Here is a 72,089-nt window from a genome sequence, read left to right as displayed (position 1 = left end):
ACAGTCCCTTGTAAGGAGTTGAGAGAGGATTAATTGGTTTGCTCACTGCAGTTTCTGGAAGTATCTCACATTTTTCAGTGGAAGATGACTCTGGAAGTACTTTCCTACAGCGAAACAAATCCCTGCCAAAATAAAATGATGAATCCTGAATATTACTGGCAGCATTTCATGCCAATTTTTGAGCAGTTCGTTTCTATCTGAACCTCCGTTGCACACGTTCGGCGAGTTTAGTGCCCAGCTGTCAGTGTTTTCCTCCTGAGCTGACCATCAGTAAGGGAAGCACAGGTACAAGTGTCCTGAGCTCCCCAGGCCTCCCATGGCAGGCATGAACTGGGCTCAGCAGAAGCCCACCAGCCTGTCAGGGCAGATGTGAGTCTGCATCTGGGACTGAGGGTGGCTCTTGTGAGAAAACGCTTATAGGGTGAAGAAACATTTCGCAGCAAAGGTGAAATGTCACTTAAGGCTTTTTTCTCCTCTACAGTCACAGCACCTGTAACTAGGAGAGCACTAAAAATTTTTTCAGGGGAAAAGATTTTTTTCAAGAATTACCAGAATAATCTCATTCTTGTGGTGGGATAACATCCCCACCCACACTTGGTAGAGGGTGAGCAGACACTCTGCTGACCAAGGTGAGGTTGGTTACCCTGATACTCGAGGTGTGAGATGTTTTGTCTTCAGCAGTGAGGAGGAAAGGGGTTGCTGCCTTTCTTGGGTGTTTTTGTGCTTGCCCTTGAAAAGCTGCAACACCTGAGGGATGCCTGGAAGCTTTCAGGATCTTCAAGTGTTAGCTATGGGAGTGAATCAAATAACCCATGGATATTTAACTTCTGTTCCAACTCTCTTTCCACACTTAGCTGAAAGGGGCTTGTTTGGTGCAAAACCAGCCCTTGAAAGGTGAAAGCAGCTTCTGGATGGTGGCAGGTCCTGGGTGGTGGTGGCTCTCTTGCATTTCTCACAAGGTGAATGCAGAGGTAGAGAGAAAGTTGGAGAGTGGTGGGAGGTGTGCTGAGAGCTAACAAAGGCCTTCAAAGTAAGAGTGATGTTAGAGGGTGTCAGGAGGCAGAAGGTGCCAGCTGCCTGACAAAAGAAATATCATTACTCACTATTAAAGAACACTCCAGATGCTTGATATAGTCATGGGTGTTCTTCTGAAAATTTTTTTAGCAAAGCTCCTATCCTGCCTACACTATTGTTTTCTGGAGTCCAGGCCAAAATCTGTGAGCTTTTGTTCAAGCAAATAGACCATGAATCTCATGAGTAAGAACCAGTGTTATGGTCTAATGCTGCAGAGTGGTGGTTGCCTCTTCAAAAATACTAAAATCCTCTTCACACTGTCTTATTCCTCCGGGACATCATTACTAACAGGGACAGATTGTGCAGTTCCTCTCTCAGCAGTCCAGGGTGGGATGAACATTTGCTCTAGGCACTCTCCAGTGTTTCTGCATCATAGATCTCTCTCCATCTCCACTCTCTTCCGTGCCTTTATAACGAGCTAATGGACAACTGTTACTCATGCCTAGAGATGTGTCTGTATCAAGAAAAATGAAAGCATGAAAAAAATGAAAAAGTTCATCTGTTAACTTTCATTGGCAGAAATGTTATAGTGGATTCTACTCAAACTGCAGGACTCTTCCCAGACTTTACAAGCACAGGGGTGATTGAAACAAAATAGGAAAAAAATGGTGTTAAAATGGGACTGCTGAAATTAAACAGGTTGAAAGTTGTCTGGCAGCTCCAAATACAGCAGAGAAGTATAGCCCTAGAGTGCAGCAAATTTAATCTTTGAACAGGTTTATTGTTTTATCAGGTTTTTGTTTAAGAAGGGTTTCATTATATATAACATAGAGATAAATTTTTACATAGCAGATTTATTCAACAGGTTTATCCTTTTAACAGCCCTCATTGTATTTCAGCAGTTGGTATGTGGGGTCTTATACATCAAGCAAGTTTATTACTTTATCAAGTATGAATTTTAAGAAGTTTTCCTAATAATAGAAGATGTGTGGAGATTTATAGGCGGCACATTGTTCTATTCAGTGTTTGAGCTGTTTTACCTAATGTAAGCTACATCGTAGCTACATGACAATGCTGCTCCAAATGGTGGTAATTGTGCTGTAACTCATACTATCTTCCCACCACTGTAATAGATCTCACTTTGCTGTCCCAGTGTTTTAAAAACCCTTAAAAGTCCAAGTACAACTACCCTGACTAAATTGTCTCTGTAGATTAGAAGAACAAAGCGAGGTAAAAAGCAGTATTGACATTAGTAAGTAAAAGGATTGTGCTGAGCTGTTTTGATAAAAATTCAGTACTTCTGGACTGCAGGAATTACAAATTCTCCAAAATGGGATGGAGAAGTTGCCTTGGCATCTGTGCTAGGGAACTAGCAGTGTTTGGTATCATCATAAATTTTTGATCCAAGGTTTTTCTTCCAAAAATATCCATTACTGATTATTCAATCCGGAAATCAGTTTTGGAAGTTATATCTTCCAGAGGGAATGGCATGAAAATTCAGGCAGCTGTCCCTGATTTGTAGCTCTTGCTAAGCAAAGTAATTAAAGAATACTTGGGGTTTATGGCTTTTTTTAGGATTGTTTTAATCTTTCTGCTTCTGCTTGAAAGCAGAAAAGTAATATTAAAAAAAAAATCCTTTGAGATGTAAAGTCAGCTCCCTATAAATGTTATTATTATTTTTGTACTTTTACAGCATGCAATTCAAATCAAACTGTATCTCACTGATTTGTTCTAATGACAAAAGAAAGATCTATTGCAAATTTCTTCATGTTGTGAAGTAGCAATTAATTTGTAGAGCTGGTTCAGTGTTTGCTGATGAAATGTTTTCCTATAGGAAAATGCTGATTAATCAAAACCAGCCTGTTTATAGATAAAAGTTAATTTAAATTTATTTGTCTCAGAAATATTGGAGAAAATCTGAAATTTGGTTGAATGACAACCTCTGTCTGTGGTCGAGGTTAAAAGGATTTTTTTAGAAACCTAAAATAATTTAAACAGAAATTAAGTGCTTCAAAATGAATAGATGATTTGTTTTGTACTGGGTAATTTTTCTTTTTATTTCAAACTTTGATTCATTAATACATTTGAGAGTTCAAGTTTTCATCATGGCTTTGGACAAGATTTTTCTTCTACCTCACATTTTTACAGATGAGAGGAGTTTTCCTCCTAGCACTTCAGGAACAAAAGTATAGAGGTGTATTCCACTGCAAAATACACTGCAGAGGTATATTATGATGCACATAATCTGCAAATTTAATCCTTGTCTCTAAACAGGTCCTGTTTTCCTGACACCTTTGCTCACATGAGGAGTTAGAACCCAAGAAAAGCCATTTGTGGTTAAAGGATACATCCAATAATTTGTGCTCCATTGGCATGTTTATTTCTGAATATACTGTCTTGCTGGTCTCATATTAAAACATTTCTGATCTGTGAGATGCTGCCATTTAAATGTGAAAATGACTGGACTTATTTATTTGAGAAGAGAACATTAGCCATGTCCTAGTTTAGACATGGCTATATTTGTACTTATAAAACCCTTCTTGTGAACACAGGAATTAGTACAATGTGATAGCTCTAATAAAATAGCTATACTTCTAGGCAGTAATCACATAGCTCTTTTCAGTGGTACTAGTATAGAAGTTCTTACTTTTAAAGACTGATTTGATTGACATCTACTTGATATTCTGTGATGACTTTGACATATAGTATATCTGGTTGACAGGTGCGTTGGGTGTACTCTACAGATATAGATGGAATTTAAAAATGTATTTTCTAGAGGTAATTGTATGGTTTAGATAAAATCTGCAGTTCCTCCCAACGTAACTTTTATAACTGGCAGCTCTCAGCTCATGAAGTATTCTAGTTTAAGACCACTTTAAAAAAGAGTCTGACACTTTGGATGAACAGATAAATTCAGTGAGAGTTTTGTCAGTGCCTTAGTGTGGCCAGGAGCTATGGCAGATCTCCTGCTTCAAGGGGACTTGGGTAGGCAGGGAATTAGCACTTTACCTTGCTCCTGCTTCCCAAACATTGCCAGCCTGTGCCCTGAATTTTCCTCCTTCCCCTCCCAACTGTGTGTTACTTGTCTTTACAGCACTCCCAGTAGGACAAAACCACCTCTTGTTTATGTTAACTTGATTCCAATGGCATCACTGCGGTTATTTTTCACTTCAAAAACTAAGTTGGCACAATAAATAGGTTAAATGTCTGTAGCATCTTTAGTCAGGGGGTGGGAGGAAGATGTTAAAGGAAGATGTTAGGTATTTCCCCATTAAGGATTATTTCTTAATTATGAGGTTCTTGGAGCCAGGAGATTGATATTTGTTATGCATATTTGTTTCATGCTTCAAGAAAGGCCAGTGTATGTTCATATTAAATTGTGGGTTTTTTTTTTCCTGAATCTCATGCTTTTAATTTAACAGGCAGGTTTGAGGATGACAAGCACTGTCCTTCATTTATAAGACTGCTGACAATCCAAATCTGCTGAGTTCCAGTGTGTTGTTGATGGTGTCTTTATGCTTGCATTGTTTCCTACTAATTGGTGTTCATCTTCCTGAATCATCATAACTATTGGTGCCTTCCTTGAAAGTTTTGATGTGTCTAACGTGGTTGAGGGTCTGGCACGGTGGCTCTGCCACGTGAAGTGTTGTGGTGCAAAGTTAGAGCAGCACTGGCACCAGGCAGGAATTGTCTCTCTGTTCCTGCATAACCTTCCTTCTCCCACACTTCTAAATTGCTCTATGGAGATGATCCATTAAAAATCACAATAAAGCTTAAACGTTTGAATAACCTTTGAAATTATTGACAAATCGGCCCCAATGGACTGCCTAGGAGCCTAACACAGAAGAAAGAGATCGATGACAATGCTGCAGAGACAGGATCCAGGCTGCACAAGCAAGGGGATATGCTATATGATTTTTGCATGCTGCCACTGGAGCACAAGCACAGCAGGAATGATGCACTCTCAGAGTGGACCTGCTTTTCCTCTCATGTCTTTCTGGCAGGTTGAGTTCACCAGGCTCCTTCTCACAGCAGGGCCTGGGTTCATCAGGAGCTTTGGAAGAAGTGACAAGCTGAAGCCACCAAGGGCTATAAACCAGTGAGGACTTAACAGAAGCTTGAGGTTTATGTTGTGTGAACCTGGAAACTCCAATGCACCTTCTCATCTCTTGAATTTCACCCACTTCATAAGGAATTCACTCCAAATCCTTGTGTGATCTCTGCTGCCATCACATAGAAGTGTCTATAATCTAGAACATCAATTCAGCCACAATTTAGCCTCAAATATTTTCCAGTTTTCAACTGGGGAAGAAGTACTTTATTCAGAATCTCAAAAGAAATCTGTTTTAAAACTTAAGTCACCACTGTTTGCGTCAAGTTCATGTTACTTTTCTTCCTTCTTTTCTCATGAGAATTGAGATCCTTGAGTTTAACCATTTCCATAGGAGTTCTGGCTGTTGGCAGGGCTTGGCACAAGGGCCATGTTCACATTTTTCACTCTGATTCTTCTAGGCTACCCAGGAGGTTTGAAGTCAATATGCACACACTTGAAATGTAGGTAACAAAGTTAATTTCCTAATGGCTGTTACACCCCATTCTATAGGAAAAGCACTATTTAGCAAAGTTTATTTATCAAAGCTTAGATGTTTGGTGGACTCCTTTACTCCACTATTTTCTTTTACCAGATAAATGTGTCCCACCCGGGCCTGCTTGGCACAACAGTGACCTCTAAAGGCTCATTAGATTAATGGTGTCTCCAGAGTTATCCAGCTTTAATTCTTATTTAAAGGTAGATGTGTGGCTCTGTATCAGGTATTACCCCCTTCATGCTGAGCACATCTTTAGAAAGGTCAGCTTTTGGTAGGATCTGAATGCCTTCTCCTTTTCCCTTGTGCTGTATAAAGGCACCTGACCTTTCAGTGATCCAAATTTCTCTTCCTTTCCTCTTCCCTCCACCCTCCCTCCAACCTATTATTTATTGAAGTGGAAAGGACTTCCCCCTGCCATTTTTATTTCTCCAAATATTTTCTAAAATAAGTGACCAAAACCAGTGAGGACACAAGTTAAAATCCAGGCTACCTTGATATTTCACCAGGAACCTCCTCTTTTCAGGGCAATCCCATTGTGCCAATTTGGAGCTGTGGATATGGTTCTGCTCTGTCTTGCACTGTGAGACCCTATGTTATTTTTAGTAGGTGAGTGCATTTAAATGCAAGATACGTATGTTTGGGGGGTTTTCACTTTAAAATGTATTTTATACCAAGAAATTGGTGTTTGATTGGGCTGATTAAAGATGGAAAGAAGTAGAAGAAGGAACAAAGCCCAGGGGAAGAGGCAAGAAAGGATAATGGGCTAGTAAGGGTTTACATAAAGCAGAGGAAGCAGAGTGTAAATATGGGCAAAGGGGCAAAGTGAGAAAGGGGACAGTGAAGGCCTGGGGGAAATAGGAAAGCCTTGAGTAATTGCAGGATTTTAAAGACAGCTGCAATGGGTAGGAGGCAAAAGTTGAAGCAAAACCTGTGATCCTACCTAGACACCTTAATTATCACTGCAGTTTTGCAGCTGTGGGTTGTACATGTCTCCTGTTCAATTGACTTGCTGTCCCTTTCCCCAAACCACTTTACCTCTGTTTCTAAAGGGGAAGTTTTCTAGTTTAACAGTTGTATTTTTTTTTAATTGAAAAGTGACATGGTTTTGGCAAACTTGTTTTCTGTCAGCAAGAAGCTGGTTAGCTCTTTGGTTAGTTCCACTTCCCTGGGAATTATCACTAATTGATTTTTTTGTTCAAATCACTGCACTCTAGGGACTTGTCTTTCTTGCTAAAAAAAGACTAAAACCAACTGCATTTGGAGGTGGTATCCCTGCCTGGGCTGTTCAATTCATATACTTTTATTATGAACATCTTTGCCCTTTTTGTATGGTCCTGATGGCATTCTTTGCTTGAGAGTTTTTCTCCCAGCGGGTTGGTCTCTCCCACTCACTGTAGCTGGGGATTTGCTGCTTGTTTTTCTATGGAGCTGGGTTCATCTGGGATTAATAAAAAGGTCTTTTAATTCTGTTTGGCCAACTCCACCGTAGAATGATTGAGAGAAGCACATTACAGATAAAATTATTCTGTTTTGGACCTCACAAGAGCACCCTTTTGCCCAGGTTTGGGACTCAGAACAATGAGATTCTGCTGGAGATTTATCACGTGCCTGGTGACAAGGAGCTGGAAAATTATCTAATATTACTCAAAAAGAGTGCACAATGCATGCAAAGTTGTTCAGAAACAATATTAGCCAGACTCATTATTAAAAACCTAGAATTCAAAGTGTGACTGTAGACAAAAACTTAGCTTGAGGGGATGGGAAGGAAATGAAACACCCTGTGCTTTAAAGGACTCATACGAAAATGTTGTGAAGGAGAACTAGCTCCAGTTTACAGGAATAAAACCCACGGCTGAGAGCTGTGAGGAAGATGATGCTGTTCAAATTGCTGAGCAAAGCATGTCTGGGTCTGAGGAGTGGGTTCACCTCCTGGCCAGCCCCAGAGGGAGGCACAGGCCCCCTAGGAGCTGCGAGGGTCCCCCATGGTGGCAGCCGTGCGTGTAGCCAAAGGCAGAGTGGGTGCTGAGCTGGCACAGGACAGCCTGGAGTGGAGCTGGGGGGCCGTGCCCGTGCCAGGGCTGGGGAGGGCTGGGTTTGCCTCTGCTTGATTAGCACTCCCTGTGACCAGGGGCACTTCGGGTGTATCTCACTCTGTTTATGTTTTTGGCTCTTATAATGAAAATGAGATCCCTCGTGTAGCCCTCTGCCATTTTGCACGTCAAACTGAAAGTATATATGCTCGTTGTGGGTATTAGTGTCTCAGCTTAATGACAGAAGCCTCGGACAAATAAATCCGTGTGCCATGGAGGATTTCCCTAATGAAACTGAAGTACAATACTGTTTACATAATGTCCTTTAGACCCTATTCAAAACAGCAAATGCTGGACGTCGCCGTTATCCACCGACACCAGCTAATGCAGGCAGAAATGAAAATGTAATGCAAAGTGGCAGCTCCTTTTAACTTTTTTCCAAGTCTCTCTATAGTGGCTCTGAGCATGCCCTCTGAACTTTTCCCCTCCTGGATACTGGGGTTTTTTATATGTTGGTTTTTGGTTGGCTTTTTTTTTTTTTTTTTTTTTTTTTTCTTTAATATATTGACATTCCAGCCCTTGGAACAAGGTCTTCACTCCTTTTCTCATTTCAAGATCTTGTTTTGGGAGAGCTCTAACACCTGTCCACTGATCGCCTGCCAGTCTGCATCTGTGCCCAGCTGACAGAGCTGTCTGCTTTGACTAATGATGTGATTGATGGACAAAATAAGGAAGAACACACAAAAAAACATTTCTGTCTGGTCTGGTGTGTCAGCAAGCCTTCATCAAGTGGCTGCTGAAGGTATATTTTGCTGCATGCCTCATTACACAGTAATGGCATTCCCAGGCAAAGCTGTTTCTTTTCATGACACAAGACAGCAGGCAGCTTTATGGACTCTGGGCCTATCGAGCCTGGAGGAGAGAAGCACTAAAGAGTGGTCATTTCCAAAAGTGCCTCAAGTTGCTTTTTTGTTGTCATGAATTTAATATGAATCAACACAATATGAAATGAGCATGAGGAATTTTAGTGACTAGTCATTTTTTAAGACTGCTGTCTAAACAGCCATCAAGGAAAAAAACCCAAACATTTTCTTCTACGAAACCTGTTGCAAAAAGAAGTCATCTGTCAATTTTATTACATTAAAAAAGTACACAGAGGTGTATAGTCCAAACAAATGCCTACTTCAGTGCTAAACATGTGGAAAACACCACACATGTAAAGTAAAAAAAAAAAGGCAAGTGAGTGGCAGAGTGAATGGAGTATTTAACTGAGGTTTAAATGACTGTGTTTGAAGAAGGCTCTTGTGCAGTTCATATATCACGTTAGGGACTGCCTGCTTCAGGAAACACAACAATTAAGTGACAGTCATTAGGCAACAGGGCATGGGGCTGTGGAAGGGTGCCCACCAAACCCCCAGCACGCTTTTTGCTGCAGCGAGGGAGGGGCAGGACTGATCCAAGAAGAGAGGGAAAGAGGTGGGAGGTTCCTCCCCTGCACACAGCACCAGCCTCCATTTTCCCCCTCTGCTCAAAGTTGTGCCATTCACATCTATCCTCCATCCTTCCCACAGCTGCTTTTCACTCGGTGTCTCCCCTCCCCTTACTTCCCATGGACTTTTTGCATTTTGAAACACTTCATTTCATCCATGAAAAGAACCAGAAAATTAGTTATGCTTGTTCACAAAAAATTTTTGGATTGTTTTCCTGTTCCTAATGCAAGAGGTCTTTTACCATGGGCTGTTTGGGATAATTTGTGAATTTAATGAGTTGTGATTAGTTAAGAAATTGTTCTTCATGTAATAAATCCTACACACTAAATTAAAAAATGTACATGAGTTCTTTATACCCACTTAAAGAGAGAAAAACATCGATGTAAATTCTTGTTATGACAAATGTAAAAGATAATCTTTTAAAGTGCATTTAATTTACTGTAATAGTAAGAACCACTTTATCGATGCCTAAGAGTACAGAAAAAAATGAATACAGGATAATTCAAAGCAAATAAATAGCACGATTAAATTCAGTATGGCACTTACTTACAGACACAATCACGTTACCCTTGCATACCAGTTGAAAGAATAATCACAGAATACCATTTTTTTGATTCAAGAATAAAAGGCTTCTGCATAGATGTGGATAACTCGGCAGGCTGTTAACCTGCTTTCTCTAGTCTCGGTACTAAATAAGGCAAATTCAGGCTCAAGGGAAGAAGAAATTCTGTTGATTGAAAAGTTTAAACAAAGCAATTATTCTATCAAGTGCAGTAGGGGAGCTAAGTACCACGAAATATCAAACACCTGCAGGTTTCCAAGAAGTTCTCTGCTGAAAACCAGAAGCAGCTGGGTGGAGGAGAGACCATTTTATCAGTAACCAATGGGTTTCTGTGCTCCACTGACCTTGAAGTCAATACCAGTGCCAAGAGCTCACTGTCTGCTGTTTCTTCTTGCGTTATTGGTTTGAGAACCATAAAAATGTCAGAGATTTACTATAAATCACAATTCAGTGGGGTTTTGTTGTCTTGGTTCTTTTTTTTTTTTTTTTTTCTCTTTAGCTGTGCCTGACCATATTCATTTGTGAATTGAGGGCAAGTAGTTAGCAGAATGTGTCTTGTAGTCTTTTCCAGGGAGCTTTGCTGTACCTCTAACAGAGAGTTTTGTGTTTCTGTGCTAATTTGGTAACGCTGGTGGGTGGGGCTGGGTGGGGGCAGCTGGTGGGAGCTGCTGGGCTCCTGCAGTGGGCTGTGGTGTGAGCCCAGACAGGACAAATGGCTATTTTCTTATCTCCCTTGCCGCTTTTTTTTTAAATCACTCGGATTCAGTTTCTACTTTGGTAAGGTAGACATTCCATTTTTTTGGCCTGTTTTCCCTGAAGTTGTTGTGTGTGTCAAATTTGTCATGGTTTAATGGCTTACTGTATTTCCCTGCACTGGAACCACTAAACACATTTTCATTTAAGTTGGGATCTTTAAAGAATGATCATCTTATCCATCTGTTCAGAAAGCACGAAGACACAAATCTGGGTCAGAAAAGAGACTTGGAAAAATCCCCTGTACTCAATCAGTTTCTGGCAAGTGAATTTGTCTCATGACTTCAGGAGCTGGTGGGAAAAGAGAATTTAGCTGCAAAAATATTGTTATCAGCTCTTTGCTTGGAGCCATGGCAAACAGGTTTCCAGTTTTGTAGATGGCAGCAGAGAAACTCAAAAGGATATTTAACCTTAGGTTATTTTCTTTAATCTTAGAAGAAGCAGCCACCCGTTAACATGCCTATATATATATTTATATATAGGAACATACAATCTTTTCTTTCCTAATCAGGCTTGTGTATCTCCCTTGATTGATTTTTCTTTTTCCTAAATCTTTAATAATTTTTCTTCATGGTTTCTGCATCGTGTCCAGGATTTTCTTTCTGTTCTCTGTACGTGATACAGTAGTTAAAATCTATGGCTCTAGAAGAAATCTGCTTTTTTCTTCATTGTTTCCGACAGGGGGGAAAAAGCCTCTGAAGATCAGATGGCTTAATTAAGTGTCATTTTGATTGGAGGATGGGGGGGCAGGGAGTATATTTGAGATATTGCAACTATTTTATAAGAATATATTTATAAAGGGATAATCTGTACAAAAAGAAAAGCAGATTTTGTCCTTGCCTGCTTTTTGAACCCGGGTCCTGGGAGTGGAATCCGTAGTTCATTGAATGTTTGAACTACAGTTTCAATTTTTTCTCGATGAGCACCTTATTCCAATGGAGTTCCTAGTGATTGAAATGGGGATTTGACACGTACAAGGCTTTTGAGTGGTGTGTTGTTGGCCTGTGCTGCTGAGGCTGAGTTGTGCTCCTTGCTCCTACTGGAATCACCAGGAACCTGTGAACTCATCCCAGAACACCTGGCCCTTTTGGGAAAAGCTTTTGGTTCTGCAAAGTTGCTATGGACGTTTGCAATATTTGGTTCTGTTGAAGGCATTGTGGCGTCCTCTCAATTGTCACTTATCAATATTGGTTGTTACTGATATATTTTGTTCATATTAATTTGCACAAAGGAGCAGGATTGCAAGAACAAAGGCTGTATGCAATTCTTGCTGGGGAAGGGAGATGGATGGTCCTGCAGAGCCAGGACGGAGTTGTTCTTTGTTGGTAGTGAGGAGCTCTGTTTCATTTGAAGAGCTGATGTGCCAGGCCCTGGGGAGGCATTGGCTCCGGCCACGCTTTCCCCGCTCCTTTCTCCCGGCTCACTTGAGTGGGATCCTGCAGTGGCCTCTCTGAAACACAGAGCAAAGCATTTTCTGGGAACCACCAACCCTGCCTTTGCATGGCGAACAATGGTGGCAGCAAGGCTGGCACACACAGCGCTGGTGATGGTCCTGTTCTGGGAAAAAGCCACACAAAATATTCAATAAACCAGGGATTGCGAGACTAGAACGCTGCAGACATGTCAAAGCCTGGAATGTTTAATGGAAAATCTTACATTCTTGTTGATTATTAACATGAGGACATTTTTCCACTTAAAAAGGGGGAAAACTAATTATTAGTTCTTGAGTGCTCTGTGACCACTGATCTTTATAGAGTGCTATGATGACTGGAGCTGTGCGAATAACTGATGTTTCCGTTCCTTGGCAATACTAAATATGGATAAATAGTTGAGTCAAATGAGTTTTTTTTTTCTTCCTCTTCTTGACTGTTGACTTTTATTTCTTTTTCTAGCTTTCAAAACAGAATGGAAGAAAATTTCAAAGAAAACTTCAGTTTAAAATGCTTCAGTATTTTCAGATTTTTATTTTTTAGTGTCACTGTGGTCTTAGCAATGCAAAAGGTGCAGTGACATGGAAGGAAATTTGTAGCTGTTTTCCTGTTTTCAGATTTGGTTTTGGTTTGGTTTTGTTGGATTTTTTTAACTTGAGAGGCAGATTTTCATAGAATAATTTTTGCTTATATTTAGTGACAGTACCTTGCATATGGAAATCCCTAAAATGTGAGATTAAGAACCTATCAGCTAAATGCAATAAAATAAATTTTAAGCTTCTGGTGTCCACAAGAGGGGAAGAATCTTGGTCTTTGTTAGCACTTCCCTCAGGTTGTAAGGCTGATAGGGAGTTTTAGAGCCCCATACAGTGACCCCTCAGACCAAGCTGCTGAAGGCTGCCCTGTGTATTTGTGGGTGAGGAGAGATCCTCAGCCACCACAGAAGTTTTCTCCTAATTTATGCTGCATTTTTTTGTCCCTGCAGAGTTTTGTGTGTGGGTCTATACATCCAAATCAGAGAGTTCCAGTGCATTTTGACCACACCTTTTCCCTTTAAACATGTCCAGCAAGGGGCAGAGGGGAGGAGCTGTGTTGTCCATCATTTTACAATCTGCTCCTGTGAAAAGCACGGTGAATATACACACAATTGTATTAAATGTTATGTGCATATGTAATACATTAGGAGAATGCCGTGTATAATGCAGCCACCATATGTCATATAAAATAAAAATGAAGAGGGTATATGAGCAAATACTGTAGAGCATATGGCAATATGAATATTAACCTCAATCTATAAATAGCTTCTGAAGTATCTGCTTTAAAACAGGGAAAGAAACTTAACATAATAGCAATTGAGGAGAAATTGGGCATCTTTTAAAGTTCTTGATGTCAAGGAGGCAAAATACCATTTCAATACTTAGATTTAATATGTACTTCCCACAAAAATAAATCATGTAATATTTTCATGGCAGGCATAGAATTTTATGATTTTTATGACGATCATGGAATTGGGATTCATATTTCATAGATAGCACTAATAACAAAGAAAATGCATGTGAGAAAAGGTCTTCAGGAGAGAGGAATGGCAGTGAAGTCACAGAAAGGAATAGAAGACTCAGAATAATTAGGTATTTTTTATAGGTTTGGGGTTTGTATTCAGAATAGCTTTCGGTACATTCACAAGACAAGCACATTGATTTTAAATGTTTAAAATGGAGAACAATAAATTTCCTGATTTCCAATTGTAGTCACAGTAAGACTTTGACTTTGAACTAATTGCTTTGGAGGTAATTTAACATGTGTTTGATCTTAACGCTGGGTTTGTTCATATATGGGGTTTGTACCGGCTGACCATGAACCAGTGTCTGATTCTCTTCCCCTGATCTCCTGAAAGACAGAAGGGTGTAACACACTTGGGTCGCTACAGTTTGCTCGTTGCATTCCCTATCAGTGAATGCTCCAAAGCCTGATCTCGTATGGAGAGACTAACGATGTTAACGTTGTTAACGATGACTTGTCAGCCAGCATTACCCCAAGGAAAACAGTGTTTCCTGCTATGTGGGATGCTTTGAAGGGAGGGCAGAGAGCACTATGAATTTATGCCCTAAGCAAAATTAAAAGATGAACCTTGATTATCTTGAGCCTCCCTGGCATATGGGGCAGCCTTAGAACAGGGACAACACACAACAGTTTTACCAAGCAGCTTAATTGGGATATTCTGCCAGGGCAATGTGGGGACTTGGATTCGATGCCCACCTTTGTTTATCAGGGGACTTGTGACTTGGGTTTCCTGCTTTCCTAGATATGCAGTACAGATTTGGTTACACTGGGGTACCACAAGGGAAATATTCCCCATCTTTCCTATGGCAACTGCTTCAGTTTTCACCCAGGCTTGGTTCCTTTCTGTTTACTGTATTTTGCTTTCTTTGTGAGTGGTGCTGCCATGTGAATAAGAGTCTGGCTGGCTCTGGCTTCCCAAAGGTTGACTCCAGTCCTCAAGGGTAATTTTCAGCTTAATTACTTCTCATTTGAGTAGAGGGTCCCAGCTAGCTGGAGGAAAAGCAGGCTGTAAGGAGAAAGGAAACTGCTTGGGGAAGAAAGGGGAACAGTGCAGTAGGAAGAGGGAAATCTGTTTCTGTTGCAGAAGACATGAGGTGCTCAGGAAGGAAGGCCTTGGCTGTGGGAGTATTCAGCTTTTGCCTTGAAGCAGCCAAGCTGCAGTGCCTGCCAAGAAAATGAAAAAGGATATTTTCTTTTACCAGGAATTAGCCCAGTCCATGTTTTCATTGCTGAGGGGGCACAGGATAATGCTGCTATCAGCTTCGTTATTTACTTCATCTCTGGCTCACTCAGCAGCTGCTTCCTTGAATCAACATGTCCCTACCAAATTATGGTAAGGTTTTTTACTTAATTTCTGAAATAAGCCAAAAGTCTTTTAAGAAAAAGAATTGATTGCTAGGGCAGACTCTTTTGGGGCCAGTTTTAACAGCATTTTAACAGCATTTCATAGAGTAGAAACCTTGAGGAGATGACCCTTTGAGCTGGCGTGGATTTTCTGAAGACCAGGCTGTATATGAAGGGCTCAGTCCATGCCCCTGTCCTGGGATGCAGCACTAAGAAATACAAGGCAGTTATTGATGTGGTACTTTCTCACAGAATTTGTAGGAATTTATCCTAGGAAACTTTCCAGGTCTCGCCTAACAGGGAAAATTTAAGAAGCAGCAGCTCCTTCCCTTCATCCTGATGGCAGACCAGCAAAGGCAAATACTGGGAACACTGGTAGCAGTGGGCAACATTTCTGCTGTAAGTATTTCAATTTCTACCACCTTATCTCAGGTGTCTGGACTGGTGCTGGCCTTAGGCATGGAAAATGTGCTCTGTGAGGGTGAATTACAGCATCACCTGTACACAAACCATATTGCAAATGCAGAGGGGCAGGTGCCAACGTGCAGCTTGTGCTTTATCAAGTACTCTGTGGATGTGCTTTCACTGCTGTCAGTGCCTGGGGTTTGTTACCTGGGCACTAAAGACCTGTGGGTTGGGAATTAGGTTGGCTCAATTCTACGTTTTCCTTTTTGCTGGGAATTTGAGCTGTGGTTTCTAGAACATGGGAGACAAAAGGTAGATGCAGACTGGTTTTTTGTGGTTTTTTTTTTGTTTTTGTTTTGTTTTGTTTTGTTTCTTTTTTTTTTTTTTTTTGAGAGATTAGTAACAGCCCTGCACTGCCCTGAGCCACCCACTGCCGCAGGTCAAGTTTTTAGAAGAGAAACCATCTTGCAGGGTGACCCTGCAGCTGGCTGCTCACCTGGCAGGAGTTACCCCTAAAAACCTTGTGATACTCTAGCATTGCTGGTTTTCCATATTATTAGGACATGATGGTCCCAAAAGGCTTGTATGTATAGGTTTTACTTCTTTAAGTGCACATGCATCTGATTGAGCTGGTAGCATGCTTTGACAATGTGTCTGTCACACTTCCCCTCAGCTATTCAATTCACTGGGGTCTGCTAGTGGGGCATTTCATATCATATTCTGTAGTACCTGACAGGAATATAAGGAAAGGACCCCACAAAATATCTGAATTTTACCTTTACCTTCTAAATTATCATGGCTTTTTAGCTCTAAGCTTTGGTCCAGCCCTGTTTTGCTTTCCATCAGGTTAATAACAGTTAGCAGAAATAATCCAGCAGAGCAGCCTTCTCATAGCAGTTGTCATTACTAGCAAGCATAGTAAAGAAAAATAATTGACTAGCAAAAGGTTTGATAACTCAGAGTTTTATGTTTCTCAGAAATGACTCATTCCCATATGCATCCTCCAAACTGCATTCTGCACGCTGAACTCACCATAACCTGCTCTTAGAGAGGCTCTTCTCTCACATTCCCATTTTGGCATTAGAAGCAATAAAAGTAACAGCAGCTTTGAAGAGCATGTAAATGTATAATGGCTTTCCAAAGCGGATTGATAATTACTTATTGCACTAAATAATCCTAGAAGTGTGTTAGCGGAGGAATGTGAGAAGAACGAATGAACTTACATACGTAGAGAAATCTATGCATCCCTTCTGCTGTCTGATTCATTTAAACAGTCTTATTACAGTATCAGTGTGGAGGGGAGATAATGAAGGCTGTCTTATGTTGTTATATCTTTTTTCCAGCTTGTTTTATTTTAAGAAATGCAATGGTAGCTCTGGGTGGAGCTAACAGTCACCACTGCCACTAGAATGTAGCATTTACTTCACTCTGCATAATGTGAAGCATGCAGCAAACATACTAGGTGTAATAACTTTAATTTTGTGCAGCAATTATTTAATATCTTGATGGTGATGGAGTTTTGTTATTTTGAAAAATATTTCCTTTTGTAGATTTTTAAAAAATAAGCTTTCAGCTGGCACCAAGTAGATTAATCTGACCTTTTTAAAGCTAATTTCCAAGAATTACCTCCTCTTTTAAGCTAAATTATTTTGTAAATAAAAAGGTGTGACACAAGAGCATAGGAAGCAATTGAGCTTTATTCATCAATGGCTGTCTCTTGACATCAGTCAGCACAGCAGAGCTCAATACTTCTGTGAGAGGACAGCTAGCAACGTGTTGCTGGCTACTTTTTTCTTTCTTCCTCTTTTTTTTTTCCTTTGATACTCTTTGGAGGTTGACTTTTCTGCAGGTAGCTTTTAATTTAGTGGGTAAGAAATAACACTTGTTCTTTATCCATTCACAGTGAATGAGAGATTCGTTCTTATGGTATGAAGGACTTGTTTTGGTATCTGCTGCAGGGATATTGGGAAAGTGGAATTTTTAGAGGTGCTGAATGACACCTGAAAAGAGGTAGCTCAGGTTACATCCAGCTGACATTCAAGTCTTCAAACGGATGCAGCTGCAAACATCCATTTAAACCTTCAACTGAGTTGTGAGTAATTTTAAACTAATTGTTACTTGAGATGTACACAGAGTGGCACTAAGAATGTGTCCTGCCCCCCTTCTGATGGTTGGGTTTGGGCTGAATTTTTGTGGGCTCTGCCCTGTGCTTGGCCACCAGGCCCCCCTGGCTGCCAGCAGTGGGGGCACCGAGGGCTTGAGCAGCAGCTATTTCTGAAACCATGCCATGGGGGAGAACAAGGCATGAGGATATTGCAGAGGGGGAAAGTGCACGTCTCTTTTTCAATGTAATTTATTTTTATTTCCATCTGTAATCACAATTTTTGCCCTCGATGAAATCTTGGGACCGGGAACCTTATCCCTGGTGTAGGTGAAAGATGATGCAATGCTGACACAGTTTGTGCCTCCTCGTGTTCCCGTGTCCCACCTTCAACTCTGGCAGAGGGGTTACTGTGCCAGGCATCTGCAGGAATATTCACTTCATTTAACTAGTTCAGGGAGCAACGATTTTGCAGCTGATATTTCAAATCTCATCTGTCTGTCCACTCTCACTGAGGAGGGTTAAACGAACTACTTACTTGTCACAGAATCCATGACAAATTCATTGACATTGAATATATTTCAATTAACGAAATTAACTGGAAATATTTAGCATTAATTGGTCAGTGCCTTTTTTTTTAATTCCTACCTCTCCCTTCTGGAAAAGAATGTTTGGTTGCTTGTTTTCCTTACAAAAATCCCATGGAATATGTTTGGAAATATTTTAGGGCTAAAATCCTTGGAAGAAATCAGCTAGAATTACACCTTCTCTGCGAAATAGCAGCAATTAGGACAGACGTCCTCCTCTAACTCTGAGCCAGGCAGCTTGGGTGACAAATATGTCAAATTAATACATCACCAGGTATGAAAGCGCAGTTAGAATTTGACTGAGGTACTTCCAGCCTGAAAAAGAGAACGATTTATCAATGCAAACTTAATAACATCTATTTGAATCTAACTAAAAATCAATATTTCATTACCAAATTGTTAGTGAGAATGAAGAAAAATTGCGGAAGTCGGGCAGTTTGGTGGAAGAGAAGCATCAGGAGTTCAATGCGAAGACGGGATGATTCATGAGGCCAAGCTGGTGGAAGGGTGAAGGAGGACGAATGCAGAAAACTTGGAGGGCCCTCTCTCTGGTGACCTTGGCAGCAAAAGGGAAAAAAATACCAGAAAATGAAAGTGACTGTCAACTCCCAACAGGGATGGATCACACCATAAATCAAGCATGGCCCTGAGAGAGAAGAGAGGGGCTTAGGGTGGGGGGCGAGCGTGGCAGTAGAAGCCGTTGGGTAATTTAACTCTTTGAACCTTGGATGCCTTTTATTCGTAGTTTAGCGAGCTGGTAAAACACATGTGAATCCCTTCCCTTTGCAGTGGTTTACATAAAAGTGTGTCAGGGGCAGATAGATGGTGAAACATTGCTTTCCATTGGCTGGGATTTAGAGTACAGTACCAATAAGTATTTCCTTCAGCCCAGGAAAAGAGAAAAATGAGAGACGGAGGCTCCTGTGACACATAACTAAATCAGTTGGTTGGGAGGCCTAATCCAGGAGAGACTTTTGGGTGATTTGCAGGGGAAAAAAATATAGATTTAAGGACATTAGTATTTCTATTACTGAAATAATCTATTGATCCAAACAGCAAGCAAAAAAATCACTCCTTTAAGCCTGAAATACAAAGGAAATGGAAGGTCTCTTGGCTTTTTTAAACTTTTAATATTTGTTTAGTTCTTGAAATCTGTTCTCTGACAGAAGTGAAGGAGGTGACTACCACAGAGGGGGAGGTGACTGCCACAGAGGGGCTTGTAACTGTCATCTGACAGGGCTGGAAGGGGATTTGCAGGAAATGTGAATATTACCTCTCAGTCAGAATTAAAACAGTATCTGAGCACTTTATTTGCTAAAGAGAGGCACAGAGTATTCCTTCCTGCTTTTCACAGAGACTATTTTTTACCCATGGTCCTGATACATTTTCTTACATTTTAAGGCTTTTTTTCCCCCCCTTTTTTAATCCATCACAATAAGAAACCTGTGTTTTCTTTGAGACCCAAATGGATGTGTATTCTTACCATGCTCACTCCATGAACAGTGAGCATCTTCCATTTCCAGTTGTAAAAAAAGACTGACAGCAGAGCATCTGTAGTCCTGCTGTGGTGGGAGGCAAGCCCTGTGCTTATCCTCAGGTTTCCATGAAGACACAGTGCAGCCTGTTCCATCCATACTGCCAGGAAAGGTCTCTATGGTTATTGCATTTGACATCTGCCTTTCTGAATATTGAGGGCTGGCAGAAATAACAGTGCTAGAGGCATTAGAAATACACCTTGGGAACTCCATGTGGGAATGTTCCAGTGCTGGGGCTCCTGCTGCAGTCCAGAGACTTGAGCCACATCTTTGGAAGCAGCATCAGGGAGTAGTTGCTGTGTTTCCACACCCCTTATAGTGGCTTTCACCACGGGTATGGCAGTTTTCCATCCCCTGGGGAGAAGGCAAAGGAGGGAGGTGGTTCCCAAGCTCTTAAGGCTTGAAGGTGGTAGGAAGATGCAATAAAATCTGAATGGTGGGTTGAGGGAGAGGGACTGATGTGCTGTGCTGAATAGCTCCCATTTCCAAAGAGGAGGAGAGTCCAGGACCTGTGGCACTACACTATATTAGGCCAGTGAAAGTCAGGCTTTCTTGTACCTGGGTCATCCTTTGGCCCACCTTTGTGTGGAGTGAGCCTGAAAATTAACATGCTTGTTCTTTCTTGACTTAGTTTTGAACCAACTTGCTGCTCTGTCTTGAGGCGTTTTCCTGCCTGGTGCTGGCCACAGGAGGGGTTGGTGTCTGGCATTGTGCAGCCGTGGGGCACCAGGCATGGGCTGTCACCTCCACCAGCACTCCAAGGTCATCTCTGTGCAGGAAGCCATCACAGACTGGATTTTGGGAGCAGCCTGATGCATTAGCTCTGAATGAGTAAGTAAGACTGCTTGCTGCAATTTCCCAGCACAGAGGTCCTGCTGACGAGGTACGTGGCACTCTGGGAGATGCTCCCAAGGATGTGGGTGCAAAGAAAGTGTCCAGAGAGTTCAGAGGGCTCCTGGCATTTTGTTAGCAGGCTGCTCCTGAGAGGTAAATCAGCTACCAGGAGGAGAGCCGATAAAGGACAGCGGTGGGGTTCAGAAAACATGGCACAGTATGTAGAGATCCTTACATGCCTGGCAGTTCACTTCTGGTACTGCTTTTTTATCTAAATATAGGGCTCATCTCAAAGCCTCACATGAGAAGTTGCAGATCTAATCAAGGTCAGAAGAACATTAAAAAAAATTGGAACAGGAAAAGGCCATCAGGACCAATGTTTCTGTTCCTTTTTTCCTCCTGTCTTAGCTCTGGATCTTGGCTCTAATTGCCATTTATTTTTTATTGCTCTCACTATACTTCTCATATAATGTTTATATTAATGGGCAGGGGGAGGGGGGAAGTGAAGAAACACCAGGAAATGGAGTGCAATTGGAGTATGTGAGATGTGGCTTTTGTCTTCTTTATCACTGTTTTCTTGTAGTACTTCCAGCTCAGATATTAATTTATCATTGAGAGTGCTGCAGAAGTGTGGTCCCTTGTATTTTATTGAAGGCTTGATCTAAATTCCAGATGGTCACCATGTGATCAAACCAGCCCTGGGCAAATAGGATATTTCTTTGTGTCTATATTTGATTTCTTTGCCAAATTCATACCTATCTAATCTTCTGCCCATGAGCCTGCATTCATTCATTCTTTAAAGAAGTGTGCAACAGCTCCACCTCCTCATGGGTTAGAGACAATAAGGGTGATTGCAAATATTCCGCATCTAAATGCAGTTAAAATGTGATACTGTTGCAGGCAAATAATAGCTTTTCACATCACAAAAATGTCTAGCTAAAGTTTACAACAGACAAATAATTCCTTTCCTTAAAGAATGAAGGGTTCTCAGAAAATATGCAGTGGGGGACGTGGGTGTATTGACACGATGCTGCTGCAAGGAAGTGCTTTGATTTTGGGGATGCGAAATGCTCTGAAATATTATTCAGGAAAATCCACGGAGCCAATCTGCTTGTGGAGTCCCTGCTTTATTGTAGGAGTTTAATAGATGTGAATGAGAGACTGTCTGTACCTAGCAGGTTCTTTCTTAAAAAGAAAGGCAAATTTCAGATTATAACAAAATATACTTCAGAACACAGAAGTAACAATATAAAAACCTTCTTAATCATGATAAGATTAAAGGATTTTTAAAATCTGCCTTGTAGTCACATTTCCATTTTCTGATAAATTCCATACTTTCAAATCACTTCTCATCATAATAATACGAACTGTAAAAAATCCTTCCATTTCTGCAGCGTGCTACAAAAAAAAAAAAAAAAGGGGGGGGTGGAAAGGGGAGAATTAAGAAGGCTCCAAGTTTTATCATTCTGTTCATAAAGCAGCACAGCAACCATAACTGCAGCACAGAAAAGAAACAGATACTGTAATGTCTGAGGTATTCTGTGCCATAAACTCCCATAATAGAAACAGATGGCAGAAAGGCGTTGGAAGTAAGGGAAGTACTGTACATGCAGCTCTACCCTAACATATGAAGAGATTCAGGCCTGACACGGAAAGGAATACGTCTGGAGCTCTGCCAGCGCTACTGTGTGTGCAGCAGTTGGTGCTGGAGAGGAGAGAACCTGCGATTTTGGGGCTGGGGCTCCGTGGCAGCTCAGCAGCAGGGCTTCTTGCTGTGCTCCAGCGGGGGTGGTGTTCTGGCTGGGACAGCAGAGAAGAGGGGAGCCCCTGTGGGGTGTCACTGGGAGCTCCCCCAAGGGCCCCTGGCGCTGTGGCAGCTTGGGCATGCCGCAGAGCTGCGTGCCAGGTACTGCTCTGGCACCTCTTCCTCCCTCTGCCTCTGCTAAGCAGAGATCTTAATATCTAAAGAGAGCCAAGCAAAGTTGTGTGGTGGGTATCATGCATGCAGTGAAAATGGCAAAACTATTTTATTCATTCCTGGCATCTCGCTGAGGAAGCCTCACTTGTTTCATCCGGCGTTGTTTCACTGGTCCTGCTATGAGTGAAAGGAAATATAATGTGTGCATTGCACTAGAGGGGGAGCTGAAGGTCAGGAGTGAAATATGGCTTTCTGCTGCACTTGGTCTCAGTCTGAATGTTACCTACATTATCATCAGAGCTCACTGTCATAATGGGGAGACCTTGTCACAGGAGGGAGGTCACCTAGAAACGGGAAGAAAAATTGGGGGGAAAATACTAAATAAGATAAACTAAAAAGAAGACCAGTAGGGTATCCAAACTTCCTTTGTGTATTTTTGAGAGCAGTAAATTATCTGCAAAAGACATGCTTGTCCTCAAGCACCTGAAATCCCACTGTTGTCCTGGGCTTGAAGTGCCGTTCTCCTAACTTCCTGGAGTTTTGTTATCAGCATCTTTCCACCAGGGAGTCCAGCTTTGACTTCTGTGCTTTTCTGATGTGTTGGATTTAAAAACTCCAATTCCATTTCAGGGCAGTCACCTTTAAAATACTCGGGCAAGAGGGGCATAAATCAGGTTATTTTCATTAGAAAACAGGTAATGATAAAGAAACTTCACTATTCTCTGTGCCCTAAGACTGCAGTCAGACCCCTGGGATGGGCCCCGTGCTGCAGGATGGCCCGAGAACGTGGCTGGGAGTGAGCTCTGCTTCAGCACTATGGGGGAATTGTGCCACAAAGTTTTTAGAGGTGAGACCTGTCCTTCCCTGTGTGGTTGAAATGTCTACTTAATTGCAGGGCGGGAGAGATTTTAAACATCAGTGCAAAGAGCTAAGTGTTGTGTGGGTCCACACTGTTTGCATCCCCTCCGGCCACCCAATTAACAGCCTAATCTATGTGCAGATCCACTTTCATCTAAAGACGTCAAAGAGCTTTGCAAACATTAATTCATATTAATATGTTGCTAAAAACAAGCAAACAAACAAATGTTTCCTTGGTGCTTCCAGGCCTCTCTTCCCCCTGACACCAGTTAAGACCAGTAATCTGCAAGGTGGTGCTGGTGACCTGGTTTGACAAGGGGGCCACCCAGGGCTGTGTTTTGTTAGCAGCAAAGTTTCCAGCAAGCACAGCCACCTTTCCCTTGTGTCCACGCTGAAGGCTGATGTGGTTTCTCCCTGGTGCTGCTGAAGTGACCTGGCCCAGCAGCTGCTGTTCCCACCAGAGTTACTCCAGATTGCAGAGGCAGTGCAAGGGCACAAACCTGTGTGAGCACAGCCAAGCCTTGGGGCTCAGCCTTGGCTCAGGGGGGGATGCTGGGCTCTGGGCACAACTGCCCCACAATGCTTCAGCTGGAGAATCAGCTGTCTGTCTGTCTGTCTGCAAATGACATTAGATAGCATTGCAAAGCTATTGCAGTAAATATCCAAAATTCAGATCACTAATCATGTGTTTGCAAAAAATCCTTTGGGGACTAACCAGAATTTAAGATTTAACAGCTAATGTTTAGAGAAAAAGATTTTACTTTTCAGTCTCCTGGAAGGAAGTCCCGGGAAATAAGCCTAATTTTATCTTTGTCAAAAAACCCAAAAAAAGAACCCCCAAAAAAACACAGCCAGCACAAACCCACAACTGGGACAAACTGGGTCTCAATATTTAGAGTGCTGGTTTGTACAGCTCTAAACCATTTTGATGGGTTTCATTCTTATGTCAGATGTTGTGGTATCACTAACATGGTATTTAAAGGTATTTGGAGATAGGAGTGTAGCTGTGTTAGCACAGTCACCAGGAGCTGGCTGAAGGGGATCTTTGTGGATATTTCCTTTGGAATGTATTCAGCCACTGAAATACAAAGCCAGGTATGAATGTGAGCATTAGTTCACATAAAATGCACTCTTTCATCTCAGTATAGTTGTTGCTCTGACAGTTTAAGCTTCTCAAATACCATATCTCTTTTTAATGAAGAAATTGCACACTCATATTCAGAAATCATGTATTTACAGCACAGAGCACCTATTGATACATTTTGGTCATTTTAACTGAATTTGGAAGTCTTCAGAAAGTGAGAAATACAATGTTTCATTACACAATTACAGCTAATTATTTTAGAAATACAGTTTAAATGCAAGTTATCTTAAATTTATTGCTTATCTGACTGGAAGGATCGAAGCAAAACCTGAAAATCATAAACTCTTCCAGAACATTATATTTTATGCAGTCCAAAATGTGACACATGGGGTCTTTAATAATTCACTGCTTGTTAACATTAAACAACTGTTAACATGCTCAAATAATTAGTTATGCTTGCTTGACATGTTTGCATCTTTAATAATTGATGCATTTATCTTAATTACTAACAGTATTATGGTCGTAATATGCATCTTTTTTCTATCTTAAAATTTTAACAAAAACTGACTTTTTGCCAAAAATGATTATCCTCTAAGTTTTAATTACTCATTGTAATTAAATTGCAAGCTGCAGTATTTTATTAAAAATATCTTTCACAAAAAATATTTAATGGAAAAGAGGTGATTTGTTGTTTATGCATCACACTTAGTAAATATTTCATAAGTTTCATATTACCCTTTCAGAGCAGATATAAAAAACATAACATTCTTAATATAAGAGTCAATTTAAAAGCTGCTATAGTAGTCTTCATTTCTCCTCCAAAAGGTTTGCAGAAGTCAGTGAATAAAGGAAGACAAAAAACAAACAAAAAATGTGGTGGTGGTTGCAAATTGGGTGCCTACAGTGACAGGAACCAAGGTTGAAGATGTGCTGGTGAGTATATCACACCTTCCACCAGTGGAATTAGTGTGACTTGAAATAGAGCTAAGCAGTAAAAGTTTTTTCATTCTTCAGTGTTCTTCTGATTCAACTTTTGCTTGCAGGCTGCTAATAACAATAGTGGCAGTAGTTTGACTGTAATCATTTATTTATTGCAATGCTGATAGAGATGGGGGTGAGCTTTGTGTCAGCCAATTTAAAAAGTCTATGTTTTCAAGGCCTTCCCATTGCTAAGACAGACTGGTTTAGATTAAGATGGTTGTTTCTGGTCTCTAAATGTTGTAGAGGCAATTACCACTCCTGTGGAATGACAAAACTTGTTAATGATGTCAAAGAATTCAGTCACATCCATGTTCTGGTGTGTGGTTGTGTTCCTTCCCAAATGACGCATGAAGATGCTTGAGAAGGCATCAGCATATTGGCAGGAAAAAGTCCATTTGTGAGACAAAAATGTTGTCCAAAGTTTTAGGTTTAAACCCCAAAAAGCTGTGTGATGCTGTCTCTCAGGGCTACGTTTAGCAAGTGACTAATGAGAGCCCAGCTTGTCTCTGAGGTAGGTGGTTTCTGAGAAGCTAATACTTGAGCTGTGAGCCAAAGTCAGCCAAAACATTTTTAACAACAGCGTGCCTGGGAATAGATCTTGTGTAACATTTCTTTTAAGACAAGTCAGTAGACCTAAGGGGCAGAAATGTCCTGTGTGTCAGACATTGTGGGAAGGGAGACTGTGGCCAGATCCAGAAGTGTCTCCTCCAAGCCATTGACTTAGAAGTATTCTTTCAGCAGGATTTACTCCAGATATGACCCTTTGCCAGAAAAGCAGCCTGAGATCGGGGGGAGAAAAATGCTGAACTGAGACGCTGAGCTCTGAGCTCTCTCCTGTCTTTGGGGCTTTCCTGCCTGCCCTGAATAAAACCCACATATTATCCTCAGCTGCCAGCAGAGCCTCTGGTGCTGCAGCAGTCCTCACCACTGTGGTGAGATTGGAATGGAGATGTAGAGCACGAGCAATATGAAGTTGAGCCCCAGGAATCACTGAAAGCAAACTCAGAGGCAGGGCTGTGCTCCCTCCTGCCACCATGTCCAGCACCAGCTGGCACATCCACTATGTGCAGGTGGGAATGGCAAAACCATGGCCAAGGCCACCCTTCCCACTGCTGCTTCCAGATTCACTGTGTGCATTTAATCTATCCTGTCTCTTCTGACAGATTTAGAAGATTCTCACTATTGCAAAGTCCTCATGTCCTTGACATGGTGTTCTTCAAAAAGCGATTTCTAGTCTGATTTTAGAGTTAAATAAAAATTTACACATCACAGATCTATTAATCATTTTTTCCCTTCTGTGGGTGTATCTTCAGATTTCAGTGATTGATTTATGTGGCCAGATGGGTGCATTTGTTTCCTGCTGTCTTTCAGTCCAGCAGAATCCATGCACGCTGTGCAGTACAGTGGGCTTGAACTTTCACTTGAAATGCACTTCTGTACATAAATCCTGAATACTAATCCTTCTTTAGAACAAATGGGATTCACATGTGACTCCTTTGGATGTGGCACAAGCTGAGGTTTTCCTCTCAGTTAGTAAAGAAGCCATTCCTTTTGGCTTTAAGAGTAAAACTTCAGTGTAGCAGGAGGTCCTGTTCATGTCCACCAGGCTTTTGCTCCAAAAGCCTTTGCCTTTCTTTCCTGTCATCACATAATGTGTGGTGGCTCATTAGCTGCTGCCAGAGAAGCTGATTGCAGGGAGAGCAATCTGTGGTGTACATGAGCATTTTTGCTGACATGTGCTAACGTTGTAAAAAGTATTTGCATATTGTCAGGTCAGTGTTCCCACATCCTGAACTGTGAGGACAGGGACCATGAGGACCTCAGAGGGGTTCTGTGGGAAGAGCCAGAACTGGAACAGAGTGGACATAATAGTTTGATTCTCAGCCATATTTTATGCAAAGGTACACGAGGGTATATGAGATCGTCCTGGGCTCCGGGAACTGCATGTAAACCTTGATCCAGGTGATACCAAGGTGTGTGATGGCAATTCCATTTCTGACAGGGCACGGGGAGTCTCAGGAGCAGCAAGTTCCCAGAGGCCATGTGAAGGTAAACTGTGGGAATCCAGGGCTTCCCTCTGGCTGCCCTGGAAGGCCTGGGACTCTGGCAGGGGGTTAGAAGCCCCCAGAGACACTGTCTGTGATCTCTGTCCATGGAAAAGAGTTTTCAGTCTTACAGGATGAATTACAAGCTCTGAGTGTTTGATAGAAGTAATAATTAAGTATGGCATGGGTGCAAAAGTAAAAGGATTCTAGATGAGGGGTCCAAAGGGGACAAGATGGAGGAAATTGGGTGTGTCTTGTCCTTTTTCTCCTTCTTCATGCCCTCCATGTTCACTGTGGTGTTGGCATTTTTCTGTTGGTTCAGGCTGGGGACACACTGTCCAACGTAGGTGACAGATATTGGCACGTTATTGTAAATCCAGCCCAGGGAGTTTCTGGTATTTAATGTTTGTAACATCCCACTGAGGGCAGAGCCCCACACGCTGCCCTGCAGGACAGAGCTGGGCAGGGCAGCAGAACATGTGAGAGATAAACAGAATAAACAACCTTGAAACCAGCACAGACCAATTATGGCTTCTGCTTTGGCAGCAGGGCTGAAAGACAAGAGACCTTCTACAATCTCGGGATCATCAGTAGCTCAGATTCCAACAGCAAACAAGTAGTAGGAGAGGGAAATCCAAATCAATGCTCCTGCTGAGGGACCAACTTCAGAGAATCCACATGTGAGAGAGGTCTCTGAACAGCACAGGCAGGAGCTCACACTTCATTAGGCCAGGAAGTCTCATTATGACATGCAAAGTCACAAGAAATTAGCTTCAGAAGTTTTCCCACTCGGGAAGTGAGTTATTTTGCATATAAGGTGTATGTATTTGTGTATGAAATTGACTTTTTTTGCTTCTTTATGCAATTAAAAGATAACCTCTTCTGGTTTATAAGTCATGGCCACTTTTCCAGCCCTGGTGGTGCACAAGGGAGAGGTCAGTGGGGCTGCACTGGTGAAAAGGCTCTGGCCAAGCAACAGCAGGTGTTTGGCTGGGAATATCACTGTGGTGTGACAATGTTTTACACTTCCAATGGAAAAAGATGCAGTGCAAAATCAGTGTTTTGAGTGGTTTGTCTTGCTTCTGACATCAATTTCCCTCAAATTTCTCTCTAATGGGATGGTAATTTCTAGTTTAATTTTCATCTTAAGTCTCGACATTGGCTGAAACCCTAACCCAGACTTGCTAAAACACAAGGAAGGCTGTCCTGGGTGCTGCTGCCACAGCAGGAGTCCCATTTGCAGAGTGCCTTACTGCAGCACCCAATTCAGAGCAGGAACTTTCATCAGAAGCCAAGCAGGAGAGCTGTGAATTAATCTCTGCTGCTGGGGCTGCTTAGCCCTGCTGAGCTGGCACCTTTGCCACTTCATTTTTTTTTTTTAATTTTTTTTTAATTTTTAATTTTTTAAATTTGAATATTGGGAAAAGAATTTGTCTACAGCTGTTACAAACCAAATTATGTGTTTTATTCCAAACGCTTGTGGCTTGCCATGAGCTGCAGGAGCTGGCAGGGGACACTGCATTCCCCAGCATGTTCCCCTGGGACCAGCCACGCTTGCTGCTCACTGCTGGGAAAGGTTTGGCCAAAACTTGGGCTAATTCCTGCATTCACTGATGCTGGTGAAGGAAGGAATGAGCTCCTTATGAGTGTCATGTAGACATTTGAAGTGTGAGTGTAGAGAACAGAGAGTGGCCAATGGCTGGCAATGATGGCAAGCATTGATGTGCAGAGAGGTGAATTTCCAGGAGGGGACTTTCAGAAAATACTGCCCACAGAAATACAGATGCTTCCCTGGGAGCTCTGTGATTTGCAAAATATACATATGAGTTTTACTGTATTTTCAATGTGAACATGTTCATGTTTATGACCCAGAATATTTCAGGTGTGAGCTAAATTTTTTCTGGCTCACTCAGGGTTTTGACATTTGTAAGTCTTTGCTCACTCTAGGAGTATTTTTAATGGCTTGTATTAATTCAAGGTGTCCCTTTATGAACTTAAAATTTAAAAGAAATCCACTACCTTTTAATGACATTTCATTTATTCAGAATTATTATTTAAAATCCTAAATTAACATTCTGCTCTTTGATTCTGACAGAGCCATTATATTTTATACTACAAGAGTTTAGTTAATTTTAAATTATTAAACCCCATTGGCTGCATGAAGTGAGCATCTTTAAGCAAGTTTTGTAGTTCGGATGCATTCCAATCAACTATGACTGCAAACTAAATTTGAGTTTTTTTGCCTTTGTTACCTTTTGTCCTTATGTGTGACAGTGAGTATTCTGAGTTTCACTTTCTTTCCTGAGAAATTAAACAGCAGCTGAATACAGTAATAGCATTATGGGGGGCAACCTGTACTGGGCAACACAGCTCTTCAAACTGAAGGCAGAGAAAAATCATAGAAGTAACAGTAAATATTTTTTTTTTCTGAAAGAGAATTTTAAAAGTTTGTGATATAAACTTTTCCTATATAGGAAATTAATTTCTTCCAGAAACAATATGTATTTACTTTGCATGTAAAATATTTTTATTTTGATTTTCAAAGATATTTGTTCCTTTCAGATGTCACCTGGCATGACTTAGGTAACAATCTGATTTCTTAATGAATTAAGGATGATAATTTCTTCAGACATTTAAGCAGGGAAACAATTTAAAAGCCACTTATCTTACAGGGTGACATCTAGTAGGTGGGAAGGGCTCTGTGTAGGTGGGGTCTAACAGTCCTGATTGACTGCAAAGGAGCACAGTGGGGATTAAAATAATGTATGCAAAATGGGTGAGAATATAATGGGAAATATGGACACTTTTCTCTTAAAACTGAAATTACACTTCAAGGGCAGTATGGATATCTAGCAATAAGCATCATTTTAAGGCCCTTCAGCTGCTGTGACTTCAGGTGAAATTTGCTGCAAGCCATATAGATCTGCTTTAATTATTTTTTGAATCTGCAAACTCTGATCATTTTCATGCATTGCTAATACACTCATCTCCTGAAAGCTGAGCTGCGCCGTTTGGGCTTTACAGATTTATCAAGTGAAACAATTCAGCTAATATCACATTAATTTAATTAACTTTAATTTTAAATGACTTGCTGGAGCACCTAACAAATGTAACATCTCCAAGACATTTTAGAAGATAGCTGTGGCTTTGTTGTATGCTCTTGTCTTCATAGTGAGAAAACATCTTGTTAGCATGAAAGGCTCCTCACTACTTTAGAAGAGAATATTTTGTTTATACTCGAACGTTTGCCTTGATTGCCTGGCTGTCATTTCAGAGGTGAAAGAAAACAGCAGAAGTGCAGATTGGTGGGGGGCTGATATAATTTAACATCTGCACTGTTGTGCAAGGATCTCTTTCAATTCCAAGTGGTATTGATAATTTATTGTCAGTTTGGGATATCCCCAGGGAGCTGCCTGCAGCCTGGGAGTGTGAGTGCATGCCCAGCTCCTGGACTGCAGTGGCTTCAGGAGAGCTGGACCTGCATTCCTGCTGAAAAAATCACCAGGCTGTATGCAAGGCTGGTCACAGAAAGGAGGGCAAATGTAGTACTTATTCTTCCATACTTTTTATTTTTTTTTAAAGATAAAAATAGTCCAAGGAAAATTCAAACTATCTAAAATCAGTCATCAGGTCTTCAGCTGTCTCATTGTTGATTCAAAGTTTAATGTCAACTACTAAATATAGAGCAAAATATTTTTATATTTATGGGAACATATATATCTAAAATATATCACATGGCTAAGGAGGCATATTGTCCTGTCTGACTGCAAGGTAGGTATGCTAAATATTTTCAGACATATAAATACAGTCCATTCCAAACATTCAGTTTACAGCTGCAAACTGGAAAAAATACCAGAGATAAGGCCATAATCTGTGTGTGGACACAGTCAGGAAGATAAAGGCAGGAAGCTTGTATAGGAAAAGCAGTTTATTCACATTCACTTTTCATCATACATATACATTAAATATTAATAACACAGTATGAATATTCATCTCTGTTTAATATTCATTTATACACAGAAGTTTACAGCCGATCCCTTTAACTTTTGGTGCCAAAACCAGTGTTCAAAGGGTTGTGCTGCCATTGTTTCTGCAAAACGTTTACATTTATCTGCTGTAAAAGAGGCTGAATGGCACCGAAGAGTGTCGTGTTTAGTTTTAAAATGCCACAAATAACAGATTTATAGATTTTTCTAAATACATTATTTTACCTTGACAGCATTAATCATTCATGCTTCCTTCTTTCATTTTTCTACCTGCAATGGATTATTGAAACAGAAAATAACAACGGGAAAGGCTACAAGCAGTATCAAAATGTCAAGTTTGTACTTACAGTTGTATGTGCGTAGACAGGGTCAAGAGCCTCAATTATTTGTATATGTACACAGTGGTACTACATGAAAGGTTATGTCACCTGCAGCTATTTTCTTGCAGATTTAAATAGGACTGATATTCAACTCCACAGTCAGCCACTGACATGGAACATAGAATTGTAAAATACTATGAACTCTTATGTCAGGACCTAAAATATGAACTGGGTGATTGCAAGGTGTAGCTGTGGGCAATCCTATGTATTGCAGTGTAAGTCCTTTAAATTACTTTGTGTTATCCCTGACCTGTTCTTTTCATTTACGTATAAGCCAGGCCAACATGGAAGTACTTTCCAGGGAGAAGAAAAGCCCTTGATATTGCCCATTTTTCTAGTAGCATTTGCTTGGATTTTGAGGGGTTTTGTTGTTTTCTTTTTTTTTTTTTCTTCTTTTTTTTTTTTTTTTTTTTTTTTTTCTTCTTGGCTATTTTTGATTTTATTTCTTTCGGTTCTTTTATGCTTTATATTTTCATGAATCCATGTATGAAAACTTTATGTTAAAGTGCATATTTTATGTTAATATGCATATTATTTTAAAAGTTATTTTCTGTAACCCAGGTATAAGAATTTTAAGAATTCCAAGATCATGGCTTGCATGTTAATGAAATGCAAGTTTTATATCAAAACTGGCAGCAGCATTATTTGGAGTGGGATATGTGGTGGAGCTAATCAGTATATTTTCACGGTGGAGGTGGGAGGAGAGAAGCTAATCAGTAGATTTTTTGCTAGTGATTTGCTTATCTAAGATATAGTAAGAAAAAAGAAAATAAGTAAACAATGGCATGGAGTTTTCTTGACCAAGATCCTTGTGGGTAAAAGTCACCCTTTTGAAAGGTCAGCATGAGACCAACTCAGAAAGTCTTATTTTTTGAAGAAGAAGAAGACTGATATAAAAGTACTTTATATCTTTAAAGGAATCTACTAAACCAGCAGTAATAATCATATAAATCAATAGACTTGTACATCACTCATGTATGACAGCATGAGGGATGCAGTTAAAATTGTATATTCAGCTTTGGCATTGACATTTGTGAATTCTTGAGAGTAACTTACTAGTTCCATATCTTTTGCCTTAGAAAAAATAAAGCTTTACTGAAGGCCTAGCTGTACAACATTTATGGACTGTTAAGGTTGCTTTGATTTAAATTATTTATAGATATTGATATAATTAGCACTGGGAAGTAACTATCTTAACAGACAAAAAAATTTCAAAGAATAAGTAAGTAAATTATTAGATATTAACATCAACTTCTCTATCTCTAGTCAGGTAACACAAACCAGAGACATATGCTGAATTAATAGAATTGTTATTGCAGATTTATTTTGAGATATACCATACACCGAGTAATTGTGATAATTTGTCTTGCCAGTTTTTACACTTCTGCCACTAGAAAATTCTGTTCATTTTTGTTTTTTATCAGACCTTAAAATACAGAGTTCACTGTCTCAAAGTATATTAGAAGTAAATTAAGACATTAAGTATTGCTGAATTAATATTATTTCCAGAACTTACTACTATATTCTTTACACATCCAAAAGTTTGATCCTTTCTTTCTGGGAGAATTAGGTTGGTCATTATTTCCTCTGGAGCAATGTACTGATATTAAATAATACACTCTCCTCTGTGTAGTTTTTGTTTTCACGATTTTAGACTTTTTTCTCCCCTGTTACTTAATCTCTAAAGTTATCTCATTCAATTATAAGAGATAATTGATTTTAATAAGTGCTAATTGTTCTGCAAAAATTCTTCATATGCATACACATCCTTATATGCACACATAGGAGCATTCATGTTAAAGAATTTAATGTCACTTCCAGGGAAATTACTTTGAGCTGCTTAACTGAAATACGAAAATCCTGTGGGTTCCTGCTTATGAATATAGCAGGGAAAAGAAATGTATAAGTTTGGATCAGTAATAGACAAGTTTTAGGATCATAATTGGATCAATCTGATGAGGGAAATAGCAAGGAAGGAGAAGAGATGGTCAGAGGAGGACTGATGGAGGGAGCAGTGGGTGCTCCTAGTTTGGCTTCCCAAGGGAGATGCCTTCAAAAGGGAGGTGCCTCTGGCAAAACTGATTTCCAGAGAAGGGTTTGTGCCCAGTGCACCAGAGCAAGCCCTGGGACACGTGGGGCCAGGGTGGCCAGGGCTGGGAGCACTCCTGCAGGGGGTGCTGGGGAATTTGGCTCCACGCTGGCTATCTGCGGAGAGATTATTGTGGGATTTTTCCCCCATGCTTTGTTTCCTTTCCTTCCCTGTTTTCTGCAAGAGTAGGTTTCATGAGTCACATTAAAAATATTTTAATACCAGGGCACTATTGATTGACCATGAAGAAACCTCCTTGTGATAGTCAGTATACTCCAAGTAATAATGTAAGTGAATAATGTTTTACAGTCACTTTGCATCAGGCTCTTCTTCCAGGTCCAATCCATCTGTATCCAGTTAGAAAAGACTCCTCCAAGGCAAGTTATTCATGGGTTCTTCCCAATTCCCCTCTTTAGATCCTGTAAACAAATCCAATCACTGGCTGTTTAACATTTTTATTACATAAATTCTAACATGCAGCAGAACATTACTGGGTACTGCTAATAATGGTGTGCATTTTAGATGTATTCTCTTTTTGTCACAAAACCCCTTAAACCATATTCTAATAACTGTGTATAAGATATAATTGGAAAGAAGCATCACATTCAACCACCAAAAGAAATATCTCTGTAGTGCTTTTTGTTGTTTCTGTTTTCATCTAAAGTAACCACCAGACATTTCAGTTCCTTCAAGGAAAAACAACCCATGTCTCCTGTGATAACCCAAATGTGCAGACATGCTGATAAATAAGATACATTTACAGTTCTTTTATTACTGTATTCTGTGACAAGATCAAATAAGCAGTATTTTGTGGAATATTACAACTTACAACAAAGCTAAACTACTGTCCAAAGATGCTGAAAAATTCCAGTATAAATACACTTTATTTTCAGCTGGCTCATGGGTGATTAGGGTATCCCAACACTTTGACAATTTTTATATAATACTATGAAGGATTTTGTGATTTCCCTTCATCTAACTGCTGCTGCCAGCTCAATACATCTTTTTCTAGTAAAAATTATACAAACCCATGGTTTTTACTTTCCTCATATGCCATAAATCCTCAAGATAGTTTCATATATGTTAACTACAATCTTTCTTCCCCCACCTCCTCTCCCTGGGGTTCAACCAGCAAAACCTCAGATATATCACACAGAAGAGGAGCAGAACATAAGGAAACATCACTTTGGTGAGATTTGAGGAATTTCTATTTATAAATATCTACCTGTATTTCTTTCACATAAACAATAGTGAAAGACCAGGAAAAGGTTGGGTCATCAACTGGCATCTGTTTCTCTGCATGAGATGTCCCAAGAGAATAATATTTACTGAGCAAACATGAGTTACATGATGGACCATAATGTGGAGTTTTCAAATTGTCTTGGCAGCTGTTCACCTGTTGAATAGCTCTGTGACTTTTTGTGGAATTATTTGCTTGATCCTGTCAAGGCAAAAGAAAGAATTTTGATATATACAAAAAGCCATCTATGCTTTTCTCTTCAATAATCTCCCTTCACAATATACTCATTTATGAAGCCTGACTTTGCTGATGAGAAGGGACAGGCAGATCTTTGGCCTTAAGAGTTTGTCTCTGCCTTTGTTTTAAAGGACTTTCTTTGGGTTAGATCTCTGATTTTTCCTGCTTTGCTTATCCTCCAGATATTCCCATTGCTCCCTGGGGCTCCTGGCAGCCTGGCTGCCGTGGGTCTGTTGATTCCTGTGTTGGAGGAAAGGCTTTTCTCACAGCACCCAGCCCTGGGTGCTCTCTCCATCCCTTCCCATGGATCACACGGACCAGCTCTCCACAGGGGGCCTGTCCAAAGGGGTCACCCTCCAGCTCCCATCCAAACTGGAATGGTGGTGGTGGTGGGAGGGCATGCTGGGGTCCCTGCCTAGCCCCTTCAGATACTGGGAAAGAAAATTAAAATCCAGTTTAAATGCTTTAAAACTGGAAATCCCACCAAAACTCATTTCCCTGGTGTTCTCTTCAGCTCTACTCCTTTTTTATTTTACCACCCGCCGTGTAAATTTTTATGAAAGAAGGCTAGCAAAAGAGGATAATACATTTTTTTTAGTGTGCCACTGCCTGCCATTTCCCCTGTTTTTCTATTATACATAGGGGTTTATTCTCATTTGAAAAATTCTGTTTAGTGTCCACTTATGCTTCCTTTCTCTCTGAATTTAATTTTTAAGTGCTTTGATTATTTGAAAAATAAAATTTCCTTTGTGTTGGTCAGGGTTTTTTTTGGCATAAAGAGAAGTTCCTTGTAGCCTAACCCACCAAGAAGTTTTTACATTAAAGGAGTAGTTACTGTGTTTTGAAAAGCAAGCAAATACATGGAAAAAATTCCCATAGTTAAGAGTGCAATCCCTCAATCAGGCTGTCTGTTCTGGGTTTGAGTGCTAGTTGTGTTATCAACTCAACTCCCACAACTTCAAAAGGCATTCAGAATATATTTTACTCTTTTGTCTTATTGTTCTTAAATAATTTAATCTGGATTAAATCTAGATTAAATGCCAAAAATGGAAGCAAATCTCTCACTGGAGGGAGATTTGCACTTTCAATCCATAGCTCGAAGCTGCTCTGTGTGAAGTCCTCTGAGATGACAGTGAGAGTCCCAAAAGCTTAAATATTTCACTGTGCAGGACCATGACCCTGAGACTGAGATTCTGCAAAGAACTTTTTGAAATGCACCAAAAAGCTTCTTTTCTGTCCCTGAATTGTGTTGTGGGTCCAAACTGGCTCCTAAATTAGGAAGGCACATCTGTTGACTTAAAACATGCAATCTGCACGTGGAACAGACTAAAAAAATTATATTTCTAATTTTGACAAATAGTTATGTTTTGTTCTCTCTGCCATGAGTTAGGGCACACTATCATTCTTTGTTTCTAGCAAGTAACTGAAGTATTATTAAGATTTTCTTTCCATTTCTTAGAACTCCCCAGGGTCTATAGTTTTCTTTGCAGAAACAGTTGCCATTAAATATGCTGTATGTCAATGCAGCAGTGAGGTGGTTAATTTTGACTGAATATTATGCTATATAACCACTTGGCATTTAACTTGAAAAATGACTTTCTGCTTCACCTGTCAGCAGCCCAGTTCTCATCAAATAAGTGAGTGAGAAAAATTTTTAAATTTCAATTTCCTGATGCTATTAGACACTACTTCTTCCATACTTAAACAGTTTAGCAGTGCATGTACATGTTTTGGTATTCATGCCATGCATCACACTACATGCTATTACAATAGCTTTTTTGTTTAAAGGGTAAAGAGATGCATGGATCTTTATCTTGGGGTTAGGAAAATGTATTGCAGGAACATGGCCAATCAGGTTTCTGAATAACTTTGTAACATAGTACCATAACCCTGGTGCAGTGCAAGGAATTTAAAATACGAGGTGCCTGCGAGTCCACAGAAAGAAAGGATTCTAGATGGAGACACCAGCACAGCAATCCTGCTCTGCACTTCCTCAGAAACCAGTGCCTCGTGGAGTATTCATCTCTTTTATCCTTTCAGCTGTTGGACACATCATTCTGATAAATCACGCCAAATATTTTTTGGGGTTTTTTTGCAATTTCACTATATTTTAGAGATTAAACCTTTGTAATTTAACATTAGTGGTAGACTTCCTTTGTTTCCAGTTCAAGTACAAGACCAGTTTTCACTGATGGCTAATACATCCCCAAACAGAAAGTACACTGCATTGAGAGAGGGAAAGGCATTGAGAGAAGGAATCAAATTAGATTTCCTCATTTCATTTTCATTTCTTATGCTTCTTCACACAGTTTTCACTTTGCCACTACCAAGGTTGGGGATGTTTTACTCAGCTGGCAAAAGGCATCATCTCTGCTATATTACCCTTTAATTCTTGAATTAGTTTTTATAAAATGCATACATCTGTAATTATAAAGTAACAAACATAAAACATAATTTGAAATAATAAATATGAACAGGTATCACTAAAATAATTATTTATTTATTAATTTTGTTAATCTTCACAATTAAGCCAGACCAGTGGGTTTCAGAACAGGGTGAACAGTTTGGTTCAGCAGCATTTACTGTCTTGAAAATAGAAATATAGCTGATAGGTGGTATGTAGGGACACAGGGGTAAAAAATACACACTAGTATTTTAAGGCATTCTTACAGGAAAAAAAAAAAAAACAAACAACAAAACAAAACCCCACAAACACTACTTTTTAAGAAGTACCAATTTATGGTGGACTGGAATAATCTGTCTAGTGTTTTCATTTTATTGTAGTGCAACTTTGATAAAATAAAGAAAGGTTCATCAGCATGAAAATAAAGCCCAATCATGAATGAGGCCCAGCATTAAAAGAACTGCAGAACAGCCAGGTGTTTTTTTAAGTGCCTCTATTCCTGGTAACACTCTTCAGGGGCTATAGTCCTTCCAAAAATGTGTGTTTTCCCAGCTTGCAGCTGATCTCCTGAAGCTATGGAGGACAGCAGCCCCAGCACATGCCTCTGCTTGGAACACCACAGGGATCTTCTGCCTCAGTGCATGTTTGTAGGCACAAAACCACATCTAGGAGGGAGCAGAGTCTCCTGAACTTCTGATATAAATTTTGAAAAGGTAAAGTCATGTGAGAATATTAAATATATCTTGTACCATGTGGAAATAAGTATGGTGGTTTAGTGACAGTGACAACAGGAATATCATGCCTTTAGGGTTGATTACAGTTATGCTTTCAAATTTACAGGAATTATTATTTGATGAAACAGCAGTAGATGCTTCTAACCTGTGGGTAAATTAGTATACTGCTTGCAACTAAATGTTGACTTTATTCATTGCCCTGGATTTACCTTGTGGTCACTGGGCAGGCTTTGCTCTTCTTCTCCATTCTGGCAGCAGGGATGGAGTACAAGATGTTCCCTGATCTGGAGTCTGATTTTTCCCCACAGAAATGTTTGCTCTGCTTTCCTAGGCTGAGAAATGTGGACACTCATCAGTAGGTGTGGCATTCTCTGAGTAAAGAAGAAATGAGATTTTTTTTTTTCCTACATATAGATATACACACATTTAGGGTTATGTTTTATAGGGTCTGCCCATGAGCATAGTGGGGTTCTTGCAGGACTCCACATCCTATGGACAGTTACTTCTGCAGTCTGTGATCAAGTATCCTGTCCTTGGGATGGTTTGTCCTCCTAAATCATCAAAGGAAGACTACAAGGCCTACAAACAGTCTCTTCAGAAGATTATCTGCATTAAATAAGTGAGTGGGTTGAAAATTGCAACTTCCAGTGTCAGCTGCATGCTCCAAGGTTGACAGAAGTGCTGGGATTGTGAGGCCACGGATGGTGGCTTGTGGAGTCCCTGTTCCGCCCCTGTGACAGCTGGACATTGCTCCTTTCCCAAGAGCTTCTAGGAGTCCATTTGGAAGAGACCACACAGGGGAGATCAAAAGTAACAAGGAGAGATGTGTTGGTTGTCTTCAACTCAGTCCCAGGGACTGGTGCAGCCAGAAGAATGAGAGCAAAAAGTGCAGAAATCATTGAGCTATCCCAGGTGGAATCTCTGGCCACAGAAAATGTCAGTGTGGTCTTGCACCCATGCCAAGCAGCTCTTCTGGAAGGTGCCTTCATTAGCCGTGGCTTTGCACTGCTCAAGGCACACACACGGACACATCCCTTCCTTCCCAGGGGCTGTGGAGCTCACCAAAATGACATTCCATGTGCCAGCATGTCCTGCAGAGGCCTGTGGAGGGATGATAATGGCTGTAAGACTTGTCAAAGTCTAATTAGTTACTCACAGAAGAGAGATTTCAATTTTTCTGGCCAAATCTTTTTTGTCTGGAAGGATCCCAAACCCCTGTTTCTGGGGCTTGCCTTAGCTGTTAAATCCGCAAAGGGCTGCTCCATAGGATGACAGATTTTATTTGTAATTTCTTTCAATAATATTCTGCTTTACAACAGGATTTTTTTTTTTTTTCAAGGTTAGATAAATGATAATTAGAGTTGGGTATGTTCTAACCCAATGGGTTGTATGGGATGTTTCCTCACTGGCCTCCTTTTTGGCAGCACCGAGGGGAGTGAGTTCATACATCACTGCAGAAAGCTTACAAGTCCCCTCAAAGAATTATGAAAATTGCTGTGCACAGCTATTTTGTTTCTGAAAGACAAATTCCATGCAAAGGGTAGGAGACAGCAGGTGAACAGACCTGGTGCTGCTGTGGCAGTGCAGGTCTGTGCTTCAGCTCCTGTACACTCGGTGAGAGCATCAGGCAAGTGTCAGCCTGCCCTGTGTCCTCCTGCCCTCCAACCACAGATAAAGAAATTCATGCACAGAAATGCACAAAGACCCCTATGCAAAATCCCAGGTACTTTAAGGCTTGTGCTCACATCCATTAGCCCCACCTGCTCAGACTCCTTGCAGCCAGAGCAGTATTCCCACCCCAGCTCCTGCTGATGGCTGAAGCCCCGGGGGCTCGCTGGGTCAGTGGGACCCCCACACCTGCTGTGTGTGGGGTCAGCTCCCGTGGGAGCCTGGGGCAAGCCTGCCCTGCAGAGTTCAGGGTCAAAATCTAGGTGGTCTGGCTGCACAAAAGTTTCAGCTGGAAGGAAAAATGGTTACATGTGCTCTGATTCCCTCTCAGTGCAATAATACAGAAAGACCATATCTCCTAATTCTTTTGTCATCTGTTAACATCTCATCCTCCACAAATTTCTTTAATCACTGGAGGGTATTTGCAAATATTTAAAAATGCTTTCTCTTCCTTCAGGAATTTTTATATTGGGTTTTATAGAAGGTTTATAATAGAGCAAATAACAGTTTGGATGAAATTCTGGGAATTCTTCTGTAGTGTGCTTCTGCATGATAATCATTATGAGATTGCTTCCCCACTGCTTGCTTAATGCAGCTGTCCAAGTTTTGTATTTACTGGGAATCCAATTTGTTTTAAGAAATTAACAAAACAAATACTTAAGTACTGTGCTGAACCTACTGTAAAGTTTTTATTCATTTTGGTGAGAAGGAAAAAAGCATTATAGTGCTTATGGAACAGCATTTGAGGCCACATTTATGAAATTGAATCCCTACCAAAATAATTTGCTCATGTTAATACAGATGTCATATGGCATTGAAACAATTATTCTGTTGGTTTTGTCTCCAAATTGTATTGAACTTTGCTGTGGCAATGGGCAAATATCTGCTCAGAGAGGCAGGCTGGGTGCTTAGCTAAAGCAGCAATTTCCTGATCTGCAGAGATGCTGGTGGGGCTGTGTGGTCCTCAGATACAGTGACAATATTTATGGTCCTCAGAGGAAGCAGTGCCCTGGCACTTGCAGGCAGGGCTGCCAAGTCCTCCTGTCCCTTCTGTAGCCCAGCACATGAGATAACTTCTGTACTCTAAAGAGCAGGCACTGTTACTCCCCATCATCTTGGTCACTGTGGTATCACTCCTCGGGATGTCCTTTGCTTAAAAGTAGAAGAAACCAAAGTCTTTCTGGGGACAGGAGTGCTGTGCATCTCAGACTGGGCTTTCCAGCTTGTTTCTCTGCCCGTGTGGCCTCTGGAAAACTTCCTGCAGCCCAGTGGTGCCTGTAAGTGCAGCAGGTCCTGGTGCCCTCCTGTGCTGGAGTCACTGCCATCCCCCTGTCAGACCTGCTGCACTGCTCTGCCTCTGCTCTCTGCCTCCCTCCTCTCAAAACTCTGCAGATTTGGCTCTCTTTGCTCACGTGCACTGGTAGAACCAGTTTCTCCCCACAACAGTCTTTTGCGACTGAATTCTGAGCTCTCTCAACAGGATAACAGAATGGGGAGCGACTGCTAGTTTTTCCCAGATATCTGCTGGCATTTTTAAAAACAGCACGTGTAATTGTGCTCCTAACAGCATGGGTAAAAAGTATCTGAGAAGATTCTTGGTTGTAAATATTGTTTCTTTTTTAAGGAGAACATACTTGCTAATTGCAAAAAATCAGAGTTGAAAGGTAATACCTCATACCAACTTTTTTTAGGTAGAAACAAGTTCTTGGATCTTGCAGACCTCCAAGCTGTTGGATGAGCTTGGTCCCAACTCATACCTAGTAGATTAAATTTTTTTATGTAACATGTTTTTTATTTCACATTTAAAGATTTTTTTTTTTCTGTAAAATCAGCACCCTAACTTCTAGATCTCACCTAGTACATGTTCTAAACCCTTGTATACTTGGTTCCTGTGGACATCTCTGTGCATGATCCAGCAGCTAAACCCATACATTGGACTTCGTTTTTATGACAAAACCAAACCCATACATTGGAATTTATTTTTACCTTCTTAGGGTAAAGAATGACCTGTGATGCAGCAATGAGCTACAGGCCCTCCACAAGAAGCCTTTAATTCTACCCAAATTTCTCTCAGACAGTAGCAAGTCTGTGGCTTCAGAATATGACCCCTGTGCCAGGGAAATTATCAGGACTTGTCGTGGGGCCCTTATCACAGCCCACAGTCAGTGCGGGCGCAGGGGGAGGCTGCAGAAGAACACAGTGTTGGGCACGTCAAGAAAACATCATTTGCTTGTTTGCACCTGTGCTGGCAACAGGTGACATTTTCTTATGGGACAGAATAGGGCCAAAGGAAGAATGTACAGCTGGTTATTTGGCTTTGCCTTTTGGGGAGGAGAGGAATTTGGAGGGCTTTTCTCTTACTGCAAAGGGGAGCACGTCCTGGCCTGAGCCACTCCCTGGGCCTCCCCAGAAATGTAGTAGGGTTGCACTTCCGTCAGGAGGGGGTTTTGTTTGTTTGTTTGTTATATTTTTTTTCCTTTTTCCCCCTCAGTGATGTGAATGGCATTAGGCTTTTCAGCTGCTTGTTCTTTCACATCTAGAAAAATTTCACTGAAGTGGCGAAGGGGAGAAAAAAGATGTTCTGGCAATGAGATGTTTCACTGGTTTCTGAAACCAGGACTTTAAAACCTTTCTTAATCAGGTGGCTGAGTGCCTGAATCAGAACAGGCAGATTTCAGAGAATTTTGCTGCCTGTCCATTAATGACTCAGGCCAAAGCAGCAAAACACACTTTGGTTTAAAATTAATCCACAGTGCAACTCTCTCCAAACTGATATGAGTCATGCATCTGTAACATTCCTGGGTCCACCTGTGACTTCAGGATCTAATCTGTTTGTACATTAATTTATACCAAATTGCTTTCCCAGCTACGTCAGCACTGACAGTTTGCTCTCTCTCCCTGGAAGAACGTGCAGCACAAAACTTTCCTCCCTGTGATGCTGGCAGGGATGTGATCCCTCCCTCCACAGGGCTGCCTAATCACTCTCTTGCTATGTTGTGTGTTGGATACTAACAGCAGGAAGCATTATTTTAGAAGATTTAAATTAGCAGATTTTATTTACCACACCAGTATTCTCACGAGGCATCTCACTTCTATCTAAAAGCGTTTTAAATTATCAGCTTTTATTTATCACAATGGTATGTTCCTGATTTATCACACTTTCCTGTGTCTTATTTACTCAGACCAATATGGCTTAAAAATAGCTGGGTAATATAGAGAACTCAGAAACACCATGTGAATATTCTGAAAGCAGGGAGGAATTGTAAACAGAAATATCACAGAAACATTAACTGATACAACTTTTGAGTCTACTTTTGACTGTATTGAAAGCCATGAGGGCAAGAGGACCTAATTTGACAGCTTTGCCAGTGCTTATGAAAACAAGGTTTCAATTAAAGTCTAAAATTTAAGGCTACTGCAACTGTCTTTAAGACTCTAAGTTAAAGATACCAGTTGCAAGACAAACTGATAGGAGCTTTTGGGCTTTGTGTCATTCAGAAGACTGATGTCTAGTTTCAGATGTCATTTCAGTTAGATCCTTGCAAAAAAAAAAAAAAACATTTAAGAGTGTCTCATTTTACTTTTTTCATCTCTGGAACTTCTTTGCTTTTTTTCTACTTACAGAAACATCAAAAGGAATTCAGGCTCACTTGGTCATAGTCTGGACATCAGGTTTTTATAGGAACAAAGAAAGATGTGGTGTGCCCTTCAGACATGCTCATATTAAAAATTTATTAGGGAAGTTTCCACATCTTTCAATTATTAGGCAGATTTTAAGGCTCTTGTAAGTGGTACAATAGTAGCAAATGCCAGCTGATATTTTACAGAAATATTCCAAATAAAAATGCCATTTGATTGCAAGGGGGAGCAGAACCTCCAGGAACATATCTTCATTTTTGGTAGTTTAGTCCACAGTAACAAAAACCACATTGTACCAATCAGATATTTAATGAGCCTCTAACTCCATTTCTACCTTATCCCAAAGGTATAGCAAATAGTGCTGCTTTTTTAAAATATCAAGAAAACATCATTTGCTCTAAAATGTCCCTAAAAGCAGGTCTAAATTGCCAATAAAGGCTGGGTAATTGTATCAGCATGGATCAGAAAGCATTTCTCAGAACTGATGAAATAGTTTGCGGTATTGCAGAACCTGAATGATGCTCTCTGTACATTACACTGGAAATATCAAAGACTGGTTTCAGTTTAATTTGCTCACCACTGTGTATTTTGGATTTTCAGGAAATATTTCTCACTAATGTCATTCTGTTTTGCTTTAAATGTAATTTATTTGGGGAAAATCAGGCGATTTCTGCAATCAAGTGTTCACTTGGAAGAACTTTTTGTTTGGTTTTCGACTATAGAATACTATTGTTCCAAGAAAATGTCATGTTTAAAAATTCTCAAATCCTGTATTCTTTTATTGTATTCAAGATTTTAGACATTTCAAATTTGAAAAATAATAATTTGCAAGACCGTTGCCCAGCTTAGCAGCTCTTTCTCAGTAGTTATACAATCATTTGACAACCAAACACACATACAGTATAAATATTTAAGAAAAAGTAAATTCCATTAAGCTGCAGTGTGATAGATGCAGTTGTAGGTACTTATCTTTGAAATATTAAACTCTAGACATTTATATCTGTACAAAAAAGAGTTTCCTGCCATTTGATGAGAATTATGTGCCTGGCACTAATAAAATATTAAACTCCAATTTAAAAGATAAGTATCTTACCCACTTTTTTCATAATAAAACATTTTACAGTGCATATGAGAGCTAATATGCATCAGAATTTCCATACAATACTGTATTTACAAACTTTTATGAAAGTTTTGTGTCTGCATTTATTAGTTGCTGTCTCTATTTAAGCACTTATTATATCATATAATGACATTGTGTGCTTCAATAATGCATGATAGAAGGTATACAAACAGGCTTTATTTTTTGCAGTAGAGTTTTCTTTTGTTACAGGCGACTGCTGCTAGTTAATTAAATGTAGATAGCCCCTGAAAATTGCATTATCCTTTTCTGTCCCTATTATATAAATTAATGTCAAATTGATGCAATGTTTCATGTTTAAAATAATAGATACATGTGTTAAAAATTATAGCCTGCAGTTTTCCTGTTTGACAATGCATTATTTTCAACTGGAAATGTCAGTTTCTAACCTTCTGTCCAGAGTACTTTGCAAAGGGCAGTAAGCATTAAGTGTTAGTTATCAAATATAGTGTCTTTTGAAACTTCAACAATACTATTTGTGGAGGAAAAGATATGGTATAGGGACTTTCTGTTTTGAAAATAATCTAATGAAATTAAATGTTCAACAGATGGTTATCAATAAAAGAAGTTCCTTTGAATGAAGAAAAGTCATCTTTTCTGGCAGATAGGTTTCAGTGTCACCTGCTCCATTTTCAGCAAGTGGTTAATTTGCCTTTTATTTCCCAACTCTTTATATAAAAAGTTGAGAATTAAATTCTATTTTTTTTTTTTTTCAAACTCAGGTGTCATCCCCTGAAGTCACCTGAAAGCTGCAAAAGCACAAATATCATTGTCATTGTCCTATCAAACATCACAATCTGCCAGCTTTGCTTTACTGCCTTAATTGAGCGATGTCATATCAATGTCATTAAAAGAAGCTGTACAGTTAGGGTGTTTCTCCTGCTCTCATAATTATCCTTTTTAACAATTTACAAAAATATTTCATTAGACTCTTTGTACTACAGCTTTTTGTATTGTGATCAATGTCAGTCGACGACTCTGCCTTTTTTAATTACTGAACTGGGTGATTAGAGTTAATAAGCTATGAGATGTAAATACTGCCATTTCAAATAAACAAGAAAGCACTTAGAAACCAAAACAAAGCCTTTCACTGAACTCAGGCACAACATCCTCTGAGAGATATGTGGCACAAGTGATTCACTATATTACTTACCGTAAAGGATGCACCTTGTTACTTTAAACAGCAAAATCTAGCAGCAGGTTTTCAGGGTCTGAGATATTCTTTTAAAAGGTGCAGCTTAAAAACGCCATATTTTCAGATCACATATTTTGTACTTTCCAACCTAAAGAGAAAGTCATTCTCTCATAAAAATACCTTACAAAAACAGCTTTAGTTTTCACTTTTCTTCTGTAAAGGACACCCTCCCTGCAGGTCTCCACAGAGCCATCCACTGCTGCTGTTCTAAGGCAGAAAACCTTTCTATGTGTATGGAATCTCTAACATTTAAGATATGGTATATATAAACTTGGGGTTTGGGTTGAAAGCTAAGTAACAGTGGGTTTTAGAACAGCAGGTACACGTTGGTACTACAAGGAAATTTCCTTCTGCATTATGGATCCTTGTATTTCTTCCTACAAATTCAGCAAATATTGATGGTAAGGTCCATACACGTATGTTCCTGGGCATAACTAATAACTTTACTGGCTTGTTTTTAAATCAGTTATATATGTTGTTTAAGAGTTAGTTACTTGTAAGATGGATACATTTTTGTAGTTTCTGATAAACTTTCCATTAATGCCTATTTTTTACTCTTTTCAGCAGGTATCTATTAACAATGCAGTGTTTTGTAAACTCTTTAATAATAGAAAAAAACCTGTTATGATCATAAAGTGGGGAAAATGCTGCCTAATTGTGGCCAGGATAAACTGCACTTAATATCTGTTGTCAACAAAGCAATTTGCCAGATGATATCTTTAAATCCTTTCCGGAAATTGTTTCTAGCACAAATTATTGTAGATGGTTACGTTCAAGAGCCCATTCCAAAGAACTACCTTAAATAAAAAAAACAAAAAAAAAAGACAAAAAGCCCCCCAACAATTATCTCAGTCCGTGTTAGCAGGATGAGGATTTATTTCTGTTTTTCACGGAGGTTTCTGTGCTCACTCTGACGGGTCTGGAGCAGCACAATATCCTGGGAGCAGCGTGCGCGCCGCGCGATTCCATTAGCGCGGCTGCCCGGCGCTCTACAAGGTTACGTGGTGCTGCCCCAGGCACTCCTGCAGTGCTCTGGGACATGGAGCTGCTCCTTCCCCACGGCCTCTGGCTGGGGTGCAGGGTCCCCAGGAGCTGGGCTCACCCCACTGCTGAGCGTGGGTGCCGCCCCACTGCGCACCCCGGCTTTTGTGGGTCCCCCTGTGGACCACGGCTCCGGAGCTCAAGGGCTGCAGCTTCCCTTTTGCAGTTGGGGATTTTTCATCTCCACCCTTAAATCTTTTTGCAGTGAGATTTCAAGTCAAACGTGTTTCAGCACACTTTTCCTGAGAAGGCAGATTTACATATGCATTAGGTTCATTTTATCAGAGTACACACACAGCAATGACACATCTCATTGACAATGTGCTGTCTGATGGATAACTCCATACAAAACACATATTTGAAAGGAAAATTGGAGGAGGAATAGGATTAAGAGTCTGTACATAAGTGACATTATGTTTTGTGAAGATGAACTGCAGGAATGTCTTGCCTTACTTCACAGTTTTGGATTATTCAAAGGTCCAACAAGTGTTTTGCAAGTGTAAAAAAACTTGCTGCACACCATCATCAGGCAGAAACTGCTAGGACCAAGTCTGTGCATACCTGAAATTACTATATGCTTTACAATGAAAATACTAAAAAAGTTCCTACAGACTGATTTTCAGTGCCTCATTGCCACGTGGGACTCATTCCTTGTCCAGGCAAGGTGAGCAATAGTGCTTAAATATTGTGGTTTAATTGTGTCCTGAGTCATGGGTAGCAACAGCCCTGCATTTCCAGCTGGGTGGCTGCTGTCCTCTCCTGCCAGGATGGTGTTTGACACTTTGCTTGGCTGGAGGGAACTGAGAGCTGGTGGGAGCTGGCACAGTTTTGGTTGCCACTTAGCTTTATAGGGTGTCAGTGACCAAGAGCTGTGGAAGATTTTAGATTCCAAAGTGTGTGTTCTAACATTCCTTTGAGCAGAATGTCCATATACTGCCAGCCATCCTTCTTAGTGCACTGCACAGACTTCTTCCTTCTTTCCTTCTTTTCTCCCTTTCTGTTTCTTGATTGCAAGGATTTTTAATAATTAAAAATATATGCAGCTCTTACTCAAGATAGACATTTTCTTCTCTATGTCCATGGAAGAAATAGAATATTTAATTACAAAGGAAAAATATAAATAAAATGCAGTGGTGTTTCTAGAGGAAGATGCATTGTTTCTGGGATTTATCACCATCACCAAGGAAGAATGGGACATCAACACCTCCAAAGCCCAGAGCTGGTACCCTGAAAATTCATGGCATCGAGCTCAGCACCTCTTTTCAGGCTTTTCTTGGACTGGTTATCCAGGTAGTTTTGTTTATTTTTCTGCTGAAAGAAGATGTTGCTCATCATGTGCCAAACCTAGAAAATAAAGATGTCTGAATAATTTCATGTAGACCTTGATCTGTGGTTTGTGGTAATGGTGTTTGCTGTGGAGATGACATTGGTCACACTCAGGTCTGTGGCTGCACCCACTCTGCACATGACCTGAGCTCCACCTTTGCTGCTGCTTCCTGCTGGCCATAAGTTAAAGTTTGCAAAGAAGTGCACTCCAGTACAATTTTACCTTGGGAGTGAAAAATGATTGGATTCCATCTTGGCTTGTTCATTTAATGTCTTGGTGAGCTAGTACATATCTTTGAATTCCTACCTCAGGTTTCCCCTCTATAAAATGGCACAATAATACTGTCTTGGTTCCTTTCAAGGAGAGTCTTCTAAGATCTGTTAATAAATGTCAGTGATGCACTTTAGAGATCCTCTAAGGAGTATCCAGTAGAAGTATACTGTGAATTATTGACTCACTCTTTCTGACCCACTCTCTAGCACACATTCACACTCCTGAAATCCCTTAGAAATAAGGTGCTGGCACCATAGCTTTAGATTACTCTGGTTTATGCAAAGGTAAGCACTTAGGTGCCCAGCTGCCTATATATATATAACCTAACCCTAACCCTGTCTTTGATGGGAAAGTTGGCTAGTTGTGTACTAAGTAGGCAGATTTTTTAAAATTATAAACCAAAATTTTACAAAAATAGGAACCTTCACCCACTCCCCTAAAAAAGAAAAAAAATCAATGTCTAAAATGAGGCTAAAGTATTGTCTGTGTTTTAAAATATATCTAATTCTTGGATGATGCACAAACGCCATCAGCCCTCTGGGGATCTGGGGAACTTCCAGGATTAGGAAGGACCATAGGAGAAAAAATGCTCCAACTTCTTAATCCCATGGGGAGGTGAGGGAGAGGAAACAGTGATGGCAGATATTGTTAATGTGATCTAATTCATCCTGGTGAGCACTACAGTCCAACTGCCAGGACAACCTAAAAAACTACATAGCTTTGCTCAGGGTTTCGAGCTTGGGGAGCTGTGCAATAGCATAGCAGATACCTCTGTGTGGCTTCAGGATGGGGCTCAGCCTTATCCTCTGCCCATCTCCAAAGATGAGCTCCAATTTCAGATTTGTAATTATTGATTGGTTGATGATCTCTCCAGATCAGCTGGGTAAGTACCTGTGTGTTGGTTTACATGAACAACGGAGCAAAAATTTTCAATTGAATTCTTTTTAATATGTTTGTGTGAAAGAAAGAGAATCAGCAATACTAAAATATTGTTAAATTCTTCTTGGCTGTGCTAGATTGTTCACATAAAGAAAGGTAACAAAAACATCCAGAAAATTTTTTATTGTTTCACCCTTGTGTTTTCCAGCTATGTCATTTCACTGTCTTCATTTAGCATTTCATCTAGAAATTTTCAAAATAGATAATGTTGTTTTATTTAATTTGACTTTGCGCTGAATTTTCCTTCTATTCTTTAAAAAATTATTATTATTTAATTTGCTTTGAATCTAAATGAAAAAAAATGTTTGAAATAAATACAGCATGTTTATTCTCTAAGGATTGTTTTTCTTCTCTTCCAGTTTATGAGAAGTTGAGGAAAAAAATCTTATCCTCATTCAACTGAAGTTTATTTTATTGTTCTAGGGTCTGTTGTGGAGTAAGAAACCTCATCTACAAGCATGGTTGCGCACAGACCTCCCTGTGACCTTTCCTTGGTCAAACCACTCCCATGGAAAGGAAGGGAATAGGGGAGAGATGAAGGGATGGAGTGGTAGGAGAAATCCCTGAAGAGGTCAGCCAGCAGCAAGGGCTGTGCTCCCAGCATTTGGGGATGGGAAAGGAAAGGCTGATGGTGAGACCACAAAACCTGGACTGCTGCAACCAGCACTAGCATTCACTGACATCTGTACTTCTGTGCTAAATTTTGGAGGAGCGGAAAAATAAATTATCTCTGTGCCTCTCAGCCTTGATTTAAAGGTGGTGTTATTATTTTCATTTGGTGTACATTTTTAAGAGCCTGTAGACAACTCCACCCAGGTCTCTGTGCAGCATGAGGCACAGCTCCAGGGAGAGCTCCCTCCTAGCTGTTGTGAGAGTTGATCCTGGAACACAGAGATGGTTCCTAGGAGGAATCATAATCTCATCAGCTAAAGGGTGGATATTCAGTTTTCACTTGTTTGAGATATTTGCACGTGACAGGTTGGCCTTGCCAGCCTGGCTTGTGTGGGACATCAGTTCAGCATTTATGGGTGCTCCTGCCTTGGAGAAGATGTCAAAATGATTGTAGGCCATTAAAGACAGTCTAATATACCTTGAGGTTAACTCGCACGCTGGTGATGAGTATCAGGATTTCCATAATTTTTGGCAAGCATCCTTTCTATTTATGTAGCCAACTATTGATATTCATAGCATAAAAACTGGTTATTCAGCTAAAACCCCTGTGCAATCAATCAGTGATACAGTCTATCAAGTGTCTCAGCCTGTAGTCATTACTATGTTGGGATTTTTTTTTTTCCATTTGGAGACATTTGGGATGACTCAATTTCTCTGATCTTGTAGCATTCCCTGTGTCTTTAGAGGGGAATTTGTAATTGTTGAATTATTCTTGGCCATCTTTCATTCGGAATTTATGTTGTAATTTCAGCAAAAGCCAGACCTTGTACGGCAGTTTTCATCTTTTTCAAGGCTGCTTCTATTTCTTGAAATGCTGGAGGGTTTCCAATTATTCCTTCTGGTCGCTTTGGATGTGAATTGTAACAGATCATCCCAGAGTCGTGGTTCAACATTGTTAAGCTTATCAATATAAATATAATGTTAAACCCTTTTTAGATAATTGGGGGCTAGGTGTGAAAATGTGACCAATTTATGCATAAATTGGTCCTACACTTCTCTTTTTTCCCTTATCAGAAAGAATCTCATCATGAACAGGTTTTAGACTGTTCCTTGTCAGGGCTTCTTCTATACCTGTTAACGGTTGATTAGGTTGTTATATCACATTTCAATACCTGCTTAACCTGATGCCAGTCAACTATGCAAACAAAATTCATTAAGGCAAACAGAAGTCTCTGAGCTGGAATTGTAAGGCAAAAAAAGAAAAGAAAAGAAAAAGGGTTGATATATCAGCTTTTACTCTGTGAAACAATGAAGGCTTGTAAATCCATACATTGGGAGAGCACTGGATCAGAAGTAAAACTGAAAATGAGGAATGAGATAACACAGGAGTCTTTATATCTATATCCACCCTTTGATGCCTGCTGGTGTGAGTCTCTCTGCCAGGCACATGGACATGCTGGAGGGCAGTTTCAGGAAGCAGCTGAACACGTGGCCTTACTGGTTTAGGTCCTGGTTCCAGTTGGTGTTTGCCAAAGTGCATCTTACAGTAGTTTGTCTTTTTCACCGTGCTTCTTACGTTCATAGGAGGCTCGTTTGTAGCCTATCATTATGATGAAGTGAAGTTTAAAATTACATTGGGAAGCTGCTTAAGGACCATCATGCAGGTCCAGGGAGAGGGCTTATCCAGCCTGCTCACACCCAGCTCAGCCCAGGAGCTCCATTACTCATGCTGACCAAAGCAGCTCCTCTGGACAACTTGCAGGGGCAGCATGGCTCGGTCAGGGACCAAAATGCACCAGAGGGAATGTTCAGAGAGGGATTTACCTTTGGAGAGGGTAAATTATTCTTTCAGAAATATTGTGGGTAAGAGAATTGAAGCCAGAAAAAATTTGCACTCAAATACGTTGTTTCTGGATTTCTTTAGTGAGTGTACACTTAGAACAAGCCAAGTGCATTGGCAAACTCTTCCTGCTCATCCAGTGCGTGCTTGAGATGTGTGAATGCCTGTAACAGAAAAAGTGTGGTTTATTTTGGTAATGTCTAGTAATTTGATTTAATATATAAAAAGAATGTCATCTTAGTATTAACTATAACAAACAGAAACTGAATTGTGAAAGAGAGGATGTCCCTACTTACTAAATATGCATGAAAAGGCTAGAATTGCTACCTCTTACAACAGAATCATGACAGTAATTTGTCCCTTGTTGGAATACATCAATTTTACCCCCTCCCTTTCTACCTTTGGAGAAGAGGGAATGAAGATTAAATGTGTCTTGATTTTAAAACATCTATAGAAAAATATCAAATAAGCCATATTCTCAAACAGTTCCTGTTCTTTCAGAATTTTTCTGTTAAGAGCTTAGTATGTTTTAATGAATTGTGCTGAAGGGCATCATTACCTGCTCCCTAATACTAGTCCTTTTGGGTCAAGAAAGAGGATTATTCGGAAATATGATTTCTACCAAGTATGCTTTGGTGGTTACAGTAAAATTCAAAGAGCACTAAGTTTGTTTGCATAGCTTGATTTGTATAAATGATCCCATACCTAAGCAATTTAAGCACCACCATTGTACATGTTGCATCCATGACTGAGCCCAGGAGCACAGTTTTGAACCCAGAATTTCATACTGGGCTGGATATTTGGCCCACACAGTTTAAGAAAACAGAAAATCTGGTGATATGCATTTAATAGCAATATAAAAATAAAACCCAATAAAAATAATGAGAATTATATTTCTATTGGGAGAACATTAAAGTCATAATGGTACAAATGGGCTTTGGATAATTGATAATAGTGAGGCAGAAAATTATTTTCAGCTCCCCCTCCTTTGCAGTAAAATACATCTACATTTAAAAAGAAGAAGAAATAGCTTTCTTCTCTTTTCTTTTGGCAACGGTGAGGGTGCTTTGACCAGTGTTGCTCAGTAAACCTCAGAGCCACGCTGAAAATGAACGTGTGAGTTTGCTGCGTTGGCAAGTCCCACCCTGGAGCTGTGGGATGGTGGAGGGATGTCACCCCTTGGCTGCAACCTTGCTGATCACTGCAAACCCGAGTAAAGGTTAATCATTCCTAATCTGTGGTTTTACTGAACCAGTGTCTTCCTGCTGCTGCTGCTGCACTCCTGCTGCAGCTGTGCAGAGGGAGGCGGCTCCCTTGGCTGATTTGCATCCAGCCTTACTGCAGTTCTTTTCCTTTGGAAACACATGGCCTGGAACGTGGGAGAAGAGGAAGAGGAGGGTGTCCTGTTTCTCTCCAGGACAAGGTAATGGGGTTTTGCCTGCCTGGTGCTGGGCAGCAACTTGTAGGTGCTCTGCAGGAGAGTGGAGCAAAGGATGTTCTTGTCCTCTGTGCTGTTTGAAGTCACTGGTATTGCTCCATTGCTTGCTGAGATTATCAGCCTGTCTACATTCAGTCACCACTCTAAATTCAAGAGGATTTGCCATTAATGCCATCTTGAGGCATTTTTAGTGACAAGGAAAAAAATTCTACTTGGGCTCATGGATGGTGGGGTAGATGTGCCTGATTTTGTCTTTGTTAAACCCATGTGAGAACCTTTTCATTACACAGCTTCCCCACGGTCTGTCTGGATTCATCTTAAAGCAACAAAAATGCAAATTAGCAAATTTGACTAAATTTGGTAAAGAAGATTTGAAGTCTATGAAAAGGGAACATTTTTGCACTGTCAGTGTAAGTGTGGGCTGAAGTGGGCAAGCGCTTACACAGCCATGGATTAATGGAAAACAAGAGCAGGTGGCAGAAGTGCCAAAGCAAAATATATTCTATCAACAAAATGATCAAGAAAGAGATTTCATCCAGGCCAGCTGGACCAGCCAGGCTGTAAGGGACAATGCTCTTCTGTTCAAGAGCCTGCCAGAAGATATTTAATGCACTGGATTTTCACTTGAAGGCTCTAAAGATTCTGTTTTCTTCAGCAAAGCAAAGGAAACAAATAAGTCAGAATACCTGAAAGTTAAAACAGACTTGGACTAAAAAAAAAAAAATCTCTGTTTATTTGTAGTACTAGGACAGAAATCTTGTAATTTCTTTTAACACTTGTTTAGTATTTCTGTGCTTTAGAATCCTTAACTTACAAAAGAGATACCTCTATTTAGTTGCTTGGATTGTTATATGAATGATTGTTGCACTGAAACTTAGATAATGTAATATTTATAAAGTATTTGCAGATCATTGAGTAGTAGACAACTTGGAAACCTTTTCTATTGTACTGAATCTTAACTAAATCTCTAGTTTTTGTCAAAAGATGTCTCTTCACATTTTAAACCAGGAAGCGTTTGTGGGTTTGTTTTTATAAATCGGTCTATACGAGGTTGATTTTATAATTGAACAAGTTAAATAAAAATTGGAAATGTTACTAAGCCACAGCCACTAACCTATAAAACAGGATAACCAGTGTCATTGGTCACAGAGTGTCACTGTCATAGAGACCAGAGACATTTTTCTGGGGTTTTGTTCTTGATACTGACAATGTAGACTGGTGATTGGTATAAGTTAATTTTTTTTTTTTTTTTTTTTTTTTTTAGCTATAATATGCCTGTTGTGCTAATCATTTCAGCCATTCTCTCATGAATTGACATGGTAGTTAAAAAGTTGCAACAGTGGCCAGGCATTACAGCTTGAAAACTCCTCAGTGCGCCAGGGCCCATTCCTGGGGTTTAGTTGGTATTTGTAAAGGCATACCAGTAGATCAGGTGAAGTGCCTGTGGTTTTTAGATGCACACCCTTTTAGAGCAAGCTTCCCACTGATCATCCTGCAAGGATGGAAGGAAGGTGGGGGCTTCTTTTTAATGCCCTGCTGTCACCTCTGTTATTGCTGCAAATTTTCCTTGTGTAGCTGGAACTGAAAAACATACAGTATGAAAACAGCTGTACACACTTGGTGGCTCTTCATCCTGCAGTGCATGTAAGGTAAGTGTTCAAACAAAGCAGTGAGAGGTAAAGCTCAGAGAAAAACCAGAGAGAACAGGTACCTTGCGCAAACATCCTGCTGTTTGCTGGTCATGGAAGGCAAGGTCTGGTTTCCCCTTAGAGCTCCTGGTGAAGCTGCCTCGGGCTCACGTAGTGCTGCTGGAATTGCCAGGAGTGCCCTCCCAGGGAATGTGGGCTGAGCTGTACAGGGCACAGGAGCTCTGGAAGTGAGTCCTGTGACCCCCGCAAGGGCTCTGCTGTGCCCAGCACCACTGCTGCCAGCTCTGGTGCCAAGTTATGGACTCACTGATGGCAAGTGTGGGTGACAGATAAAGCATGGAATTTAGCACAAGGAGAAATCTATGCTTGAATCTTATTGCAGTGTGTTATCTCACTCCTCCGACTGCAGCATGTGACTGAATTAAAGTGAATGATGAAATTATGTACAGTCATTTTCATAAGCAGAAGTCAGTTACAAAGTGCTTCCAGATGTATGTTTAATGCATTTCTGTTTTATTATGGTGTCTATTTGATGTACGTGATACTGACTAAATGGTTAAAAACACTGCAATGTGTACAGAAGTATATCGTACTCAATTTTTTCCCAAAGTGTCAGTGTTGATAACTAAAAACTGAAATACTGCAATCTAATCAACAGTGCTTTTATGGGCCTATGAGCATAGGCTTTTAACATTTGGGTAACTCTACTGTTGGTAGGCATAAAAATAAATGGCCCTAAAATTATTTTAGGATTGTAGGTTTAATATAGGGAACTAGATAAAGCTACAAAAAATAAATCAGAGTAAAATTATTTCTGGCATCACATCTGCCAGGCCCATCAAGGAACAGATATTTTACATGCCTGTTTCCTGGGGTTCAGGAAAGCAGCACTCTGCTCAGCTGGATTGATCAGGTGGACTCAGAGAATTTATCTCCTTGGCTCTCTCTTTTCTGATATCTTATTTTATGTCCTACAGCCATACCGTTCTGGTTTCAGATCCTATCAGGTGTCACAAAGCACACCGTATCCTGGTAATATTGACCAGAGTGGTCAATATTACACCCATCAAGTCCAAGGGCAGCAGATATTGTTAGTGAATGACTTGGTATCACTTCTCTTAGAGTTTATGATAGGTGGAAGCTCCATCAGCCTGGTATCAGACCCTGTATGTTGAAGGTTAATGCACAGAACTGCCATTCGGACTCATAAAGATACATGAGCAGTTTTATAAAGCAAGGTAGTCAACCTGAAAACCTTAGCTTCCTCTGAATGTCAGGTTTGTTTTGTTGCTTTGGTTTTTTGTATTCCCTACCTAATATTTCTCCACGTAGCAGGAGAAAATGGGTGCTAAAGTTAGTTATACAGCCATAGGGTGAATATGCTCTGTTCAATGCTGTGACAAGTCATGCTGAAAGTTCCTTGGCCAGATGTCACAGCCCTCTGGAGGTGACAGCAGAGGACCCTGTGACTGTCAGAGCAGCCCCACTGGCTGACCCTGGCCCAGGCAATGCACTCCCCCCACGGCAGAGCTGCCCAAGCAGGGAGGACTCCACTGGGCATCAGCGTGACTTAACCCTGCAGCACTGATCATTACATTCCTTATCATTCTCTGGGACAATACTGCATATTTTTCATCTTTTGTTTTCTTCTATAGATGTCTTTTTTTTCTGGTTCTTTTTTTATCTTTTTCCCTTCTACATTTCCCTCAGGGAGGAAATTTTGATTTCTCTCAAGAGAACCAACTTTTCACTTCTCCTTCTTAGCTGCTAAGATTATTAGCAATTAAATAGGTAGTGTTAACACATACAGAGTGATAATTGACCCAAATTAGATGAAAGAGGCTACAGCAAGGGTGACAAGTTCAGTTTCTCACAGGTGGTGTTCTAAATATTTGGTTTTGCAGGCAAATAAGCCCTGTAAATAACCATTTATAGCACAAACAATATATGGATGTTTCTGTGCCACATGGGTGAGGACTCAAACCTCTTAAAATAAAAATTCAATTCCTGTAGAGTCCAGGATGTGAAAATATTGGATGGGCTTAATTTGGTCCAATGGCATAATGTTTTAGATTGTTGCCATGTATACATATTAGTGTATATTTTAAATCTGTTTTAATTAATTCTTGTAAATAATAATTTCTGAGTTCAGGTGTGGTCACCATGAAAAGGAAAGTTGGGATATTTACTTAGATGTAACTACACCTGGAGTGATTTGGACCTAATTAGTCAATTTGTAAAAAGACCCCAATTTTGCAATATGTGTGAAGCCATAGGCAGCAGAATGTTTGAGGAGCACGCACAGTGGTGTGCACAATAATCCTGTTTCTCATAGGAATAACAAGCCACCTGATTCTCATAATTAATTTTTTTTTTTTTTTTTTTTTTTTTTTTTTTTTTTTTTTTCCAGAGGAGCTCACAAGTTTCATGTCTGTTAATTTGCTTGGCAAATTTAATTCATTTTTTGCCAGGATGTTATCCTTGGTACATTTGCTTCTCCTCTGGTATACAAATTACCAGATGTATTCCATTGTATCTTTTTGTCCCTGATTTGAGGATGGGAAGGATGGAATCTAGAGGTGGTCATTCATTCCCTTTGCTAACTCACAGCTAGAGATGGGACCAGAGCGAGGGACCAAACCTCTGAGCTGGGAAGGAGAATCTGCTGTGAGCTCTGCTTGGTCCCTAAAAGCCCCAGAGTTGATGGTTTGAGGGGGAGGTGGGAAGCTCTGTCCCAGGGGAGACCATCAGGGTCTGGTTTGTTGTCCCTCCATGCTGCAGAAAGGCTGCAGGAGCACCTGGGTGAGTTGGATCAGGGCACCTGAGGAGCTCAGCCTGGGAGATTTGTGCTCCTGAACCTCTCTGCCTTGCCAGAGGCTTTTCTTCCTTGCCTGAGAGGGTCGAAGCCTACCTGCCCTGAGTGCAGTGGACTACCAGGATGAGCAAAGGGAATCAATATACACTGCACTATGAATTTAATGTATGTAAGCCACATTGCCTTTTTAATCAGCTATATATTTATTGTAGAGAAGAGTAACAAATTACAGTACCACTAGCACACAAAAGCTTATGGCATTCCATTATTCTTAATTAATAGGTAAGTGCAAGCCTTTTTTATTTATACTGGAGGAGATCTTGTTGCTAATTTGGTTGCAAATGTATCTGTAAAAAGGAAAAAAATGTATGTCTATTTATTTTACTATTTTAATAATAGAGCACTCATTCTTTCCTTTTAGTTTTTTTGATTGTTCCGTGGTTTGCAATCAAATATTAGCATGTTGATTTTGCATATATTTCAAAGATGTCCACTCTTTTTTTATAAGGAAAACAAACTTGTTTGTAACCAACAAACCAATAAAATGCCTCTGGAATCTAAAATGAACACTGGAAATGACACAGGCTCTCTGGGTTCTTTTACCTGGAATCTGGTCAAATAACCTGCCACTGGAATTATCAATCAGTAGATCATTACCAGAAAAGCCTAAGAGTAGGTAATGTATTTTGCTGATCCAGTCACTGGTTTCCTTTTCCTTCCACATAGGTAAGAGAAGAGAGGTCTCAACAAAACCTATAAGCCTACATTTGGAGCTTCATTGTTAATTCTGGGGAGGTGAAACCAACTGTGTCAAGTAATTTTTATCCTTTAACAGAATTTAACTATTCCATAATTAGTAATTAGAGTCTTTGCATACTTTCCATATTAAGATCAAAAAGCTCTTGGGAAAATTTAAAGTGAGTCTCAAAATATAGAAATCTATATTTAAAATCTTCAAGTTTCCTAAACAGAAAGAGCCATTCCTATGTGGTATCAGTTGGAATTGGGGAAGCTGACTTCTGAATATTAACCTGCTCTACTAGATGTGATATGATTTGGAAGATGATCTTTAAGATGCTATTAAAAAGAAAAAGGAATAATTATTAAATGTTTAAGATATTAAATAAGAAATAAATAGAAATCTCTTAATACTGAATTTTAGTTTGATTTGTTATGGGTAATTTGACAGATTTTGATGAATACTATGAGAACATGCTGTTAATCATGTTGGAGATGTGATGGTCTATCAGAAGGGCAGGAGACACATGACCTGAAGGTAAGCAGTGGAATCGTTTTAGTTCTCAGAGCAGCAAAATAAGAAGTTTTCTTCAGAGGAAGTTTTGTGTAGTTTTTCTGAATCTCTCTTAAAATGGATGCACAAGTGGGAGGTGAGTAACTAACTAAGGTTAACTCAGAGGCCAGGATTTGTGCTCATTATATGTCTTGGAAATTGTTTTTAATACCAATGACCACAACTTAGATTTAGATCTTGAAATTCTTGGAGTCTCCAACTTTGAAACATTTGAATTTTTATGCGCTGATCTGTAATGATTTTCTGTAGGATGCTGTTGCTGGAGTCCTCTCGTGACAGATACCTGAAACTGCCCATTTTCTTCTGATCATTCTCAAAATTTGATGCGTTGATTTTTTTCAGGCTGTCTTTCTAGGCTGCTGTTTTTGTACAGAAGTTCATTTTTTGAGAGGAAGAATGTACTGATGCTCAGAGAAGGTAATTTTTTAAATGAATGGATGTGGGACACTTGCTAATTTCAAAAGCCATCCTTACACATGCTAATCTGCCACTCCTCTGTGAGGAATGGACAGACTGCAGTCCCAACAGGGCAGAGCATCACTGTTTGGTTAAGAGAGACCTGTCAAGACATTTCATCTGTGTAGTAATGGTGAAACTTTGTTTAAAGTAACATCACACACAGCAAAAAAATATAAGCAGCCGTCTCCTGCTGAGCTTTCCAGGACTTCCTGCTTGCAGTAAATGTTCAAAAACACTGCAGAACTTGATCAAGAACCGATAATTGAAAAGATGACACGACCTAATTTGAGAAGGGTTATATCTTCACGTGCCCCACGCTTGTGTAGTTCAAAATAGTACACATCTTGTCCCTTTAACTTCAGGTGTATGTGTCTCGTCTGGTTCTTGGAAGTGACTGTGTACAGGCAGAGCATAATTGGCAGCCTGTGACATCCCTGTCTGCAAGTGTCTCTCTAAATGCGGCGTATTTCAGCCTTTATCTAGTGATGGCTGTTACCTGAGAGAAGCCCAGGGCCATCTCAAAGGGCTTGTAGCAGCTAATTGTGCCTGTTAGGACTAGCAATTAGCTGGGGATCTCTCCAGCAGGCAGCTCCGACACCCACTGGCTTTCAGCTGCTCTCACGTCCTCTCAGCTAACTAGCTGTGCCAGGCTCGGGAGACAGGCACAGGGAGGCAGGGGAGGGAGAGCAGGGATGTGCAGGACTGCACAAAACCAGACACGGGGTTCTAATGATGGGCTAAAATCCCACCTGGATATCGCGGGAGCAGAGCGGCGAGCGAGCCGGCCCTCGTTCGCGGGGCCGGCCACTTGCACAGGCAGCGCTTCAGCTTTAAGAAAATAATAAAATCTAATTACATATAGGTCATAAAAGGGATCACCTACATATGGTGGTTACTGGTTACCATGGTGCAAACAATGGTTTCAATGGAAACATGAAGTAGAACATCAGAGAATTAAGATAATAAATCAGTTTCATTGAATAATAAAGCTTTGCACTTACCCATTAATTAAGGATAATCGTATGCCATAAGCTTTTGTGTGCTAGAAGTAATGTGTTACTCTTTACCATAAATATATAGATGATTAAAAATTCAATACACCTTACAGGTAGCAAATTCATACCATGCTCTGTATATATTACAAATGAAAGATGAAAGGGTTCTTTTTACACTTATTATTCTTTTTACACTTATTATTCTTTTTACACTTTATTACTTATTATTAATCCAAATAATTTTGGATTGGGATAGAGTATTTCAATTACCCACCAGAACTTGAGGTTTCGATAGTGATTGGAAGACTTGAGAAAATCCACTTCTTGAAATCTTTGTGGAAATCTTTAAGCACTGATGACATAATTCAAAGATATCTACAAATGTTCAAAAAATAGGCTGGGCTTGTCTGCCACATCTGGTTTCCAACAGCGAATTGAGACGTACCACATAATGCAACACACTGTAACACAATACAGCCTGATCTTGTATTGACCCTTCCACTTGATACATCTTTAGGTGCTTTATAATCCCTAACAAATGTACCTTAAAATCCTATTGAACTGTGTAGGCAATTGAGAACAAATGTCTTCAGACCAGAAATAGCATCTGATTCTAGGACCAAATGAGAGAGACCATGCCAGATCCACAGGGTGTGCAGACTAAAGAACACGAAGGCTTCTGCCTGCTCCTGTGAATCAAGGGCAGAGAAAATCTTGGGAGCCCACACAGAGCATCAGACAACTGAGGTTTATTCCTTCTCTCAAAGGAACAGAAATGAAACATACAAAACACATTTAAAATTACATCATTAAATCCCTGCCCATCTCAGGATATTTTTCCCTTTATCTCTAAAGTGGAATTTGCCAGAAAAAAAATTCAGACAGAAAAGATAGTCTCAGGCTGAAGGCATGGTAGACACAGGTGGTGTGAACCCCAAGTCCTGTTCTCTGGCTCTTGCCCAGTGCTCTGTGGAGTAGCCCAGTTCCTTGCCACAGTATTCAGTAAATATGCATGTACCATTTTTCTTAATTTTAGAAAGAAAACTATGGAGATCCTGGCCTTTTTTTTATTTCTGTTGATGTAGAAAGTTATGTATTTGCCTTTGATTCCCTGCCTTTCTCTCTAAAATTATGCCTCCAAATCTCTCTGTGAATCTGTTACACTGACAAATATGCACTTTTAAAAATTATATTTTAGGGAAATACTGAATAAACACAGGCCTACAATACATCAATAATCAAACCAGCTCAGCCTCCCTCTTGTAAAATGCAGAAAGCCAGTTTTCTCACTGGCATTTCAGCTCTGAAATCCCAGTTTGAGTCCAACTTGACCAAATAAGAAAAAATAATTAGATGATTTGGGTTCAGCTCCTCTTGCAGAAAACCATCCTACATAACTGAGGAGAATTCTGGATATTCACTTTAAGAACCTCTGCTTCAAAATGTGGCTTTGTTTACATGCAGCTTGAATTTATTTGTAGCCCTGACAGAGGGAATTCCTATATACTGAGACTGATCATGCAGTGAGGGCTGTGTGAGAGGAGCTTGTGCTGCTAACAACACACTGAACCCTGGCAGAAGCCATGGCAAGAGCAATCCTTTAATGCTTATCAATACACGAGTGGGTATTTCGCAGAGTATTAACCCAAATTGCAGAGATGTATGCTGGAGAATGTAAAACATGCTATGCAAAGAGGGGGTGAAAGCCTTTTGTCTACTCTCAAAAGAGAGCTGGGCATAAAAAAAAATTATGAGAAACAAATCCAAATCCTTCCAAACTGAACTTAAGTGTTAAACATGACCTTTGGATTTAAGAACCACAAATTTTCAGAGGAAGTTGAAAACACGCTGGATGGGGGAACTAAAGAACAGCAGGAACAGATGCCATTATTTGGCACACAGTGGGGAGAGCAGCACAGAAAAGGCAGTCTCTGCAGAAGACATTTGCCTTTAACTCTCTTTGTTTTCTCTTGGGGAGATAAGGGTAGGCACTGTGTGAGATTTTTTTCCTTACATCAAAAGGATTGGGGCAGGGGGGAAGGATGAGTTTAAAAATATTTTAAGAACTGGGCCATAAAAATTTTCAGTTATCTGTTTTACAGCACAAGAGGGTTTGTGAGCAAAGAGAGCCTAGGAGGGGTCTCCTTAGATTAACTGCAACAGCCACTTGCTAGCAGGGAAGGAAGGACTTGGGAAATGGAACAAATAGTGTGCAGTCTTTGTTAAATAGAGTTATATTCATGGGGAATGTGTGTATGAAACTCACTGCATTGCCAGCTTATGGGGCAGAGGGATGAGCCTGGCTCCTGCAGGGCGAGCTCACCCTGTCCATGCTGCTGGGGCTGTGGGACAGAGGCAAATTACTCTTTCTCACCCACCCAGGGGACAGTCTCAGACACACACAGAAGAGTCACCCGCTGTAGTTTTGCTTGGTTTCTGCATTGTTAGGAGCATGAGACAAAGCCAAAACCCACCTCTTGCACTTTCCTGTGGCTGTTGCATCCTTTAAATCCAGCTTGGACCAAGGGATGGAGCAAGCACACTGCACCACCAGTGAATCCAAAGAAGGTTTATTGGTTGATGTGTGTTTCTGATTCAGAACTCAAATTCAGAATTCTGATTCGGAATTCGAATGAGAGAATTGTGGAATTGACACCAAATGTAATAAATGGTAGAGGCTGGGTACCCAAGATGGGTACAGCAACTACTCAAATAAATTATTCAGAGAAAGGACATGATATTTTGTAGAACTTGGCCCACTTACATGTAAGAGGTTGAATGCTTGTGCCAGGGGCCTGATGACCTTTCCTGTAGCAGTCTCTGCTCAGAGACAGTGGGATCAAAGAATTCCTAATTAGTGGTATGTCTTTGGGAGGGAGGAGAGAAAGATTATTACTCTGCCTTCACTTCTGAGTATAACACTTATGTATGTAGCCTATCTTTGGAAACAACTTCAGCACACAAATTAGTTTTAATGACCCTATAAGCATTCCTAGGTCAAAACATAGTTCGAACTAGGGAGCAAAGATAAGTTGCAGGGGGAGGGGTGCAAGAAAAATATTTTTAAAATAGGATTATTGTGAAAATCAACAAAGTCTCAATCAGGTTGTGTCATTAAAACTCCTTACTTTGTAAATCCCTGTGGTTTCAGAGGTGAGGCCAGCTTACTGACAAGGGCTCAAATGTCTAACATTGGAATTCCTGAGGGGTTTTTGTGCCCAAAAGTTACTGGCTAACATAGGATATTCTGAACATTAAGGTGAAATTAAACATGAGGACAGATCTTTACCACAGTGAAGGATCAAAAAAACCCTTCATTACACAGGAACAAGCAAGGAGACATCATTTTTGGAATGCATTTCCTTTAACTTCATTGTATTTGTTTGAAATCATGATCTTACCTAAAATTCAATTTTTTATTTTGCTAAATTTTGCTCTGAATGAAGCTGCCTTCCATGGGTGCAGAGGCAAAATTGTAAATCTCAGATGAGCCCACCAAAGGTATGAGCACAAAACAACTCTGAGCATGTAAAATAAGTAAATACCTTTCCCTATACCTTTATGGAGCTGATTGTCAAATGCAATGTATGGTTTATGCTTTGAAGCTGTGCAACCTTTAAGTGCTTGAATTTCAGCATGCAGTGCCCTATTGAAATTTAAGGTGTTACTTACTTGCTTTAAGTTTTAAAATGTCACTAAAGGGTTTGCGATAATATAGAATGCCAAGAAACTGTCTGTGGTCTTTGGGTGGCATGTCCCACAGTGCTCATTTCCCTCCTCATAAGGTTTTAAATCCTGTAAATATTTATTCTTATTTTAAAAATTTTTATTATTTTTTGTTTTTATTTATTTTATTCATTTATTTTTAACATGATGTTTAAAATGCAGCTCAGATTTTGGTGGGGCTTGAGGATGCTAACTTAGGAATGGGGCAGTTGTGGAAGCAGCCTAAGTGGTTTGCATCTCTAGGGAGCAATGTGCAGTATGAAGGTAAGAGGTTGGATAAAATGGGTATAATCCATGTTCAAAGCTTTTAATTTTTACATGTCCTTTTATTTAACTATCTGTGTAGTCCATTGGGTATTATTTGTGTGACGGTGTTTTCACGTCTTTGGCAGTGTGAAGAAGACCAATATGAGCTTCAGTGTCACAGAACAAGCTGTTTAAAGTTGCTTTCAATGTAAATAAGAATTATTCCTATGGATTCATTGGGATAATAATACATAACCTGGAGATAAACAAAAATATAGTGAATAAAATACTCATATGCCTACCAATTTACAGAAGTGGACCTAGAGTGTGCAAATTTCTCTTTTGCAGGAAAAAATTATTGCCACAAATGAAAATATAAGTGAAAGGAGCTAAGCTATTCTTCTCATATGTAAATATTGTTTTGTCAGTATATCTAATTTCCTAAATTTTCTCCAAGTCAAAAAGAATCAAAAACACTGGAGGCTTCTTGTGTTTAATAAGGGCTGGTGCCTTTAGTCATTTGAGGGAAAAAAAATAAATGGCAATGGAAGCTATTTTGTTAATGTTTTTATCTATTCTGTGACTGACATCAATAATACATAACAGTTCCATTGACATTGCATCCTGTCCAATGGAGCCACTGACCTGATTCAATGTCAGCTGAAATGCCTCGTACATCATAAACATACATGAATTCTCACAGATCCATTATCCTCCTGCCCGGTCCAGGAGTGCCAGGGATCCAGTGCTAAGCCTACAGGAGTTTGAATTCTTTTTCTCTCAGTTTATCTTTTCTTTCACACTAAGAAGAAGCACCTCCATACTTGGTAGAATGTGACTGGGAGACCCCTAAACATTTTATGAATACATGAATGATAACGATGTCAATAGTCGTTCAGATACTCGGCTGATAAGCCAGTGGTGTACAAACCCAGATAAATACCTCATACCTTGTCAGGAGAGCCTGCAAACCTGATATGTCATTCTGCTTTATTGTGCAAGAATATATGAATCATAATATTCCTATTAACATTGTACAAAGTCTGCAGTAGTTGGAGACTTCACCCAATGACAGTACAACTTTCATAAAAATATGGATAGTTATCATGTGCCCCTGCTGTGATTTCATTGCCATTAAAAGCAAAGGGAACACAAATGAAAAATATTCCAAAGTTTTCCATTGGTCCCCCTGAACAGTGCACCGCAGCAGTATATATTTGTTTTACCATTGAGCCTGTTTAGCAGTCAAACTGTAGGAAATTGAATACACACTTACTGTATAAAAATGATATGCTTGGTTAGTGATACTTTAGAAGAAATAAGTGCATCAATCATAGAATAGCAGGTTGTCAAGGCTTTATATGTAGGAAAAACACAGAACAAAGAATGTAATGCATGTTGGGCACCTTTTTACAAAAGTTTCTTGCCAAAGTTGATTTACAATGAATGTTTCCCTCCTTCTCTCCTCCCAAATTATTCTAAAGAAATGTTCGCAGAAATCTGAGCAAACTATCATGCTCTCTGTTCTGACGTGTGTGTAATTACAAGATCATCCTCATTGTGAATTTTCTGTTTGGTTGATTTAAGAAAAAAAAAAAAGGTGCATACTCTTAATGCTGTTCTGTCATTCAAACTCAGAAGGGTAATTTTCCTCACAAGTTAATGGGAAGGAGACGACTTAATAATAAGCCTGGTTTAGACAGAGCCAGATCCTTGACAAGGAGCAGTGCCTGCACCCAGGATGTGCCTCAGAGGCTGAGCAGTTCTCAGGGCTAGCCCATCTGCAGAGTTTCATTATAAGCACTCTGCCCCAGAAGGAGGGTTCTGAGGCGTGCACTGCGGCTGTCCTGGGCACCATTTTTGCCCAGTGGTTCTCCTTGGCATGTTGGTCATGCTCAATTTCCCATCAGAGCTCTCTGAGATGTGCAGACCTGACACAGAATGTGTGCAAGGCACAAGCTTTCCTGACAGCATGTGAAAACCTGCAGATTAAAACTGCCACAAAGTAGTCTATTGCCATGGACTGTTGCATCAGTCTGCAGGATCCAGACCCCAAAGCATGACACCGAGCCTGCTTCTGCCTAAATGCAAACTCCGATGCTCTGTTATCAAACAGTGTAAGACTTCAGCTGCTAAAGAGGTTTCTGGATTTTCAGCAGCTATTCTCACTCTCTGTTCCTTCTTGGGGCATCCATCCACCCTCCCAGGTACATGACTCCCTCCATTATATGGATTTATGCTGCAGACATATGGCTCTAGTTAATCTGACAATAGCTCTTGCTCCCTTCCAAGAGATCTGTTCCAGACAGATAATCATACATTGTAATGAAATATAACAGAAAGACAGGAAAGACCCTTTTATTTCAGCAACAGACAAAGACATCTTTTGAAGTTCACCTTAGATATTGTTGGTACTAATACAACCATCCCAAGTATCAAAATAGTTGCAGTTCATTTCTGTTGTTGGCCAATATAAAGTCACAAATCCTCAATCTTTGCCTAAATCCATACTTGATTGTTTCAATGGTCTGCCTGTGCAGCCTCTGCTCACTACTAGGAAGAATCAAAGCAAGTAAGCATTGATTAGGCTACAGCAAAACAACTGCAATGCACTTGTGCCTCATCACCCCTCTGGTTGCCATGTGTAAAACTCCCTGATTGCCATTTGTCAGCAGTGGTATAAGGGCTCAAAAAGTTCAATGCTTCTTTCCCTTTCCAAAAGGGGAATGAGGAATGAGGGAGGTTCAAGCATTTTTTCTCTACTAGGAAAAGAACAAAGACTTTTTGGTTCAGAGAGGGCAGTCTGTACCTCTGCAACCCCTGAGGCCCACAGGCAAGGACCCTGCATGGAGGAGCATCCCAACACTGCTTCAACTTTTGGGATTTCTCACTCATGGCTTTCTTCCACCAGAACTGTTCCTGGGGAAGGGCCAAGACAGTGCTTCAAGGACAACTGTCTCCTCCAAACTCGTCATTTTTGGGGAGACTCAGGTATGAGTCAAGCACTGACATCCTCAGAGTGTTTTTTACTTCTCCATCTAAATCCATCTGGCTATGTTTGTGGAATGGAGTGAAGGCCCAGTAAAAGCACCTTATTGATTTGATTTCTTAGCATTAAGCAGTTTAGTACCATGAAGGTTTACAAAATCTGTTATTTAATATATCATTGTCTGGAAAAATAATATTCTTAACTGAAACATACAGACATCTTTATATGTCTTTTTGCAGAGTGATTTCTAACTGGTCTCCACCTTAATCTCATTTTTGTTGATTTCATTGTTTTTAGAGCCCTTCAATTTCCCTTTAAATTAAACAAATGCAACCCAAAACTTATTTTTCCAGGACCAAACAGGTACATATAAATAGATAAGCTCGTGCTGCACAAGAATGTAATGAAGATCCTAGTAAAAGCAGAAAGCATCATCTCTGTGTGCAACTGGGAACTGAATTTGTATCTCAAGGTATTCCTGTATCTCCAAGTTAAGGCAGCAAGTAAGTGCAATTGAGATGTCTTCTATAGCACAGTTTTTAAGTGGAGTTTTCATGTAATCTCAAAATAAATGGATTCAGTGAATTGCCCAATGGCTCTCCTCTTTTCCTTACGTCCTTGAAGGTATATGTTTTCTGGTTTTTCTGTTTCATTATTATCAATTGTTTGGTCCTCATGGATTTCCTTCAGGGTCATTGCATAACAAATGGTTCAGAACACTCATGCAAAGTGATGCAGAAGAGGATTTTGTGTGTGCACATATATATATGTATATATTTATATCTTCAGCACCACCTTGGACTCTAATCCAGCTGAGGACTTTTGTGACCCAAACCCAACATTTCTATCCACTGTGAAAGGGTTGTACATCTTTATAACTGCTAAAAGTGTGTCTAGATGGAGATTTTCACATTTTTATGGCAAGGTTAATGTTGTCACTAAATTGTCTAACACCACGCAGATTCCTCACAGCCTGGTGAGTTTTCCCAGTGAGGGTTTTGTTATGCTGTAAACTGATTTTGCAAAGCCACAAAATCTTGCGTACTCAAAAAGTTCTGGACACCAGCCAGATTGCTTTCAATAGTCCTAAGCAAGGCACCATGAGCTGAAAGCCTTGGGGCTTGTTAGCCACTCCTGAAAAAAAAAAAAAAAAAAAAAGTGGAATAAGTCTACATGCAGCTGATGAGTTCTCCCTGGTGCAGTAAATGTTATGAACACACCACAGAGGTATCTGCCACACCACAGAGGATCTCTGTGTTATGAACACACACCACAGAGGTATTTGCCATCCAGCCTGGTTGGGTGGCTGCACTGGAGGGCAGCCCTGGACAAAGGAAAACAAAGGCAGGTTTCCATACAAATACATTGATCATTTTTGAGTCCCACCAGGACAGTCAGGGTCTAGAAGGTATGAGCTCTGTGCATTTCCATCATAGGGAACACTGTTCTGTCCATAATATAACATGATTTTATGAAGAATTGCCTAAGGGGCATTACATACCTGCATGGAAAGCTGAGTTCTTATTTCTAAGTGTGCTATAGAGCATGTGCTGGACTTAAATCACTTTCTGTAAGATTTGAATCTATTCATTTTGACTCTCTTTTTTTCACAGATAGTGTGCCTAGCTCAGTGTCTGGGAAAAGAAGTGTTGCAGTACCTTAGAGCCTCAAACCTCAGCTGTGGGGTTTCATCAAACCTCACCAGGAAGTACCAGCTGTAGAAAGGAGCTCAGAGAGGGAGGCTGCACTCATCAGATGCTCCTGTGGGACTATACTGTGGCCTAATTATATGAGGGGAATCTTAGAGGTACATTTGTCTGGGGATGGATCCCACCACTGCATCCTGCTGGGTGATGAGCAAGAGGGAGCCCAGCCGAGCTGTGAGCCTGGCTCTCAGCTCTGCTGCTGCTCCATGAGCAATCCCCAGGATGAGCAATGCTGGTACCAATGAAACCAGAGAAAAGCAGATGTGTCAGAGGGGACGTTAAATGGATAATACTCAAAAAGTTGCTAAAATTAGGAAGTACTCACATCCACTCATGTAATATATTTTTTTAATTTTATTTTTTTCTGGGGCAACAGGAGATGATTCGGAGGTGGTATTGAAGCTCCTCTGCAGCAGGGCAGGCAGGCAGCATTTTTTTGTGCTACTAGGAGAAGCATGTTGTGTCCAAACACTTCATATTCAATCCTGTCCTTACAAAAGGGATTTCTAATGAACACAAGCAGAAAGATATGGTTTCAGTCACTTAGAAATCCAAAGATGCAGAAATAGGACAACTCGGCTTATCTGCCTAAAAAGTTTGAAAGGTAGAGGTTTGCCTAGATCCAGTTATATTTTTTCCCAGATCTTCTACTATTTTTTGATGTGACCTGTTATGGTTGTTTTGTTGCTTGTCTTTCTGTCAAGATAGGTTGCTATTCAGATACTTTTTTTTTTTCTTTTTGTTATCAGGACAGATTAAAAAAAATAGGCGAGAAACAAGGAGATACATCAGTAATATCTAGAAAGTATTTCCACGTTACAGAAGGCTGGCATAGAGGAATAAAATACTGGATTTCTACTAAGGACTAATATAGGATATTATCCATCAAACACTTCATACTAACTTATCCAATCTCTCTCTTCATGAGTTTGTTGGCTGTGGTGCTACTTCTGAGTCAGACCAGGTACCCAGCCATGCTGCAGAGTTAGTCAAGCAATACAATAATAGTGTAAAAGTTGCAGGAGGTGGATGCAATTTCTGGAAATGCTATTGATGGCATTACTTATTTATTTAGTAGACAGAATTTAGAATGGGAATAAGGATTTGTCTGTCACCATCACATCAGCCATCAGTTCAGCGCTGCCCTAGGCAATGAGTATGCTGTTACTAATTTTAGTTTGTTTTGTTGTCATTCAGTCCAGATAATTTTTGAGGTTCATTTAGTTGTTGTTAATAAAAAAGAAAGACAGAAATACTGTGTACTGGCAAAGCAGGGCACTCAGAAATCCACTCCTGAAATCACAGTCCCTTCAGACTCTGCTAGTGACATGACAGGGAGTTAGTTATTTCCTTCAGAGATGGGAGCACTGACTTGACTTTTCTTCACGACTTGGTGCTTTCTCTTGGGGGACCAATGTCACAGCCCCATCCTGCACACAGCAGCACATATGTGCTGCCTTTGGAAGGAGCACTTCCAGTGCTGAGCACCTGAGGGTTCATCCTGCAGAAGAAGAGACTGAGCACTAGAAAAACTCAAAGTAGAAATTGAAGATGAACGAGTTATTGTTCTGCATAGAGCCTCTAAATGCCTTCATTAGAACCAGCTGGGTAGTGGATAGGTAAAAGGGAGTGTTGCCTTTGCTCAAGTTGTAATTAAATTGTGCACTGCAATGCATTTCCATGGGAAAATGAGGCAGAATTTTCTGAAATTTAAAAATACTCTACCTGTCATTTCTTTATTTATTTGTGTGACATTTAGAGCCCAGTGGACAGAGGTACAAGAGGTCACTTCCTGCTCACAGTGGCTTTGGGGCGCAAATTATTCACCTGCCAAGGCAATGCTTTGCTATTTCCTAACACCATCCCTGTATTGTCACCACTTTACAGTTATTAAGTGTCTCTAAATCCCTCTGCTGCCCCACATGTTGCCTTTGATATGGGTGAGAACAGATCTATCCATTTTACAAATGTGTGGTGTGGTGACCCTGGGAGGGACAGAGCAGGTGCCCATCAAGGCCAGGCTGTCACTCCCCTCCTCAGCTGAACAGGGGAGGGAAACTATAAAGAAAGGCTTGTGGGTCAAGATAAGGACAGGGAGCAATCACTCACCATTACTGTCAGGGACAAAGCAGATTCAACTTGGAAAAAAAATATTTTTTACCAATCAAATCAGAGTAGGATAATGAGTAATAAAGCCAAGTCTTAAAAGCATGTTTCCTCATCCCTCCCTTCTTCTCAGGCTTAACTTTAGTCCAGATTTGCTTTACCTCCTCCTACAGTAGCCCAGGGGGACAGGGAAAGGGTCTGTGGTCAGTTCATCACACACGGTCTCTGCCACTCCTCCCTCCCCAGGAGGAGGAGCCTTCACACTCTTCCCCTTTCCAGGATGGAGTCCTCCCATGGGAGACACACAGGAGTGTCTCCATGAGCTCCTCCAACCTGAGAGCTTCCCACGAGCTGCAGTTTTACATGAACTGCCCCAGGGTGGGTCCCTGCCATGGGTACAGTCCTCCAGGAATAGCTGCTGTCACAAGCCAACCTGCTGTAGCCTGGACTTGTGTCTCTGTGGGACCACAGGTCCTGCCAGGAGCTGCTCCAGGGTGGTCACATCCTCCTTTGGGCATCGCCCTGCTCCAGTGTGGGTCCTGCACAGGCTTCAGGGGGATCTCTGCTGCCCTGTGGATCTCCATGGGCTGCACCATGAGCAGCAGGGGAATCTCTGCTCTGGCTCCTGGAGCAGCTCCTGCCCTCCTCCCTCACTGATGGGTGTCTGCAGCGTTGTTTCTCTCACATATTCCCACTCCTCTCTCCAGCTGCTGCTCTGCCACCACTGCTGCTGCTCAGCCTTGGCCAGCCGCGGGTCCCTCTTGGAGCTCCGTTGGACACAGGGGA

The 72,089-nt window shown here is 40.4% G+C and overlaps 1 long non-coding RNA gene across 1 annotated transcript; it reads left to right on the top strand.

Moving 5' to 3' along the window:
* Window positions 1-14,713: 14,713 nt before the first annotated feature.
* LOC116184039 (uncharacterized) lies at window positions 14,714-50,152 on the top strand. Its single transcript, XR_013340727.1, has 2 exons — window positions 14,714-14,761; window positions 49,834-50,152. It is a non-coding gene; the product is annotated as an uncharacterized LOC116184039 (long non-coding RNA).
* Window positions 50,153-72,089: the final 21,937 nt, after the last annotated feature.

This window comes from Lonchura striata, chromosome 13, assembly GCF_046129695.1.
Source record: "Lonchura striata isolate bLonStr1 chromosome 13, bLonStr1.mat, whole genome shotgun sequence".
Lineage (NCBI taxonomy): Eukaryota > Metazoa > Chordata > Aves > Passeriformes > Estrildidae > Lonchura > Lonchura striata.
This window is presented reverse-complemented; position numbering and strand designations above follow the sequence as displayed.